Source organism: Sylvia atricapilla, chromosome 8 (genome assembly GCF_009819655.1).
Source record: "Sylvia atricapilla isolate bSylAtr1 chromosome 8, bSylAtr1.pri, whole genome shotgun sequence".
Lineage (NCBI taxonomy): Eukaryota > Metazoa > Chordata > Aves > Passeriformes > Sylviidae > Sylvia > Sylvia atricapilla.
This window is the reverse complement of record NC_089147.1, coordinates 16,766,826-16,823,247: the sequence shown is the minus strand read 5'-3', so window position 1 is coordinate 16,823,247 and position 56,422 is coordinate 16,766,826. Positions and strand designations below refer to the sequence as shown.

General features: G+C 38.1%; 1 protein-coding gene and 1 long non-coding RNA gene across 2 annotated transcripts; both read left to right on the top strand.

Annotated features, from left to right (window-relative positions):
- The first annotated feature begins 1,873 nt into the window (after positions 1-1,873).
- LOC136364522 (uncharacterized) lies at positions 1,874-10,500 on the top strand. Its single transcript, XR_010744163.1, has 3 exons — positions 1,874-2,045; positions 7,061-7,167; positions 9,942-10,500. It is a non-coding gene; the product is annotated as an uncharacterized lncRNA (long non-coding RNA).
- Positions 10,501-12,372: 1,872 nt separating this feature from the next.
- On the top strand, positions 12,373-46,328 carry HECTD2 (HECT domain E3 ubiquitin protein ligase 2). Its single transcript, XM_066323857.1, has 21 exons — positions 12,373-12,781; positions 16,938-17,067; positions 21,587-21,725; positions 23,147-23,249; positions 24,105-24,194; positions 24,735-24,799; positions 25,834-25,879; positions 26,954-27,063; positions 28,476-28,624; positions 29,955-30,078; positions 30,823-30,919; positions 31,788-31,895; positions 33,721-33,853; positions 36,729-36,817; positions 37,831-37,989; positions 38,272-38,346; positions 39,256-39,343; positions 39,590-39,696; positions 40,884-40,999; positions 41,624-41,767; positions 43,773-46,328. The coding sequence occupies exons 1-21, from the start codon at positions 12,542-12,544 to the stop codon at positions 43,891-43,893; spliced, it is 2,433 nt and encodes an 810-aa protein (XP_066179954.1). The 5' UTR covers positions 12,373-12,541; the 3' UTR covers positions 43,894-46,328.
- The last annotated feature ends 10,094 nt before the right edge of the window (positions 46,329-56,422 follow it).

Genomic DNA, 56,422 nt, shown 5'->3' with positions numbered 1-56,422 from the left:
ACATGCCAAACAGTATTTTTAGCACATTACAATTCCCTAGATGGAATGCAAAACCACAATGTTGTATCTCAATCCAATGGTATCACTTCAGGCTACAGCCATAACCTGGTACTTAAGTCATACATCCTTAATTATATCAGACACATAGTGGGATCACATTCTGTGCCCTGGAAGGTTGCTGTGGCATGTCATGTGTCAAATCACACCACAAGCAAAAAATATTCACTGTACCTCTTTTGGGCAGTTCTTGCAAAATATAGCCTATGTGCACATTCCTCTTCTGTGCATGTGTAGGCAGACAGGCACCAGAAGTGAACTTGGGCTCTGAATCCCAGGGGTGTCTTGTCTGAGTCTCTCCCAGGGGCTGATTTAGTCACCCTTTCCTGCACAGCACCTATATCAGTGTGGTGAGTTCCAGCCTTGGAGCTAGTGCCTGACCCTGAGGTACTGCACTGAGCCACTGCTGAGCCCAGACCCTGCTCCTGGCCCTCACCATCTTGTCAAAGATAATGTACCAACCTTTCTGAGTTTTTCCCTGGCTTAAGCACAATCAGAGCCCCACATGACCACACAAAATGCTCCTGCAAACACAGCAGAAGGTAAGATGACAGCAGGTAGCTGTAGGGTGGGAGAGGGTAGACAGATTCTTTCTTGCCAAACCAGAACTGAAGACACCAGCACTGAAAGAATTCATGGAACTACAGGCACTGCTGACTATCAACAGCATGACCAACCTACCAAAAATACCCACCTTGTACTTGTCTTGCTTGAAGACAGGTACAGATGAAACTCTTGGGAGATAGAAATCTCTGGCATAAACCATGATGCTTCCTGAGGGCAAAGGTTGCAATGAGACCTGGTCTACATGGAGGCTTAAGAGACACAAAAAGCATCTAGACAAGGGGCATTCCATGCAGTCTTCTGCCTGTATATTTCTGGGCTTGCTCATTTTTATGCTCACCAGGGAAAAATACAGTCTCTAAATTTTTATATATGCATTTTCAAAACCAAAGGATTGAAAAAAGAATCATCCCTTGTGGGTCTGGAGATTTTTTTTAATCTGTAAAATTATTTTAACATTTTGAAATTATTTTAAAAAATCAGAATTGTATCATGTTGAGAGTTATAGGATTTTTAACAAACAAGATTTCACTTAACCTCCAAGTTTTTAGAGTTAAGAAAATGAACCCTGACTTTTCTGTAAATAACTTTTTAGAGAAATGATTCCCAGAACACACAATGACTAGAAAACATGTTTGCTATTTCACAGGGACAGCTGTAGGAGAAAGGGAAGAGACTTCTGACCAGGTACCCATCAAATTATGACATGAGATATATGACCTTCCTCACAGAATTCTGGAGCATCTGTTTAAGAGTAAGCTCCTGCTGGCATGATTTCAAATCCTCACCAGAAATTAGTTCTCATCCACAGCTGTCTAAAGCCCAAATCAATTAGCTCAGATTTTTCACATTGCTTCATTCTGACAGGAAAGACTAAAATATTTGTATGTCAGGAGTATTGTATATGTGCAAATCTTGCCCACTAAATAGAGCTAGATATGGCCTCATCTACTATTTTGATACAGCTGAGCATTTTATGGAGTAGATTTTAGAAGAGAAATTATTGCTGAAGACCTCAAAAATGAGGTTTAGCCAGTGACTGTTTAAATTCTACCATTCCTCAGAGAATATAAAATTATTGAGCACTGAATATGCATTACGTATGAGCAAATGCTTCAAGCTTATAATCTTGTGACTGGTCTTCATTCGTATTTGGGTCTAGTTTGATTCAGTGGAATGAAAGAGTCTAAACTCAAAAATATTCTTCTGCAACCATTGTGACAATATCTCTTTGTTTTTTAAACAGATGGGGGATGCCTCCCCAAGAAGAGTAAAATAAAGAAGTCATGCACTGGCATGACTGTACTGGCACAAGTGCTTTTACAAAGAGTAAATTGCTCACTGGAAAAAAATACAGCTATGAATTTGAAGGTTGTGTTAACTGACTAAGTGCAGCTGAAACCTAATCACAGTCCTTGCAACCTGTAAGTACTCTTAAAACAGACAAAGTTAACAAAAGCCTACATATCATTTGTTTATATATCAACATGATAGCAAATAATTGGATATTGCCTCCACTTGTTACAAAGGGAAACTTGAGCTGCAGACAGACCTCTGACTAGGCAGGCCCTCCCTGGCTTTACCTTCCCCATCCTGTCTTTCAGGGTTCTTAGAAAGGAAAGAGGACAGGCTGTATGTCATGTTTATATTGACCTGCCCTCTCCTGCAGCTGTTGGCAGGACATTCTGCAAGGAAGTTCTTGTGCTTTACAATCTCCTAGTTTTGTTTTCTAGTCTACCAGAGCTTTGGTTATGGCAGAGGCATTTCACTGGCTGCACAAAATAGAGCAAAGGGGTCCACTTTTAGTCATATAAAATTGGGTTGATTTGTTCTATGAGGGGCAGATTGTTACCTCTCAAATATGTTTAGTGTAGATCACTAAACATAAATAAGCCATACTACTACAAGTTTTCTGAGTCATTTTGCTTTAGACTTCAATACACATACTCAATAAATACCATGGTGGAGGAGAGCTGTACCCTGCAATGATTCCTGGAGGAGGAAGTTTCAGTGATGCCTGAAAAATGGTCCTTCCTTGTCTAAATGGGAGTGTTAGGAAACCTTCACAGTGCTGGGGATTTTACCTGTCCTTTCACTGTGCTATCAAACAATATGTTAGCATTTTGGGTAGCACTTCAGATGTGTTCTCAATTACTTTTGTTTAGGATCACTCTGTAAAGGTAGCTCTGTTTCACAAAAAATTGCCATTATTTACACCTGTTTCCAGGGCACACCATCCTTGGATTATCACTCTAGTGTGACCTTCTTATTCCTCACTGCTCAGGACTTTAATGCTGGAGAATGGAGTAATGCTGGAGGAAGGTTACAGAGTAAGCTTCTGTATAGTTGAAAGAGACAGAGACCTAAAGGATCTGCAGCCATTGCATAAATAAGCCACTTGACACCTTTAAAAGCTTCAACTTCGCCTATTTTTGGAATAAAACTAGCATCTGTGCTGACAGCTTACATGCCAAGTTTCAGCTTGATGCAAATTTGAGAAATCCTGAATAAAAACTGCTAAATCTCAGGAGCACATAAACACTACCTGATCCTAACTGACATTCAAAATAGACAGTAGCTAATCTGCAGTATTTATATAGTACACTACTTCATACTCTGAAAGACAGAAACTAATCTTCTTTAGACATGCTTTACCAAGTGTACAATTGGGTCACCTGAAAGATTATTATAAATAGAACTACTTGGATAAATACAAGTGACATTATAATTTGGCATCACTGTCTTGGGAAGGAGCCTGTACTCCTGCAATCCTCTCCAGCAAATCATGCACTGCTATATTCAATAACAGTAAAATCTGCAATATCAGCTGAAAATGTGGGAGACTGTGTATATTGGTTTGAACCTGGCTGGATGCCAGACACCCACCAAAGCCTCTATCATTCCCCTCCACGGCTAGACAGGGGAGAGAAAACATAACAAAGAGTTCATGGGTTGAGGATAAGGGCAGAGAGAGATCACTCATCAAATGCCATCATGGGCAAAACAGATGCAAATTAGAGATATGAATTGAATTTATTACTAAGAGAATCACAGCAGGATAATGAGAAATAAAGTAAGACCTCCTAAACACCCTGCCCCACCCCTCCCTCCCTCCCAGCTCCACTCCCTCCCCAGCAGTGGAGCAGGGGAGTCAGGGAATGGGAGTTAAGGTCAGTTCACCACACACTGTTTCTGCTGCTTCTCAGAGAGAGGAGTCCTTTCCCTGCTCCAGCAGATTTCCAAAAAGTATTACAATTTATATAGGGAACTGGTAGCGCTGTTTATTATCTCTTGTTTATATTTGAATAGTGTTTTGTAACTCCAGGATTCTCTACTGCCTTGCTGTGTGTGCACAGGAACTCTACTGAAGGTGAAGGCTTTTGCAAAAAATATCAAATTATTTGTTTTAAGGAGAATAAGTGCAGAAAAAATTTAAAGGGAAAACATTTCTTGAAAGATAATTCAGGAGAAAGTCAGATATATGAGCCCTATTATCTAGACCAATTATTTGCTTTTATAATGTTTCTGCCCCTGCGGTCAAGCATTGTGGTGGAGTTCTCTTAGTACAGGGATGCTGTGTGGGGCAAGGACAGAGGATGGATTATTAACTACTTGGTGCACATTTCCTCTGAAGGTGAGAGAATTAAAACAGCATTATTTTTTCATTCATTAGGTAAATTTAGTCACAATTTCATTAGTTTTGTTTGCATTGGTCCTTTTATCCCACACAAACCATGGAGAGTTTTTTGTGCTTTATGGTGGACAAGGAGGTTTTACTAGAATAGATGCTTTCTAGGAAGGAACAAGTTTTGAGTGAGTATGAGTATTTATGTAAAAAAAGCTAGACAGTATCCATAAAACACATCTTGATCTTATTTATTTACAGTTGTGCTTTTTTTTAAAAAGGCTCTTGAATACACTTATGCAACATGCACTGAACGCTGCCTGTAGCCATGTGCCAGTGGTGCAGAGTGTTTGAGTGGCATCCACATCGCACAGCACAGGGATGCCCTTGGCCTCTATCTGTAAGTGCTTCTGGAAAATTATGAGTTGTGTCACTTGCTGCCTCTTGCTGGCACACAGGGAGCTTCTGGTGTCTGAGCCCACATTGACTGAAGAAATGTCCTAAAGGCCAAACCTGCTGTGAAACCTCAGATGTGCTCCTCAGAGGTATGAACATTTCAGTCTGCACGTGTGATGGGCCTGTAGTGACACTACAGGACACTGTGGGGTCTTGTTGGGAGTTTTTCCCTCCCTTCTGTGATTTTGGTCTGTGGCTGTGGCATAGCACTGCAGGGTGTTCTTTGTTTCTACTCTCACAGCTACTCCAGGCAAGTTGCTGAAAAGCAGCTAGTGGGTCTATTGCAGTGCCTTACAGGAAATTTGTAACTGATAGCAGTGAGGAAAGTTAAAAAAATCTTGGGAAGGTGAAAGAGTTTGGTTTGAAATTGATGGTGTTTACAAAAGACAGGGGAGAGAGAGAGCCCTCTCACACTTTTAGAAAAAACTGGCTTTCTCAAACAATTTGTCCTGAGCAGGGAAGATGGGAAAGTGAAGCAGCCCTTAAAGAGGGAAGGCTGAGCCTGGGAAAGCCAGGCTGGCACAGCACCCAACAGCCTCTGCTTGGCCAGGTGCTGAGCTGGGGTACATCAGTGCCTGTGCTATAATTCTGCAGCTGGATCCAGACCAGACTCCTGCTGCATATGAGGAACCAGATTTTGGGACAGCTGTCCTCAAGGCTTGCTCTGCTGCAGGAACCGCACCACTCATAACTGCAGAGGCTCACCCTCCATTTTAGATTTCCCTAGGGTTGTAGCCACAGACAAAATGCAGAGGTGATTTATCTTACAGATCGGCCTGAGAAGTGTGGCAGGAAGGTTGCAGATTCATCAGCAAGGAGGGCAGTGGTAGGGCAACATCTGCTCCAGCCCTCTGATTCTAGCTACCGTCATATGTGTGCCAGAGGCCTTTCTTCCTTGGGAGATCCAAGACCTCCACAAATTCAGACATCTCTTATGTTTGTAGAAGTAAGCAGTTAATAGGAAAGGCAGTTAGTGTTAGCTAACCAAGATACTGGAAGAAGCAGGCACCCTACCCATCCCATTTAGACATCACAAAGGAATTACCGCAGGCTGCATTAAAGACGTGAAAGTCTTAACAGTCTGCAAGCATCCAGCTCTCAATCCTGCCCAAACCAAACTATGGGGTTACTACTGTCTATGCCATTTGCCCCAACAGTTTCAAGGATACTCATACAAATCACTGTATACATGATCTTACTCCATATTTATTACCTTTAAATCTCAAGTTCTAGGTACTTCCACCCTGTCACACATGTCTGTGAGTAATAAGTAATTCCCAAACATCAGGAGCGCCGAGTGCGATGCTTTCTCAGCGAGGCCGGCCCCTTCCCGGCAAAAGCCGCCGAGCCGGCGCTGGAGGGAGCTGCAGCCCCGGCTACCGCCGCCTCCGCCGGCACCCTCCGCTCGCTCCCCAGCACCCTCTGCTCCTCCAGCTCCCCCTAGACAAAGAGGATGAGCATATTGAAATTATTTAAATTGCATGTCTCACTGCCACTTCAGTTCAAGAACGCTGTCTTTTTAAAGAAATCAGACTCGTTTGTTACCCACTAAGTAAGCGGAGATTTGCAAAGCCATGCTAAACGAGTGTTAATTCTAACAGGGGTTTACGATTTTATAGGTCACATGACAAAGGTACAGAAGCTACTTCCTGAATTTAACATTATTATTGCCACCTCACTTGAACTTGCTTTAGCATTGCATATTTGTTTCTTATTTCCAGTTTGAATAGAAATTGGATAAAATTCTGTGCTTAGTATCTGCCTGTATCTCATTTAAAAACAAATTCTAGGTCAGACATGACAAAAGTAGTGGGCTATCTCCCAGCCTTAACCTCTGTCCCTTGATATACCTTGGGGAAGATCATGCTACTGCTACATTCTGTACAAGTTAAATTAACTGAAATTTAGATTGAATAACCTACACCAGCTTTCTGGAGAGAAGAAATGGAAACCTTAGTGAAGCTGAGAGGTCACTAAGTGAATGCTCTTCACTTGATGAGTTTTTCTCTTGTCATATCTTTCTTCAAATGTTTGCATTAACTGCATTATCACAGATAAGCTCCCCCTGAAAAAGCCATTGCATTTCTAAAAAAGAGGCTAATGATTTCTTTCAACACAAAGGCCCTGTTCCATGGCAAGAGGTAATATAATATTCACCTTATTTAGGCAGATAAAAATGAGTTAATCACTAACCTAGAAAATAATCTATAGCTTAGACACCAGATTCCATAAGTCTTTTTCATTTGGCTGGAAGAGCTCTTATACTGCACCAGTCAGAGATGACAAGGAGCCCAAAGTGAAAACATAATGATGCCAATAATACAGAACCTCTGATTACATCTTCCTTCTCTGTACTAGGAATGCCCAAGTTGGATGCATCCCATCTGGTGATGTACCTTCAATCAAACGTTTACATGTGCCAAAGAGAAAAATATAATTGTCTGCCAAGACAACCCAACTTGCATGTAAGTGCTTCAGATGATTATCCAAGTTCTTTCACACCATTTTTGTATAAATGATTATAATTTTATTTTTAAATGGGACTTTTCAAGTGCTGGAGGATAGCCAGTAAGTTAGAGCAATAGATTCATCTAATGTTAGTCATAGGGGAAATAACATGGACCTAACTTAGGAGGGTACACTTGAATGTACCTTGCATACATGCTTCTGGAATAAAAGGAGCTTTTCTCTTTTGCAAATGAAGGTGTATGATACAGGAACTAAAACAGTAAGCCAAGCTCAAGGTTGATATATTTTCAAATTTGCAGCAAGAAAACCAAATATAAATGGACTAGCTTGTTAACAATGGTAGATGGATTCACAATAATTTGGACTCTTTTGGATAAAAGTCTTCAAATTTATACCTTAGTCCAGCTTCAAGGGAAATGGCTGCAAAAATGGGAGGTTGGACAAGTATTGTCATCCCTCAGAGTTTATACTCTGAGTCTGTACAGTCTCAGAACAATCACGACTTGTGAGCAGACATGAACTTCCATCTTCTCTAAAGGATGATGTGGGCAGGTGGCACAGGAGGGCACCACAGCTCCGGAGTTAGCAGGCCAGGGACCAGAAGTTAGAGTGTCTCGAATTTTTGTGATTCACATCGCAAGTGTGGTGAGCTCTCCAACTGAGTCGGCAGAGTAACAGGTGGATTTCGGTGGCATCTTGCCTGAGTTCCGCTAAAAGGTCATTGAGAAAGATGCTTCTTTGTAAAACATTTCCATTTCAATGAATCAGATCTTTCTGTTGAAACAGAATGTTTTGCTGAAAACCTGTTGTGTTGGAAAACTCCCAACCATTTCTTTCTCTCCTACTCCCATAGAGAGGAAATGGTTTGTCTTCAGCCTTCGCTTCCTCTTTTAATGTTTCAGCCATCCTGTGCTTCCCCTTGTGCCCACTCAGGGTCATCTCACAAAGCACACATCTCTTAAATGACCCAAATATTTTATACTGGGAAGTGCATGAGATCTTCTAAAGGTATAAAGAGAAGGAAACAGTCCATAAGGAATAATAGGGGTAAATTAGCAACTGAATGGGAAAATTCAGCCTACTTTCTGAAGGATATGTGTCATTTTGATTCCTGAAATACCAGTTTGCACCAGAGATGTTTGACACCATTTGATTGCAAACACTAGTAAACCATTTGAGGATTAGGGAAAATCCTGTAACAGCCCAAGCCTATACCGTAATGTTACTGAATTAAACCAGGGGTGATTTTGGTTATAGCTGAATTTAACTTCTGACTGCAAAGAAAAATGTGAGATCCAATCAGTATTTGTCATGATTATACTAGGCAGGAAATTTAGCCCTTTTTATCTTTTACATTTGTGTGTCACTCCCAAATGCCAGTCTCTGTGAGTGTATCTATTGTAAGCATTTAGTAATCATTTGTGATCAAATGTTAGCATTTGGTTTGGTTCCATCTGTCATTCCTAGTGGCAGTCTGTGCCTGGCCACGTCATTGCACAGAGATTTGCCAGTGACTTTTCCCCCTTTCTGACAATTTAAACTCTTTGGATAGAAGACTTATATTTGTAAAGCTTTTTAAAACAAGGCGTCAAGAGGGTCTTATTCCAGTTGAAAGGGTCAACACCCTGCTAAGGCTGTTCTTCCACGACTGCAAGAAAATCTGTTCAGGATCACATCCTGCCTGTGTCTCCCACAGTTATTCAGGGGTGATACTGTAGTGTGCATATGTTTATCTGAGCCAGCAACATGGTGTGCCAGCATGGGGTCGAGTGAGACTGCAAACTCCTCCAGGAACAGCAAGAACTGCAGACCCAGGCAACATGTACTTGGGCATGGTTTTTAGTTGAACAACAGTTTTCAGTTGAACTTTACCTTTGCCCCTTTCACCAAAAAAGTCAGTGAAGTAGCTGGCACCATGTGATTTAAGATTTTTAACCAGCCTACAAGAGATGTAAAAAATTAAGGAAAGTATCCATTGAAATACAGGCATTGAGTGTGTTTGGCCCTTTGTCAAGGCTCCCAGGCCATCTGGCCAACAAATTCATGAAGTCTCTACAATGGCAGTTGCATACTTCTGCTTAGTTTTGAAAATTCTGTATGTGGTATATCCCACAAATCTTACTGCTAGAATGTCTTTATCCTGTTAGTTCTGAGTGCTCCATTGCCCACTATCCCAGTTCATCACTTTTGCAACAAACTACTGCGGGATCTACATGCATCACCTCATTACATGTAGCACTGCTGCTCCCAGCTAGCACCCATCCATGCTAGAAAACTGAAAACCAATTTAGACATGTCTTTCCCAGCTGTGGTTATATCTTTGACTGCCTTGTGGATCTATGAATGATATTGAAATACTTTCAATTTCAAACCCTGGGCACCAGATGTATGCTACATTAGCTAGAAGTAAAGAAAATGTGTTTGCTTGTTCAGTACATGGTCATTTTTCTCTCTTACAAAAATACGAAGAGTTTTTTTGTGCCTATTTTCATAATTCTCAAGAGTGAAAATATTCACCAGAATTAGTTTAGTTCAATAGAGTACTTCAGCTTCAAATAACACAAGAGAGCATAGACAATAGAAGTTGATGTCTTTGATTTGCATTAGCTTTTTTGTTAGATAATCCTGGCAGAAAACTTCCAGTGTTTTTGACACTGTCAAAAATCAGGCCTTTATAGCTCAATGGAACTCAAAAAAATGTGATTTTTTTTTCTATACTTGCCTTTTAAATCTACATTTAATTTTTTCTTTATTTTGTCTCTCTTTGCAGACCCAAGGGAGCAAATCCTTCCATGTTTCAAGCTGGCACAGCTCCACAAAACAGTTGTGCCAATTATTTCTAGCTGGGGACTGCCACTGGGTGTAAAGCTGCTTGTACTGAAGCTGTTGAAATTACTATCATTATGTTATTTCTTGGCATGGAAAGAAAAAAGATGAGTGAGTGTTTGGGGGGCTTTGTTTAAGTGCAACAGGCCGCTTATTCATGCAAACTGCTGAAAGCCACTGGGAAGTAAGCACAGCAAGGACAGTGAACTTCTTGGAATACCAGATCTCATATTTAACTTGGTAAGGAGACATAACCATTTCTTAATGAAACCTAAAAAAACTCCTTCACTGAACTTCTGAAGGAACTGCCAGTTCCTTCAGAAAGGAAAAGCCTTTTTCAATGTGTTAGATTAACACTGCAGTACCTATTGTGCTGTTGCTATTATGACTCTTACAGAAATCTTTCCCACAGCTCCTTGTAGGAGCCAGTTGTGTAGTGCCAATGCTCAGAAACACCATCACATGGTTTTCCTCCACCTGAGAAACAATTTTGAAGATTTGTTTCAAGTTCACACTCTGTTCCTTAAGCTGGGAGGAAAACTGTTTTTCAGACACAAAATTAGAGTGGTCTGAAGGAAAGTTGTTTCGTCTGGCAGCTAGGGGTTTGAAGAGCTTAAACTGGATGTAGGTTGGGGAACACAACATTGTTCCCCTCTGAAAGCAGCAGGGCTCCTGCAGCTGCACATACCAAGCCAAGTGGCAGGTCAGTACTTCATAGGTAGTATGTGTTACATCTGGTCTAGATGTTGTATTGCAACCAGTTTAACACAGCACCTCTTCTGAAGACGGTTTTATTTCACCCACAACAAAGCTCCAGCACAGCCAGGGAGCTGCACTGAGGCTCTGACAGCCCATACCGCCTCAGGCTGCCTGAGACCTGCCCAAACGCAGTGCCCGGGCACAGTGCACACCCCTGGCACCGCTCCGGCTGTGTCATCAGAGACACGACCACGTTCACACATTCATTCCTCATGATACGGTGCCCTCCTTCGCAATAAGGTTTTGACGCCACGATATGGTATAGTGGGCATGGTGTTATTTGCTCAAACGTTGGACTTGATCATCTCGAAGGGCTTTTTCAGCTTTAATGATTCGACGATTTCTGTATTTTCTTGTTGGACTGTGGCGAGGACTGTGCCGTGGGGCGACGGCGCGGTGCGAGAGGTGTCACCGCCAGCAGGGCCTCAGAGTGGTGTCTGAGGTGTCTGTCACTGCCAGCACGGCCTCGGGCCGGTGTGAGAGGTGTCACTGCCAGCACGGCCTCAGAGCGGTGTGAGAGGTGTCACTGCCAGCACGGCCTCAGCAGTGTGAGAGGTGTCACTGCCAGCACGGCCTCGGGCCGGTGTGAGAGGTGTCACTGCCAGCACGGCCTCAGCAGTGTGAGAGGTGTCACTGCCAGCACGGCCTCAGCAGTGTGAGAGGTGTCACTGCCAGCACGGCCTCAGCAGTGTGAGAGGTGCCACTGCCACCACGGCCTCAGAGCGGTGTGAGAGGTGTCACTGCCAGCACGGCCTCAGCAGTGTGAGAGGTGCCACTGCCACCATGGCCTCAGAGCGGTGTGAGAGGTGCCACTGCCAGCACGGCCTCAGCAGTGTGAGAGGTGCCACTGCCAGCACGGCCTCGGGCCGGTGTGAGAGGTGTCACTGCCAGCACGGCCTCAGCAGTGTGAGAGGTGCCACTGCCAGCACGGCCTCGGGCCGGTGTGAGAGGTGTCACTGCCAGCACGGCCTTAGCGGTGTGAGAGGTGTCACTGCCACCATGGCCTCAGAGCGGTGTGAGAGGTGTCACTGCCAGCACGGCTGTGCCGGCGGAGCAGCACCCGGCAGCACCCGGCGTGACGGAGGCACGGCAGTGCCTAGAGGTATCCGCCTCGAGCGCCACTCACCCTGCTGAATATTTAAATAATGTTTTATATATTTTTACACACATATATTTGTATTTTATGTATAAAATATAAGAAATATATTTATGTTTATATTTGTTTGTTACTCGTCTGTTCCCTCGTCACCGGCCGCGGGTACTGTCAGCGCCCCACATGCGCCTCGGCACCCCTTGCCAGGGCGGCTGCGCGGGGCCAGCCGCAGCCCCGCGCCGGTTCCTGCGCCGCGGAGTTTCCGCCGCCGTGTCCTCCGCTCCCCCCGCTCCGCGCCCCGGCCGCCAGGCGCGTTTCCACGAGCAGCATGGCGGCGGCGGCGGCCGCTCCTGCTGCCCGCGGTCTGTAGGTGGCGCGGCGGCCGAGGCCGTTCCCGGGCAGAGGCTCCGGCGGCGCCTCCGCTCCGCCGCGTCCCGCGTTCCCCCTGCTCGCCGGGGCCGCGGCGGGGGCGGCCGGGCTGCGCTGCGCCGCGCTCCGCCCCGCCGTGCGGGGGTGTCTGGGCGCCCGGGAGCGGCGCGGCTGCTGCAGTGCCGCGGCGGCCGAGCGGAGCGGCGGAGCTGAGGGTGCCCGCGGGGGCTCCTCGGAGGGAGGAGAAGAGGAGGGCGCGGGGTCGCGGGTGCCGACGGCTCTGAGAGGCTGCCGCGAGCAGAGAGGCGGCCGGGAGCGGGACCATGTCGCTGCAGAGCCCGCCGGCTGCCGCCGAGCTGTCCCCCGGCCCCGCCGAGGGGCATCCGCCGGGCGCGGAGCTGAGCCAGGGCAGCGCCGCGGCCCCGTCAGCCGAGGAGGGCGGCGAGGAGGAGGAGGAGGAGGAAGAAGGGAAGAAAGAAAAGGAAAAAGAAAAGGAAAAAGAAAAGGAAAAAGAGGGAGAGAAATTGCTGCCCATCCCGTCGGCGTCCACCGCAGCTGCCGGGGTAGGTCCCGTCAGCGCCCGGGCCCGCCTGTGCCACTCCGTGCTCGTTTGCTGTGGTTGCCGCGTTATCTGGGAGGAGAAAGGGAAGGGGGGGAAGCATCGTCCTCATTTTCTTTCATGTTCCTTTCCTTTGAGAGGCTTTCATTCAAGTTTCTTAAAAATAACAAGTGCATCTGTAAGCAATGACATAATGAAGCTATAAATTCTCCATCCGCTTATAGTTAACATTTTACAACGGTCTGCTCTGTCGGGTTAGTCATGACTGAGGGTTTGCAGCATTGTGAATGTTCATTAAGGGTTCTCGGGGGTGGAGGGTTTCAGCACTAATACACTTAAACGGCAAGAGAGGTAGCTGGGAAATACTTCCGTATTTTTAACTTTTTCTTAAAAATATTTTCCTTTTTTTTTGTGTTGAAGCAAAGATCACAGAACATTCTGATGAATGGTGAGTGAATTAATGCAGGGAGAAAAAAGGGGAAAGGATATTTGCCAGAATAACTTCATTTCAGAAACCTTTTTTCAGATTTTTAATTATACCAGAGTTGTGCTTTTCTTTCTGCTGACCATGCAATATTCCAGAACGTAAAATTTTCCTGGCATGAGTTGAATTTCTTATATAGCTTAACATTAGAACTTGTGGCAAGTTACTTCAGTCCAACAGAACAAAAGTGTCACTAATCCTGTAGTAATAAACTTAGGAGATTTTAGTTCAGCAGTTCTGATAAGCATGTGACTTATTAGAAATTATAATTTAAATTATCATTTATTTAAATTCATAATTTAAATTTAAAAGATTGCGTGTATAATATTTATGACTGCCAGGAAATAATTGTGATGTTAAACTAAGTAATTGTGTGCAAACTGCAAACTCTCTGAAGCAATTATGCCAATTTTGTGTTTTGCCTAAACGTTCCAATCTTCTAAAACACTTTCAGCTTTGTAAATCTGTCAGAATATGTTTATTCTTGTGATTCAAATACCAATTTGGTGGGAGAAGCGTGTAATAAACCAGTGCCCAGGAGTTATTTTTACCTTTGAATATCTCCACCTTAGACTTTGAATGGCGAATGCCTGTCCCTTAGAATGAAGACACAAGTGCTGACCTAAAATGTGTCCAGCTTAGCTCAGCTAATGAAAAATGTGTGCCCCTGGATGGCCATGTAGAATTCCAACTGCCTTAAAAAATCAGGGAAACTACTTTGTAGCTGGACATCCATCATGTACCTCTGAAGTGTCACCCAGGGGCAGAAGCTAAGTGGACTGCTGCAGAGGAGCTCAGACCTGCCTGGGTGTGGTTGTGTGTCAAGTGCAGGGCGGGGCTTGGATTTCCCAAAGAGCCTTACAGTGGTATGTTACTGAGGGGAGAGAGTGAGTTTTGTGGAGAGATGTCATAGACTATCACCGAAGGGGTGGTAGTTTGGATGTCAACATTCAGATTCTGGAAGGAAACTTGTGGAAAGCTAAGTAATTTGCTCCCTAATAAATAGGAACAATTAGAAACTCCTGTAAGGGAAAAACAGTCCAAAGTTACACCTTTCAAGCTATGAATGGAAGGGAAAATCCCGCTTCTTGTGCGGCCTGTTGAACTGACAGATACCGTTTGGAAGTCTGAGTGTCCTCCTTGTCTTCTTGCATAGGGAAGAAAATCTTTTCATCTTCACTAGTCTTTGCCTGCAATATACATAAGGGTGTTGAGTAAGCAGTGTTAGGGCTAACACAGGATTTTCAATAAACTGTTCTAGATGATCTTTTGTCACTTCCAAGAAAGCAGTCTGTATGTGCTCTTTGCAAACATTTTGACTTGTTTTCACCGTTTCATTTAACTTCAATAATGAAAAGTACAGTTTTATAAGGTATAATGCTAGTACCTCTCCAGTCTTATGGAAGGCTTAATGCTTTGGAAAACTTCCACTAAAAAGCCAGCGGTGTTGTAGGTTATTGATATGATCTTTAAAGAGGGCTAAAGATCACTTTGATCCACTTATTCCCTCTATGAATTCCTTTTGGTGGGTGGGGGGTGGATGGTGGATGTTCAGTTTTCTGGTGGCAGTGTGCTTGTAGAGTCTTAGGCTCTAAAAGCTCAGTGATCTCCTACAAAATGTTTAAGTATGACAGGATGCTGTGCACTTGCCCTAGATTACTCCCCCAAGGGTTGTCAGAGTTTCTGATTAGTAAGCATGAAGTTTCCCTCCAGGGCCTCCCAATAAAGCCTTTGTCCATATGTTTGTCTAATATTGTTGGAACTGTATTTAAACCAGGATGATCAAGTTAAAGAGGGCACGCAGTTTTGTTCTTTATCATCACTGCTGAGGGAGGTAGCAGTAAGGAGAAAGATTTTAAAAAACTGTTCACCTATAGTATTTCAGTGACATGGCTGGAGTAAAACCTAGAAAGCTAAGTCAGTCAAAAATGCTGTCACAATAGTTTATTTAACAAAAACTCCTTTTTTCAATTATCTGTGCTATCTATTCCCTATTAATCATAATTAGACTAGTCTGTACTTCAGAGCTTTTCTGCCTAGAACACACATTTTGTGACAGAGCAGATTAACCTCACATCTGGATTTGTTTAAAAGTTCTTTTTCAGTCATTAATGTTTGTCCAGGGTCTTTTTTTTCCCAGTGATGTGCCAGGTGATTTTTAAGAATAATCTTAATGGTATTTCAAAAGTTATAGACTAAAAGGAAATATTAATCTGAAAACTACACTTGTAATTACATTTTATTTTGGAATATTTGTTGCATATAAGGAATTTGGAATTAGAAGTTGAAATTTGGTTAAAATATCAATTTTAGAAATTGCAGTTTGATATTTTTAAAGGCAGAAGTCCTGATGATTGTTTGAATTTACAGTTTAGTGAGTTACGAGCCACAGAAAAATAGCTGTTTGTGCCACAGTTATTTAAAATTCCTGGCAGTGTACCAGCTTGTGTACACTGTGGTGTGGTAAGCTTATGGGCTGTGTTATTACCCTTCTGGTGGTTTTTCAGGATGTTGTGGTGGGAGTGAAGTGCTTTTCTTAGGACTCTGACTGCATGTCTTAGTTCAAATGTATTTCTGCGAAGGGGAAAGGGAAATGTACTGGTTAAAAAATTTTGATAGGATATTACATTAATTATTCTAGAACATGTATTCTCATTTGTAGAATTAAAGTTTTGATTTGTGCGGAAACATATTTTTAACTGAGAATACAGATGCTAAATATCAGGAAAATTAGTCTCTAGGTTATTGTGAGGTTAAAAATTATGATGTGCAGGAAGTGTGTATATATGTTTTTGAGTAGATCTACCTTCTCCTGATATCAATTGATGACTTGAAACTGAGATGAAAATTAAAATATTCATTGTGAGACTTCTGTCATCTTGGGCAAGCCTCTTAACCCCACCTATGCTTTGCAAATTCCGTAGTAAATAACTATATCTAACAGCACCAAGTGCTGATTAGCCAAACAGACTAATTGGCACAGTCCTTTGGAAGTCTGATGTGATTTCACTTCTGTTTGCTGTTAAAACACATTAACACTCATCACTTCCTAGCAGAGAGTTGTGCAGGTTCCTTGGTGACAGCATGAACAGGTGCTCAAGCAGGGAGTCTTTTAGCACTTTGTTAACCAGTGTTTGTTGGTCAGCCTTTCTTCAGTGGCAGCAGATGCTGACCATTTTGAATCATTAGGGAGTTTTACCCACATAGTCAATACTGAAATTTTTTGGCTGGTTAGAATTTTAGGCCTCACGTTTCAAGTCTTGGGAAATTCATCCAAACTACTTGAACATATTAGGGCTGTTTGGAAAAAGAAATATGTGGCACTTTTTAAACTGAGCTGGATGTAGTGAAAAGTATAAAAGTAGATATTAGTATGCAGAAAGGTAGAATATCATTGACAGCATCCTAGTTGTATTGTGTTTTCCTCACAGTAATACCAGGATATCTTCATGTCCTGCAAATGAATACTTAATTTTTTTAATGTAATGGAAAGGAATTTCATGGTACCTCTACCAAATCAATTTGAAACAAACTTGCAGAATCATTATTTTTATTTTATTACCAGTCTGATTTCAAGATAAAAGTTATTTAAGAATTCTGTGTAATACCTCACTAGTAAGTTTATTCTAGCAGTAATATATTAACCCTTTAGAACATACTGTCATCTTAATTACAGGGATTGGAGGAAGGAGCCAAAAATCAGTTTTCTACTTTCAGCAATTTCATCACAACTATCAACCAAAAGAAAGAAGGCATCGGAAACAGAAATTCGCCTACGCAACTTGTTATACCCAACATCAAAAATGGTAAGAGAAAAAAAGACCTGTGTTACTTAGTTACCAAGTTTAGAAGGTACTCAATTTTCTGCCGGTATTTGTATTGTTGGTGTGCCAGAAAATCTAGAAATCTAAATTTCATTAAATTACGCTGTGTTGTACATTGTACAGACAGTGATATATATGATAGCCCATCCTCAGTAGAGGTTATGTCATAGAGACAAGTTGGATAAGAAAAAACAAATAGACCTGGAGGATGAAATAACCATCTGAAATTTTAAAGAAAGGTACTGGTTTGGCAGTCTATCTGTAGATATTCTTTTGTCTAGCTGCAATCAGACAGTGTCTCTAGAAATTGTCAGAACTTTGGAGAAAATTGTTTTATTGCCAACTGAAGGATGGTGGAAATGAGGCAAGCATAAGGCTTTTAAGGGAGACAGTTGAAAAGACAGTTGAAAGATGATATTTTACAGTGAAGATGAAAGGCCAGTAAAGGCAAAAAATAAAATGCACAGACAACAATTGGTAAGTTCTGGAGATCTTTATAAGTGAGAAGGAAGGTTGTTGTGCTATGATGAGGAATACAATAACTGAAAAGTTAGAAAGTGTAGTAGCTCTGTGTTCAGTATGGTAGGCTAGAATCATGCAGCCTAAATGAGATGATGTTGTGGTTAGACCTGGAATTTTTATTAGGCTTTTGGGCTAGGAATTTCAGTAATTTGGAACTTCTCATAAAAGACTGTACAAACATTTGTCAGGTTTGTATTGATCTTGTCTCTGAGCAAGTCCCTGTCAGGCTTATGGTGCTGTGGTTCACGAAGTCTTTATAGCGCTTAGTGAATTTGAGGCAAGAAAGAGACTGTGCTGAGAGAATTCAGTAGTGTGACTTTGAAACAAAGTTGTTGACGAGTATTGTCAGTTTCAAAGTTGTGCAGAAAAAGGTGGTTTATACCTTGCAGCATTAGATTCTTACTAAAATAATCTTTTATTAATCCTGTTAGCTATACTGCAAAACTGAAAGTCAGCTCAAGACCTTTTTTTTTTAAGCAGTTTTTGTTTTGGGATCAAGTGGTGCTTTCTACTTCCAAAATACAGGCAATCACTGAAACACAAAATGTTTGAATGAGACCTCAGACAGGAGTTTTTTGTTAGTTCAAGTTGTGTACTACACAAAGGAAATTACAGTGGCTGAAGAAGGCCAGTAAAGAATTCTCCCACTGTGGCATAACATACAAAACTCTGCTTCTCCCCTGACCCCCCCTCCTTTTTTTTTTTTTTTTTTTTTTTTTTTTTTTTTTTTTTGGTACTTGGCAAGAATGATAAACTCCAAACACCACTCTTGAAGTGTCCTCAATTTTGCTGCTGCAAATAGCACTGTCCCAGTTGTAATTACTGTCTCATAAGTACTTAGGTGTTAATATTCACCACACTAATGCCTGGCAATATTTATTATAGTCAAGGATATACTGAAATAGAGCTCAGTGAGTAAAATTGAGCAGATGCTATGATAGTTTCAGGATCAGAGTAACCTGCCTATATAAAACCAGACAACTTTTAGCTGTCAAAGGTGAATTCAAAATATTTTGAGGCAGTATGTGTATTCTATGGAGAAATTAACCATTTAAAAAACTTACCAGTTAAAAATGCTGCTTTTGCTAATCTGGCATTCAAGAATAACGCTTGTTGGTGTTTGGGTGTTTTTTGCACTTTGTACATGTGCTATCTCTGAACTCATGTAACTGTATATATATGTAGGTGCATATCCTGGTAATGCTTCAGGTTCAAATAATGTTAATTTCATTGAAAACAAAGGTATAGAAAAGCTAATGCTGGAAAATGCAGCATGAAAAGTAGGGGGATGAGTCGTCTAATGTTACAATGATCTGGTATGAAATTAATGTCCTAAATAGATTGTTCTAGTTCTTTTCTAATATTACAAATACAGTAAGTTTTGTTTGCTTTGTCTTCTCTGAAAATCTTCATCGGGCAGCAGCTGTGTTGGTCACAATGAAAATAATTTCTGTATTCATTTACCGTGAACTTTCCTGGACTACCCAATTCTGCTTTGTATCAGTAAGATTTTCATCGCCAACATTTTTTATCATTCCTTAAGCAGTCATGCATTGCTGAATCTTTTTACTTGATGTAGCTGGGCAAGAAGCCAGAAATTACTGGTTTTTCTTGTCTTGTAATATTGTGTTATTGCTGTTTGTCAACTCAGTATATAAAGTTTCCCATTTCTACTCAATGAAACTCAAGTGGTGAATCTTAATTAGTATCCTTTACTGGCAGAAGAGCAAATAAATCTATGTACAAATAAACTTGAATAATGACAAAACATACTGAAGTTGACCATATGTGTTGAAGATACTATTAAAAATCAATTTTGGTATATGTAAATTAAACTGCATATATTTCAAAGAAAATTGCATTGCTGACAGGGTGCAAGTTACCAGCTTAGCACCTGCAGTCTCAATTTACTGAATTGAGAAGCAGCTTCTGCAGGCAGATGTCTCTTCTACAGATGTAGAAAGAATATTTTCCTTATTTCAGTGTGTTTAGCTTGTTACAACTCAATGTTAACCCATTTAAAATTGAGATGACAGAATGAGAGTTAAATCAAAAATCTTGTTATTCTCAGAGTATAAAAATAAAACAAATTCTTAGATTCTTTAAAATCAGTCCATCCTGCTTTCACAGAATGTTCTTCAATGACAGACATTTGCATGGTTGGGCTGTTTGGCATCTTCCTTGGCTTGGATTAATTTACTGTCTTTTTGTCTGTTTTGTTTTTTTCACTTACTACTCATATCTTAAAATAGTTAAAATTCCAGCTGTGGGAATGGACAAGGTTCCATATCAGTAATTGATGCCATCCTCAGGGGACTGAGGGCAGTTCTGATCTGTTATCTCATGAATGGTGGCTGAGTTAAGTCACAGTGACAGTGTCTCTGTCATGAGCATGAGTGAGAAAAATCTGCTTTTGGATTCGTGGCACTTTTTTTAGCATCTGTTTCCCTGCTGTGATAAATGGAGTAGGCATCAGTGTGGTGATACTACTTTGATGTTCAGTTAATTAAAACCCCCTAAATCTTCAAAAAGGTTTAGAGGGGTCTTAGACAATTCATAGAGGATTTTCATTAAATATGTATGACTTTTGAGGACATTTTTATCTTATAGAGTGTCTTTATATAGTTTTATAAAACTTCATATAGTTTTATTTTATATAGTGTCTTTTATCCCAAACATGTCCCAATTCATGTAAATGCTTTTAAAAATGAGCAGCATAAATCAGTCTCTAAGAGTGTTTGAAGATGTTTGCGAAGACACTGTCAAAAAGAGTGTTGGAAATACAATGGAAATATTTTTTTATGTTTTGGGTGGGCTTACCAAGCTGCTCTATGGCTTCCCCTCCTCAACAGGACATGGGGAGAGGATAAGATGAAAAAGCTCATGGGTAAAGACCGGGAGTACACTTTCCAATTATTGTCACAGGCAGAACAGACTTGAGGATATTAATTTATTGCCAGTTAAACAAAACAGAAACAAAACTCAAAACACCTTCCCCCCTTCCCTGCTTATCACACCTTCCCTTGTTCTCAACTTCTCTCCAATTCTGCCAGCAGCCTGATCAGGCATGGGCTCTCCACTGGCTGCAGGGGAATCTCTGCTCCAGACCCTGGAGCATCTCTTCCTCCTCCTCCTTTTCCACTTACATGGGTGTCTGTAGGGTAGTTTCTGTTGGTTTTTTTTTGTTTTTTTTTTTTTTTTTTTTTTTTTTTAATCCCTCCTCTCTCTCAGCTGCTGTGCAGGCTTTTTTTACCCTTTCCTAAATATATTCTCACAGGGGTGCTACCAATGTCACTGGGCCCAGTGTGCTGGCCTCAGCTTTGGTGTGTAGTGGGTGTGTTTCAGAGCTGTGTCACACACAGAGGCAGCCTCATCTCTCCTCTCACAGTAGCTGCACTGTTGCCAAGTCTTGCCACGCTAATCTGATCAAATATTCTTGGATCAAATAGAAAGGAAGTAGTAGAACAGAAAGACCTTGGCAAAGCACTGCTAGTAGAATAGGCAGCCAGATTTATTGAGAAGTGTTCAAAGATGCTTCTGTTTCACCACTAATTCTCTGTTAGACAAAAAAAAATTGTGTTTCCCATTTAGTTTTGTGGCGAGATTCTTTATGGAAGCTGTAGATGATCCACAGTCATCCCTAGCTAAAACTCTATATCACAGCATAAAAAAATGGATTTAAGTTTTGTCTTTGTATGATAGTTGGACTTCGCTGTGATTGCACGTGACATTTTTCTTAGCTGTAAGGAGCACCAGTGTTGCAGTTGGCATATTAAATATTTACAATTTATATTGGAAATACAATTGTGGGCAATGCTGCTATTTTTCTTAGCTAAATTTTCCATCATGTCTGCATGTGTGTAAGAAAAATACCTTTTTAAAGAATTAGAATCAAGCACTTAAGACTTTCCTTTTTTCCTAGTACCAGTTTATTTGTGTTGAATGCATTGTATTTACTCTTCTTTGCCTTTCTTTCAAGGGAGAGACCTACCAGCTCTTTGCCTCGATGTACGGCAAAAGCAGCGCCTGTCTATGGAGACATTACCCCAAGAGCTGAAAGCGCCATTTCCTCCTGAACCTTCCCTTCCAATTCGAACCAAAACTGTGAAAGATTTTCAGTAAGTTATACTGGTGTTCCTGGAAGTGTGCTTTCTTCCTTTTTTTGGGATTCTTTTCATTTTGACCTAATCCGTACATTTCATTTTGTTAATCTCAAATGAAGAGACAGTTTCAGTAAGACTGGAAAGGAATTAGTCTGGGTATGATGGTGGGATTGATAATTCTGTTACTATGAAAACTATAAAAGTATTTCTTTTAGATTGAAGTGTTGTTCCACACAAAAAGAGGCAAAACATATATTTCGGAATTAGAAATGCAGTGAACATTTAATTTTGGAAAAGAATATATATGGCTTATTGTAGGCTGGCAAATCCCTTGCAATCTTAGGTGTTTTGGTTATCCTGGCAATTATTTCTCTCTTCCCCATTTGAAATGTTGTGCTTCCAGGGAGGAAAAGGAATGCTTTTTGATTGTTCTGTGTGTATTTGGTGGGAAAGAAAAAGAGGTATAAAGAAAAATTTGCAAAGAGGTGATCCTTTGCTGGTATTCAGGTGATCCAAAGACCTGAATTTTTTTCCATATTCAGATTTTTGTATCTATTGACTATTGCCTCTAGACAACCTGTGACAGTGTTTGTAAAAATCTTCCTTATATCTAATCTCAAACGACCCTCCTGCAGGTTAAAGCCATTAGCCCTTGTCCTGTCCATTTGAATCCCTAGCTGTGAGCCCCTACCACCTCTCCTTTTCCCCTCTCCCATGCTTGCCATCCTCCAGGCAGGGCTAGGTCCCTCTCAGTTGGATCTGGCAGCTGCTCCCTGCACTGAGCTAGGTTTGGATTTCCCCATGCTGAGGATTTCTTGCACAGCCTGCAGCAAAGCAAGAGGAAGCAGCTTCCAGGGGAAAGCCTTGCACAAGTCTGGGTAGATGATATCATTCTTCCATCATCCACCGGCACTGTAACCCTGCTGTAGAAGGCCACCAGATTTATCAGGCAAAATTTGCCCTTAGTGAAGCCACACTGACAGTCATCAGTGACCCCCTTTTCATGTGCCTAAAATTAAGTTCTATTTGAAAAATTTTAAAATAGATAAAATTTTGAGGAAATCCTAGTGAATTTGAGTAGTTTAGGAGCCCTCATGCTTAAATTGCTCTGAGAAACTTTATCATGTCAGTGTAGCTGCAGCTTAATTGTGTTCTGTTCTGCTAATTATTTGTCCTAACACACTGAACTGTGACATTGTGAATTAACATTTTGAACAAAAGACATTGCTCAGGTGTATCAAACACAAACTATGCTTTTGTTCTCTTATAATACCATGATCTTTAAATGACAAGGAAGAGATTAGAAATATAGGGATATTGTACTTGTCTGTCTTCTAAGTGTGCTTAGTGAGAAAAGCTTAAAGTTACAGTGCATTTTGAGTCTAAGTGGCTGGAAAGATCAAACCATTACCAGTATTTGAATATATTTTTTCTAGGGATGATATGGAAAAGTCGAAGGCATCAGGAAATTGGAAAGCTGTACATAATTTTTATTCTACAACTTTTGATTCTTTCTTGGAGATAAATGCTGCATTTAAGGTACAAAATAATTCCTAATACTATTTAGTAATTGCAGTGTCTTTGTGTCTTCAAAATGTTTCCAAAAATATGTTAAAGGCTTTCAGCCAGGTATTCAAGGCCACTAAGATAATTTTGTCATGATCTCACCTGCCTTTTGTAGAAAATCTGTTATTGCATTGATGTATCAATTCCAGTTTAAGAAATTATATTTCAGGCTTGTGGAGCTCTAAAATTCCAGTAAGTAGTTTGTGTGTGTGACACTGTGACTACGTAGGTACTTTCTACACAAATTACGGTTTTAAAACCTCCAAGTTAATGCGGAGGCCGAGGCAAATCTGGAAACAGAAATTCCCTATCCCTAAAAAAAGGTGTGGTATAGGCTGTATAATAGCTGCTCATGTGCTATGATGACTTGGTTTTCCTAGGGAACAGTTATATTTGTGTTTCTGAGTTCATGCTAAATTATTATTTCTTGCCTATTAAAGAGCAAAATGTGCTTATGATATTAAATATGGATGATAGGGCCTGAGCCTGGACAAAATAGCCCATGAGCTTTACTTTTTTTAACAAATATTGAATGCTTAAAGTTTTGCCTTTGTCTGACAGTGGATCAACAACAAAGATGAAAGTTCAGTGTAATTAATTATTTGAAAACCTCTTACATTTTTAAAACAGAATGGCACCATGAATATGTGTGGGATTACTATTGCTTTGCTCTGTCTTTAGCATACTAATTAAAGAAACTTGTATTCTTATGTTTTGATATGAAAATCCTCATATCTGAACATGTTTTACTAAGCTTGCTGTTAAACTTATATTTTCAAAGATAGCTATAAAATATTCAAAATACTTCATGTATTATCTAACTTACAGAAAGATACCAATTCTCCATTTAATACCATTGAGGACTCTGGAATCGATGCAAAATTTGTGAATGTTGTCTATGATGCCTTATTAACTACTGTAAGTAGAAAAAAGGATTCATGTTTTATACCATTTATACCAAGTTTTTCCTAGATAGGCATGGTTTCTGAAGAATCTCTCAAAACATACTTTAAATGATCCCACAAGAATTGTCACAGAATCATGACAGCTGCTCTAGTAAAAGAGGAGGAATTTTTTTCCTACTGGTAAAGCATAGTTTATATTGTGGTAGTTCTTAAAGACTGCCTATCTTAGAGATATTACATGGCTGTGATGGGACTGCATGGTGGGAAATAAAGAAAATATGAGGATGGGGATAGTAAAAAAGTAGATCCTGTATGCAAAGGACAGGAGTAGTTTAGAAATTATATTTACAGGGTTTAAGTGTTGAAAGGCACTTTGACACAACCCTATAGTCAGCATCTCTGAGGAAGATATTTAGGAGCTCAGCGTCCTAACACAAAAGACTTTTAGCTGTCTTGAAATGCAAGCAAAGCAGACTTTCTTGTTTGTACCATATCTTGTATTGAATATGCATAATTACTTCAGATATGATTTTTTCTCTCATTTTTTTCGTAGCCTCAAGATGTTCAGAAGTCAGTCCTTAAAGGAATAATTAATGGTCTACTACAAGAATGGACAGGGTAATTATAATAAATATTTGCATCAGGGCTATGCCAGCACTTAAATCTGCTATATGTTTTATCTTTATTGTTTTAGGCAAAGAAACAAAATGTGATGCAACTTATTTGATGCATAAGAACTTAATTGTTTTTGGCAAATCTGCTGAAATACATCTTGAACTCTCTAAGCTGGTATTGAAACTTTGGGAGGCAGATCCGTACTCAGCCAAGCATTCTGTCACCAGATCTCAGCTACTTGTTGCCAGGGCATTTCTTTGGACATCTTAATTGTGAGATGAATTAAGGAATTTAACTAGGGTACAACTTATTCTCATTGTCCACCCTCCAGCAGCCACTAGGACAATTCCCTGATCCACAGTTTGCTTAACGATACTGTTCATGTGTGGCAGCACCACAGAAGTAGCAGCGCAGGATGCAGAAGGGGATAGCCCAAAAGCAGGAAGATTTTTGGAGATGCAAACATCTTAGCATGAAGTAATAGAAGTGATAATGAATAGTGTAATTAATAAAAAGGTATAGCAAGAAGCAGTGGCTTGCTGAAACTCACATGTGACCCAGGTCTTGGCTACCCCTTTCTCCAACTTATGCTGCTTTTTGTGCTGTTGCTGCCTGTGTTTGTGCTTGTGTAAAAACCTTGATAAACATGAAGAAGTGCAGAGGCTGTAGCGGTAGAAGCGTATGGAGAATTCTTGCAGGAAATATCAAAGAGCAAATAAACTCCTTTATGGTGTCACTTGAGATAGATGATAATGCAGAATTCCCTCTTTGGAACACCTCTGACTCTTCAATTCTGACCTTCTTTTGGCCTTCTATCATGTTTCAAAAAAAACAGATAATAAATAACCTGCTGCCTTTAGAGAATTGCCAGAACTTTAAAATGTCCTTTTCAGTTTTTTGAGAGCAATAAAGATGCTTAAATATGATATTCTATACATATTAGCAAAGCAAAATAAAATCATCCATTACTTCATGACTCTTAATATCTGTAAATTATGGATCTATATAGTTCTGTGTATTATTTCATTTGTTCATAGGCCACGAACAAAAGATGATCTTAGAGCATATTGTATACTTCTACAGGTAAGAAAAATGCAGTATTTTTATGTAAGTATGTGTCTGCTAACTTATAATCTATAAACCAGTATACTGTGCAAACAAGATAGTTTGTGTAGCTGAGATACTTCACATCCAATTTCCTGTTGTAAGAATGTATTAGAAATATGGAAAAAGTGTAATGCATGATGGGAATGGGAGCTTAGTGGAAGACAGTTGATGGGGAAAGGCTGCATAGATTAAAACTGTGCACTAAAATAGACAAGTAATTTTTTCTTTTTATTCTCTGGGTTGAAAGAATAAATATTTTTATCTAGTTATTTGTTCTTATGTTGTCCTTATTCCCAGATTTGCTTTATTAGGGTCCTGTGACTCTGAACGTTTCAGTATATGCACTTTCTGATATTGCTGTAACTCTGAAATGTCGCATTTTATCCAGTCTATCTGGCTGACTTTCCCCAGTCTGTCTGACTGGTTATGATGTCTGATTTCTTTCTGTGGTCACCACTTAGCTTTGCTGCTATAGTTGGCTTGCATTTCCCCTTTATATTTTGCTAGTGTATCTAACACCTCGGTACACAAAGGAGCAGTTTCTGCTGTTATTTGAGGATATCAAATGGCAGTTTAATTTATTGAGACAATAGTTTTCTTCTCTGGGGTGGTATATACTAGCTGTGAATTTAAAAGAATATCTCCTGCTGAAACGAGGGAATGTGTGAACACGTGGAGTAGAGGGAAAATCAGTTTGGATTGATACGGGATAGACAGGAGCTATAATAATTTATATTACTGGTATGAAAAGCAAATCACTTAGAGGAGTGTAGTCTGTGTTACAGTGTAAAGAATAATCCAGAATATTGAGTACTGCCTGTGGGCATTCTTCTGGGGGAAAAAAAAAAAAAATCTTACTTTTACAATACAGCAGTTATGTATTCTTTATTTGGCTAGAAGTTGTGAGTTGTTTTTTCCCATAGTTTTACCTCTGTCACAGCTATTTCCTGTGTAATTGTACTGGCAACAACAAACATAAGAAAAAATCCTAATGACTTTTTTCACTTTATGCAGTTTATTAACCTAACACCTTTTTTTAATCTTTTTCAGAATCCTCAATTTAGTAACACTTCTACTTATGTCATCTATGCTCACTTGCTAAGACAGATAGCAGCCTTAACAGAAGCTGACCATCATTTCCTAGTGCACTGGTCTAAAAAGTAAAAAAACCCAACAAAACCCCACATTACAAATTCCATTTCTAGGGTTACAATTGTTACTGTATTTCCACTGATGTTGACTGTTTTACAAATTATATGAAAGTTAATTTAATTGACTAAAGAGATTGGTTTTGTTGCTTTCAAATACATGTGGACATAGTCCACTAAGTGATACTGATTTATAGATGCAAAATGTGTATAATGCATAAAAACTATTATATTTATGCAAAAAAGCCTTAATCGTAAAATGACTTATCAGTTACTTGTTGATAACACATGCAAAATAACTTGTGTCTAAATTTTTAGTTCTATGTTTACATGGTATTATTAAAACAAATATCTTTATGATCTTTGTTTAAATAAAATTTTATCTTGCATAACTTGCAAAAGATACTGTAATGTTCTTGTAATGTACTGAAACCACAAAGGAGCTAGAGGCCTGGCTTCCTAGTGCAATAGAGGTGGTGAGAGAGTGCTTAGGGCATTAGATTTGTAATTAATTGAAATGACTCTAATAGCACCTCACTAAAAAAGTCGTATGGGGGTAACTGCCCAAAGAGCAGCTCCTAAGTTGGTATGGAGCTTGCCTTCCATGTACTGACTGAGCAAAACGTTCAGTTTGAGATAAAAACAAAGTTTGGCCATGTTTGCAATTTCCAAATCTCATAGGAAATCTTAATTAAGGATTTTCTTCTCTGCAAGAATGGTAATTCAATTTTGCTCCCCCTCCCTATGTCCAGATTTGCTTAAAATTGTGGTAAAATATTACTTCATTGGAACTGCATTTACAAATGAGGTTTCCACTTTTGGTTAAGGATGCAATAGACATATCAATGTTTTTAGTCTTAAAGCGTGTATTAAAAATGGAAACCATCAAAATAGGAGAGCTGTTGCTTAGTAGGGGTTATTTTAACATGCCTACACATATATGTGTATTGTTGTGCTATTATCGTAGTGATGCAGCATGTAATTTAAAATGAGTACATGGCACAAATATCTGAAGCATATACAACTTTTTATTTAAGAGGACCATGCATCTCAAAATAAATCAGAATTCCTCAGCGTTCAGAGTGTGGAGTGAAATAGATAAGGATTTTTGTTTTGTTTACTAAATATCAAGAACAGATGATTCTGTTCTCTTTTTTTATTTTTCCACAGACTTAAAGAACATAGTTAGGGATGCACTGAAGAGACTTACCATGTGTCAATATTTAAAAGCATGCTTCTTCAAACTTTATGTTTGGAATTTTGTTTTTATGTACAGGAAAAAAGCATTTAAAAATAATTTAAACAATTAAAATTGAATTTATAATTTTTAATGAAGGACAGTTTTTAAAAAGCATTGATATTTGATAACAAACTCTAGTGTAGACCATGATCTCATGAGAGTAAGTGCAGTATGTTTGTTTTAGGATTTCACAGAAGAGGTTCAAGCAGGTGGTGGAAAGGTTACTGCAATTTATTTCTTTACGGCTGTTTCCTGCAAAACCTGAAGAGTTTCCACCTATGGTGAAATGTACCTGGTGGATTCCATCAGCAACAAAAGTCCTGTCTTTATTTAGTAGGTATTTTTCTTGAACTACATAGGCATATGTATGTTTTTATATGTATATTTGTGTGTGTTTATAGGGTTTGTTTTATATATACACACACATATTGGGAGAGGACAGTTTTTACTGCTCCTCTTCTGGGGGAGAGTAATAATGATGGTGGCACAGTACAAACTACTATAAAATGCTAAAATGTAGTAAACAAGAGCCTTCTGCTGGTAAGTCTTCCTACTTGCTTTCCAGTACAGGGTAATTGCTATGCAGTGTTTTCCTGTGACAACTGAAGATTGTTCAAACAGAAATCCATGGAAGTAACCAATGGTTAAGGTTTCCCTTAGATTTATAAAAGAAACTGTCTTAAGCTTGTAGCTGCCAGAATTTCTCCTGTAACTCACCTACCCCCACAGAACTATTTAGCATTTAAAGGAAGGTAGGCAATGCATGTGCCTCTTGCATCCAAAACTACACCTTAAAGAGAGTAAATCCCTGCTCGGTTCAACACAGAGCACAGCAAATTTGACTACTGCAAATGTAAGCCTTCGATTAGATTAGAGCACTTACTTTCCCCTTTTTAGGAGAAGGCAAAACCACCAAATGAAAATTAAAATTGGAATTGAGATATTTTTTCACTGACAATTTAAAACTTCTGCTTTAAAAGTATTCTGCACAGTCCTGCCTGTTGGAGTTAGGCACGTTAGCACACCTGTGTCTAAACCCAAGATGTGTTTATAGTCATCTGTGAAAGAGTTGCTTGTTCCTTAATTCTGGAAAAAGAGCTATTCAGTCAGTCAAAAGACACTACTTTGTGTCTGACTGACCAAAATTAAATTATGCTGAAGTGTAAATAGAGAAACTTACTAGCTGTTTGACATTTTATAAATGTCATTATATAATGACATAGCTTAAATGTGAATTGACTTTCTTCCTTTGGTGAAATACCTAATTTTTGTGCAGGTCTAGGTGGTATACTGTAAAATACTTGAAATTATATGGATTTCTTAAACACTTTAATTTATCAAACTGCTTTTTCATCAATTTCAGCAGAATATAGCACTCTTAATCCATGAAATCTTTAGTGTATGTCAGTAAGGAAACCAGAGTCAAACTGAGGTTCCCTTATCATAAATGGGCTGAACTAGAGATTTACTGTTTTCCACAGTAATTAATGTGATGTCATGTAGTGTTATGTTGTAGCTATAGTTCTGTAGCTAAGTTACTAATTTTTTGTACTATTTTAGACTTGGCGTAAAGTTTTTGAGATCACTGGTGCTCATGATGCTGAGAAATTAAATGTGCTGAATCTAGGCATTATTTTAAAAGACTTTTGTGTTTTCTTTGTAGATGCTGCAAATAGTCTGATTAGCCCTCCTATTATTTCATATACGGATTTTTATAATTCTACACTTGATCATATTGATCTTATGGAAGAATATCATAACTGGCAATGCTATGGGAATTCTCACAGGTAAGAGGAATAACTGGTTGTTTCTTGTTGAGTAGTACTTCAAATCATTTTATCAATGCTAAGCATATCTGTATTAAATGTAGTGGACATATAGTGTCTATATATGCTACACATACCGTTTATGTGTATATAGATCCACGCTAAACACTGTATTATTTTATTGGAAAAACATAGCTGCTACTTACTTGCTACTGCCTGGATGTGAGATTGACTGGAGTAAATCTCATTCTGCCTTTGCAAACTAGAGAAAATATGTAAATTATGGATGATAATAAAGTAAATTTAATAATTATTGGCATAGGCTTCTGACTGTGTCTTACTGCAGACATATTTTAGCCTCCAATAAATTCATAGGCATTTTCCTTGCCTTCAGCAGCAGTTGGGGAAAACTTGGAGACCATAGTTTGCTCCACTGAATCAGGTATTTCAGGCTACTCTTCAGTCTGATACCTGATAGTCTACTTGAGAAGGAAAAAACCTAACTAAACAAAACAAACCACAAAAAACCCAAATGACAAAAGATAAGTACTATTAATTTCAGTTTCTAGCATTATTTGGAAATAGCAGTTTGTTCTACTGAGTCAAGTATTGCTATATACAAAGTGAACAACCCAGCAGCTATTTGCAAATCATTGTCAGTGGAGGATTCAGTTACTGAATGATAATTCACTCCTATAGTCTTAAAATGAAAACAGTGTGCTAGATGCTAGAAAGAAAATATTTAGTCTTCTTTTCTCTTCTTAGGTTTTCTTTCTGTCAATACCCATTTATTATTTCTATAGCAGCAAAAAAAGTTATTATTCAAAGGGACTCAGAACAACAGATGATAAGTATTGCACGGGTAAGTCCCTCAATGATAAATGTTTGTTTCTGCCATTGGTTCTTTATGAGTATTTGTTAGACTGATGTTACACATGACCTGTTGTTACAACTTCTAGTATTTCTGATTACCCTGAAAAAGAACTTAAACCAGTTTACTAGGAAGGTCTACAAATGTCTGTACTGGGTTCTCTCAGTATTTTTTTCTTTTTGTGTACTTAGTTTCAGGATCTTTATAGGTGGCAGTGTTTTAGAGAAAGTTATAATACTTGACTTACTTTTTTTCCTCTTTTGAGAAACCAGCATAACATGCTAGCATGTTAAATTAACATGATGATTAAGGAAAAAAAATTCCATGAGAATTTTGGACTATTTTATATTTAATTCTGTGGAGGTATATTGTCATTGAAGACCAAGATTCAACAGTATCCTTTCAGGTCATGGAAGAGGTACTGCTTCTGGGCAGCTTCTTGTGTTTGGAAAGAGGCATTGTCTGCCTCCCTCACTGGCAGTTTTCTGCAAGTGATAGGTGATACTCTTTTCCTCAGTGCTCTATGTGGCAGCACCACTGCCTATCCATTCCTGTCTTGCTGGCTACACCTTGTGAATTGAAGCATAAGCCAATTTCCAGAATCTTATCGGTATATTTTTAACAATTTGGAAAGTGCTACCTTCTTGTTAAACCTCCCAAGAAGTTAGTTCAAATGTAGTGTAAATGATATCTGCAGTAGGAAAGAAATTTCTCTCCATCTCCTAGAAGATACTGAAGCAGTTACAATGTCAGGGAAATGTCTTTAATACACGATACTGAGAAATTTTTACAGTTAAGTGTGACACCTTTTTTTAAATGAAGATACTGCATGTGTAATGTTTCTTTTTTGTTCAAACAGCAAAGCCTTGTGGATAAGGTCTCTCGCAGACAGAAGCCTGACATGAATATGTTGTTCCTAAATGTCAAAGTGAGGAGGACACACCTTGTTAGTGATTCACTTGATGAGGTAACAAAAAAAAAATTAAATTATGTGTTGCTGTAGAGTAGCTATTGTTAGATTTCAATTTGTTTCATTATATTTGAATCTTTTGCACTAAGAGCTTGAGAATATAACTACATAATACTAAACAAAGATAATTTAATTACTGTCAAAATTGCAGCACTGCAGAACAGATTGGGTTAGACATTTTGAAATTCATTTCCTCTGCTCATACTGCTCTAAAGCTAAGCCCCTAACAAAATATATGCTTGCACATGGTGTGTTTTTGTATTTGTAATTGTGTGTTAAAAACACAGTGCACAATTATCAGTTCCTGTAGGACTTGAGTCCATGATAACAGCATTAATAGTATGTGACTAATCACTAATGAGGTTCTGTCCTAATTCTTGGAAAAATTTTATTCTTTTCCTTCTCCATCCTGTAAGAATAATTTGGGGCTTTCTTCTCTTAAATTCTTTTAACTAATTATTTACATTCTTCAATGTATTCTTTTCTTTTTTAGAAATAAAACAGATGTGTCCATTAAAGCAGGCAATTCTTCAGTATCCACTGAACCTTGCTAATTAACATTATTTAATGAAATTTAGTTCCCTTTCTTTCTCAACATTGAGAACAGTCTGATGATACTGAAAAATAAGTCCAGGTAGTGAAAACAACATCAAACAAATTCTGATTACTCATGTCATAAAATATAAGTTCAAACTTTATTTTCCTATATTAAAACCTGTCTATTTTTTGGCCTTTTCTCCTAAGGCAAAAGAAATATGTTAGGTAATATTGCTTTCTCTCATTGTGGAGTTTTTTACCACTAAAACAACCAAGAGCAAATTCAAATGTTTTTATAGTCGAAATATTCTCCTATTTATTTCCAGTGTTTTCGTCTGCCCGTCTCAGAGATGAGTAAGAACATATTATTTATTCATATTCTCAAATTTATGGGGAATGGCAGGTGGAAAGGGAAAATATCTTACTTTTATTTTAAATTTAAAATAATAATTTGTAAAGGAAAATCACTTCAGCTTGTTTCAAATACCACAAATACCTTTAGTTATAAAATTTATGTAATAGGAATTTACTTGAGCAACTAACAATGTAGAGATTGTTTTATCACATGCATATTCTTGACTGGTTTAAACACTTTCTCTGGGGCTGGACAGTAATTAATGGTTTAAAGAAAGCTTTCGTAGAGACTCAGTGTGAAAGATCACTGTTAATTTTAAAAGGCTGTCATCTAATTCTGTGCAAGTTTTTCGTGTACCTGCATGAAATGCTGTCTCTTAGGATAAAGCAATGAAAATAGCTTGTTGCCATTGTCCAAAAAATAGTTGTAAAAAGCAGCTGATACTTGCTGGCAGGCAGCTTACACAGAATCAAATGGTTTCAAATATTGAAAGTGTTAGTTTACTTCCTTATTTCTAAATATTCCCAAATTATCTTTGAGTACTTTTTTAATTTGTCATTTCCTCTTGGTAGCAGATCTTCTGTAAAAGGTAAAAAAATATATAGGTCTGAAATATTCTGGACAAACTCCAGTGCATTGTATCCAATTGCTTATTAAGTGTGTTTGTACACCACCTAACTTCTTTTCAAGTCCAGAGAGTGACACCATGTGCAAAGTAGCTGATGGTGTGAAGTAGTCACAATTGTCCTGCTTCTGCAATTCAGTCATTGTTTTAATATAGTTTTGACCTATTAATAGAAAATTATGCAAATTAATGGTGTAAGCAAAGCGAGAACAGTAGAGTACAGGCTGAGGTGTGTTCTCTATGGCTAGTGGAATTGATAATATGTTAAATCTCCTTTTTCTTCTGCCTTACCTATTTCACAATAGCTAGCAAGGAAGAAGGCAGATCTGAAAAAGAAGTTAAAAGTCACATTTGTAGGAGAAGCTGGTCTTGATATGGGTGGCCTGACAAAAGAATGGTTTCTTCTTCTGATTCGACAGATTTTTCATCCAGATTATGGTGAGTTCTTATAATTCTTTAGTACAGTGTGAGAATTCGTTCAGACTCTATGTAAGCACTGCTCAGCAGTAATGGAAAAGTCTTTGCATTATAAACACTGTTTTCAGCAGAAATCCAAAACATAGCATTGCTAATAGCTTAGCTATTTGCTATGAAGGAAATATCTCAGCCTAAACCACCACATTGGTTTAGCAAATATTCAAGTGGAGACAAGCCCAAATGTATTGGTTTATAATTTACTATCCTTCCCTATTTCTTCATGTGCCACATTTTATCTTCTGCCCTCAGCTGTCTTCATATTGTTAGTGTAGGGAGGGAGTTTTTCTGGTTTTGTCAGTAGCTGTGGTTGGACGCTGTTACTGTGCTCAGTTCTGGCAAACTGCCAGCCTTGGTCTCCCATGTATCAATGGGGGTATTTTTTGGTGCTGGTAGTTGGTTGCACTGAGAGTGGCTGCACATTCTAGTACTATTTCTCTGGCTAGGGTGGGGGGTAGAGGTTAGTTTTTACTTGAATCTTGGTCATCAGACATTCTGTATGTGGTATCTGTGTGGCCCGTATTCTTAAAGGGGTCTGGGGTAGTCAGAAAGGAAAGGTCCTTCATTTAGGAGCAGAGACAGTATAGGCAGTAGCCTGAATTAAAAAACCTGCCTCTGCTCTTACCAGGACCTGTGAGCCTGTAAGGACATTTCATGCCTAAGGGGAAAAACATAAGAATTTTTAATTAAATAGGAGATTGTAAGATGTGAATGAGCAGTCATAAACAAGCAGTTCTATCCACTTGGTTTATAGTGATGTAGATGGATCTGGGTAAATTTTATTCACCAATCTCATGAGCTTTCCTTTGGACATGGATACATTACTGATGACTTAGTACATAGAAGTGTTGCCAGGATGGCTTGAATTAGTTTGGTTTCCAGGGACTTGAACATAACAGCTGATAGTCACTGATCTTGCCTGTCTTTGCCTGGAAGTGTTCATGTCCCTTAAAATCATGGTCCTTTGTTGTTCATAGGACTGCTTCTAAAGGTACAGAATTTTAAGTTGTAAGTATGTCGTCATATCTGCTGAGATTGTTATTTGCCTGTAGCCCTTTTTCTGGTAAAAAGGGGTCTGTGTGAAGACATGACATTGGTGATAGCAACCTTAATAGGAAACAATTTATCCTGCAGAAAGCATTCTGTAAGTTTGACAGTTCTGTTAGTAAAAATGCTGTCAGCAGAGCTTGGTTACTGATGAGTTTGGAAACATTCAGAGTAATTTATTTTTTCACTATCTCTGGCAGGCTTCCTTACTTTAAAGTGCAAATTCTTTCATTGTTACGACTATCAGCCAAATGTGGGAGGAGTTCAGAAATATTCTTGTCCCCTGGAAAGGGACTGTATCCTCTGCTGTCTTTAATGGTTAAGATGCAAATAACATGTCAGAAGCTTGGAAGGGAGAATATCACTGTTATTACCCTTTCTAGGGTTACTGATTCTTCAGGTTTAACTCCTGGAATTTAAAAACTGTTAATTAACTCAGCTGTCTGCCTGTCTGTGTGTTTTGTAATGCTTTCTTTATCTTGGTGTGGACAATTAACAAATGGGATTCTTTTTTTGTTCCAACATCCTTATGATATTTTAGTATGGGAACCTTGCTCTGCTTTACATGCAGCTGTTCTGTTGCTTCTGTCAATGTATGATGGCAGTGTCTAAGTCTTTTGTGATAAGCACCTTTTTGAGCTGGAATTCAAAAGAAAAATTGTTCAGGAGAGTGGGGGGAGGACTTGAAGACAGCTTTTTGCCTGTAATTTATCATAAGAACTAGATGTCCTTGAGTCAAGTAGGATATTCATTCTTTTTTTTTTTTTTTTTTTTAAGTCAAAAGGACTTTGATTTTTTTTTCTGATTTAAATATTATTTTTCACCAACTTTATCTTCAAACACTGAGCTGTTGCATATAAGATGTGCTTAGAACTAGTCAGTGCTTTGGTTTGTCCAGACAGTGGCAACAATAATTAACTTGGCCCATTCAAACCCAAGAAGTTCAAAATGGCCATCGCATTTTATCCTGTTTACTTCTGCATTAGAGCATGCTTCTGTGGAGTGTGTCTTGCCTCTCTGAGCAATACTTCCTAGGCATTTTAGAGCTGTTATCTGCTTTCATTTTGTAGGTTTTTACTTTCTGTCACTCTTTAAAACAGAATGTTCTGTATGTGACGCAAATAGCAGTCAAACTCATCTATACTCATGATTTCAGTAGGATCTCGATTATCATTTAGACCCATGAGTGGCATTTTTAGGGTACATGTGGTTTGGGGCTTTTTTAACTTTTCTGGTATAATTTTTTGACAGAAAATATGAAACATAGCCTTTTACTGGTAGTGTGTGTGTTTAACATAAACCATTTAGAGTTTTCTATTCTAAGAAAGTAAAGCTTATGGTATTTGTATCAGGAGATTCATGCCAGCATTTTTAGGAATTGTCATCTGCTATTGACCTAGAAAGAAAGGAGGAAATAAGAGAGTTTACACTGCAGTAGGAATAGTTTTTATTAGACAATTAATGTTTATGGCAGTACTGATGCTGGAGTGCAGTGAAGAAACAGATTGGATAGGGACAGTGCAAAATATCCACAGCTGGAGAGCGTGGTGCAGCAGCACCAAGCAGGGCTGGTGGGCTTGAGCCTGCTTCAGGCTTGGCACTGCCCTTGGTGCTCCTTCCCAAGGCTCTGCCTGCAGGCTTCTGCCGTGGGTGGGAACAGGGTCCTGAGAACAAGCATGGGGATGTGGACACCCCCAGGAGCATTCCAAGAGTGCATGGGTAAGAAGGATGAGGCTTTGTACAGATTCTTCCAAAGCTCAGGCTTGTTAAGGGCCACGTTGCTGTTCCACAGGCATGTTCACCTACCACAAGGACTCGCAGTGCCATTGGTTCAGCAGCTTTAAATGTGACAACTACTCGGAATTCCGACTGGTTGGAGCCGTATCCTTTTATGTCTGCTAGAACGTTCAGAATGACAGATGAGCTGGTGTGGGGATGAAATAAGGCACTGGCTCAAGCTCCTTTCCAAGCCTGTATATACACCTATGTTCCATTTTAAATGTATTTTTTTGAATATCATTTAAGCAAGTAAACTGAAAATAGGAAGGAACTGGTGGGGTGTGGGTGGTACATTTTACAGCCAGAAAATGCTAAGCCAATATTAAACACGCAACTTTTTTGTGTATAAGTTGTAATTTTTTATGTACTTAAGCCTCTGAGTTTCTTTCAATAAACATCGATGTGCCCGTGTCCATTAATACTTCATTTAAGTCCCCATTGAGCAGTATGTGGCTTTTTGCCTTTTTTATTACAAAGTGGAAGCCACATGCTATTTTGAGGATAAGTTTATTTTCTAGGTTTTCTGTTGTGCTCATAAATGAAGATCTCGGACAAATAATTTATGATAGTATATGCTTATAACTCCAGTGAGATGAGGTAATAGTGTCCCTTTACTGATTGCAGTTGGATCAGATGATGCTTGTGGGTCTTTTCTAACAGATCTATTCTATTCTTGTGAGAAGCTGAATTGGGATAGTTTCAAATTTGTTTCATGAGATGCACTTAAATGGATGAGCTGTGGTACCAATGTAGGTTTGTCTTAATGCTTTTAGATATAGTTAAAAGAAACATTGCTCTATTCATCTCTCAGTAGTAGAATATACATAATTATCTTTCTTTTTCATAGCAATACTTTGGAAAATTTATTGTAGAAATGCTTGTATAGAATATTATGAAGAAGATTCTCAAGCATTCTGTTAATGTTCATCATTTGACCATGTTAACCACTGCTTAATTGTAATGAAAAACTGCATTTAAAATTGTCAGTCCAGAGACAGTGAAATAATTTACATTCTATTTGTTGAGCATGAATCTTAGAATATTTTTCCAAGGTACAAAAATATTAACTATAATAAGGATGTGTCAGATTTGCCCTTAACTTTTGACATATATAGCTGATGGGACTTGCTGTATATAACAGCATCACCTTGGATATTCGTTTCCCACCTTGCTGTTACAAGAAATTATTGAGTCCTCCCATTGTTCCCTGTGATCATAACACACTTGTAGGCATCTGTGGTGTCACATTAGATGACCTGTTTCAGATTATGCCTGTAAGTATGACATTTTCAAAGAGGCAAAATTACTGCTATAAAATCTGATTTATTTTTATTTAATGCTTGAGTTATGAACTGTTTGAAAACAGCTTTTTTCAGCACAGGCTGATAAAGTCTCCTGATGAAAAAAGAAAATCTGTATTTTCTAGCACAGCATGCATTTTAAAAACAGAGCTTTTTTGAAGATCTTTCTGTATAAAACAATGCTTCTGGCATATCCTTGCAAAGTGCATCACTTAGTTTTGTAGATTTACTAAAGAGTTTTTACTCATATTGTAGGAATTGGCGCATGGACTAAGTGAACTTCTATCCTATGAAGGCAATGTTGAAGAGGATTTTTACTCAACCTTTCAGGTCATTAAATGCGTAACTATAAGTGGTTCTCAACCAGTGTTCAGTGTTTTTTCCCAATGTTAGAATGGCAGTGGAGTGTCTTATTGCTGTGTGATTGCTGATTGTTTGGAATGTAACTGCACAGGGACCAGAGCTGGCTCCAGGAGCCGTGCTGCCCAGTGCCACTGAGTGTTCTGCGGTTGACTCTGTGATCAGACTCCCAGCTGCTGTTTCCTGACAGGGGAGGTGGATCTCAGTGCTCCACCACCAGGGTCACTTGGCCAGCTGCTGGTGCATTTACAGCTCTTTGCTTTCCTTGACACCACCACCTTGCAATCAGTGACCTAGCTTGTGAAATTTATCTGACTGCAAGACAATCCCTTCTCTGTCTAACCCAGAAGATAGTCAAAGTTTACTGGGTTATTTTATGCATTTTGTCCAGGAAGTCTCACTTCAGCAGTAGCCTGTTCAAGTTTTTAGAGCTTTGCCTGACCTGTGTGTGGTAACTGCTGTTTCGGTCAGGAAGTCTTTTTCAGTTATTCATTGTTTCAGAACCCACATACTAGTTAATGAAATTTCATATTGGAGGTACTTAGTTCCTAGGTGAACTACAGCAGAACAAATACCTTTTTAATTGTATTTGCTGCTGCTATACTCTTCTTTTGTATGAAAAGCTTTGTGGCTTCAGAGCCTGCAGGTCAGTTTGACATGCCACTATGCAACAGGGTCGATTTTTGTTCTCTGAATACTGATTTTCTGAGCAATTTGCTGAAAATTGTGATATTTAACTTGTAAACAGGTCTCAACTCTAAGAATTACAGCATGTGCTGAAGAGAGAGAGTGGGAATACATGACATAATATAAGCTTTGTCAGTTGTAAGTATAATAATTTATTTTATAGTGCTGACCTTGACTCCTCTTTTTCTGTAGGTTTTTCAGGAAGAATTTGGTGTTATAAAATCTTACAACTTAAAGCCAAATGGAGATAAAATTCCAGTCACAAATCGGAACAGGAAAGGTACTTCAATGTATATTAACTGCACATACTTTGCAGACTAAAGTTTGTTCTTTTTCTCCTTTCTGTAAGCCTATGCTTTCATTAACAAAGTGTGAAAATGAAATGGCTGTAGGTCTTTCTGGTATGCCCACCAATTTAATGGTATCTAAAATTAAATGCATTCATTTTTCACGCTCACTACAATTTTAGAGGGACAAGTGATTGATTAAAATTATTATAATGTAATAAAATTCTTTTTTATTTTAGAATATGTGCAGCTCTATGTTGATTTTCTTCTCAATAAATCGATCTACAAACAATTTGCTGCTTTCTATTATGGATTTCATAGTGTCTGTGCTTCATATGCATTACTGGTAAGATTAAAGTGAAATATAATTCTTCACTTCTATTCAAAGTATTTGACAATGACTTGCAATAAATTAAGTTGCACTGGATGATTTTAAGATTTGGAAAGACTCTTGACTGACCAATAGACTTAATTAGTCCAACAAAAGTAGAAGAAATTAATCAGATTATCAACTATTCTCTGTGGTGTTTCATTGAAAAGAGACAATTAAAGCTCCAGAAGACAGGTTTATCACTATGCATTCACAGACCCATCACAGGCTTTCCTCTGAATGTTACAAGGTTTCTATGTATTCCCTGCATTTAGGAAGTGCAGAACAACTGTGTCTGAGTGCTCCTGCATGACTCCTCTGAAAATGTCTATTTGCTTTTTGCAGGAAGAACACTCAGTGGAGGTTGAGATTAAACATCCTTCTCTTTTCAGTCCAGTTTGGCTGTTGGAATGACTGTTTTCTAACAACATCCCCTCTGCACTGAGAAAGAAGAGACAGTTTCTATTTGCCTGGGATTTTCTAAATTCCAGTGAAATTGTTAAACTGTGACACCCTATAGCAAAGTGAGGTCTGCCCAACTGCAGGGAAGGCTCTGGAAGAACAGTGAGAATCCATTGAAATGCCGTGGCATTCTTTCATGCAGCTTGATGTAGTAAATGAATAAGTGGGTTCTGCAGGTGTAAGTTTAGTGGGTATTAAACATGGCTTATTGTTATAAGTATGTGCTATGCACAACACTGTGTATAACTTAGAGTCAAGTTTTGTCAGCCTTTGCTGCTCAGATACCCACATGGGACTTGTCAGTGCAAATGAAATGGAAGTTGAAGTCAAAATTGACATCAGGACCCTCCCTCCAGTTTCTTACATACAAACTTAATTTTCTTCCTGACCCATTTGTAGTCTGATCATGTGATAGGCAAGTCAGTGTAATAAATGTAAGAATGATGAAGAAGTGAAGAACAAAATATGCTGAAATATTGTCTTATCCTTTAATTAACTTTCTACTATATATGGCAGTAAGAGATTCTTCAAAGAGCTGAGGGATTAATTTTTCTATAATCAGTATGTATCCAAGTTAGATAACTACATTGAATGATATTCTGTTAATTTTTCCATAATGACAAAATAAAAAATTAATCTAGTAGCATAATTTCTCATCTTTTTTTTTTTAAACTGAATATTTTGTCCATGATTTATGACAGCTACTTCGTCCAGAGGAGGTTGAAATTCTGGTCTGTGGCAGTCCTGAGCTGGACATGTCTGCTTTACAGAGAAGTACCCAGTATGAGGGCTACCAAAAAACTGATCCGACTATACGGTAGGCCTGGGTTTTTATTCTAATTACTGAGTTTAAAACATAATGGAGTGTTAGACTTCCAGCAGTAAGTATCCTCTTCCAGGATAATCTGAGAATGACTGAAGTTTTAGAAACCTATTTCTAAATAAGACAAAGACACTACTAAATTGTCGTAAGTAGGAAGAATTAGATCCTTAATGGTATATGTTTCCTGAAAATCCTTAGAAGATTATGACCACATTGAAGTGGAGTATTTTGAAAAGAAAAGCTCCAAATCCTCTGTATGAAATCTCAATATTTTTATTACTCGATCTTCTAAAAATATTGTTTTTACTCAATTTTCTTTGATACTAAGGACATTTATGTTAGTGAGTGGGAGGCATTTATATTTGTATAGATAAGTAGCTTGGGACATCATTTGGCAAGATATCATTCCAAAATCAATAAAATATTGTACTTGTCAATTCCTTGGGAATTTAACCTTGTATATTGGGGTACTGCTGATGTCCTATATATTATATTAGTTAAACTCTCAGTGAATGACATTCATCATGTAGTATTTGTGGGTTTTTTATCATCTTCATACTATTTTTTTTATTATGTTGCATCTTGCAACATTTTCTACTTCATTTGCCGTGAGCATAGATACTTCTGGGATGTAGTACTTGGATTTTCTCTGGACCTTCAAAAGAAGCTGCTACATTTTGCTACAGGAAGTGATAGAGTACCTGTGGGAGGAATGGCTGATCTGAATTTCAAGATTTCAAAGAGTGAAACATCCACTAATTGGTAAGTAATGGTTTGGATTTTTAATTTTTTTTTCATTCAGTTTTTTTCCAAGAGTCCTTATTTCTCTTGAATGTCTTTTTACAAAAGAGCAAATGAATGTACAAAGAAGAAACTGCATAGACTCCTTCAGTTTGCCTTAAAAATGTTTTTTTTATTGATTGCATAGATTTAAAAACAAGGAAATTGTTTTTCCAGTCAGTGTTTACATTTGAAGCTGGTAATTATTTATAGGGACTATTTACATGTTTTCAATTCAAATAAATATTTATTAAATAACTCCTAACATGACAGCTGACCTAATGAAAATATATCTTGAACTACCATGAATTTTTCTGAATTTTTTATAGCAACCCAGTTAGTATTTTTTTAATTCTTAAGACTGGAGAAAGTCAGTTTAAATAATTTGGAAGCTGTATAGAAAATCTTACTGCTCTGAAGCTCACTGTGAAGCAGTAATTACTGGCTTATTACTGGCTTTACCTAGATTTCTCAAACACTTAGAGTAATCAAAATACTTAAATGGAACTATATTTTTCAAAGTCTGCATTTTTCTGGGTTTTCTGTGAAGAGCTAGTCTAAAGGCATAAACATAATAAATTTTGAGGTTTTAAATTTAATTTATCTCATTACTGTGATACTTCTAATGCTTTTCTCAATGAGGTAATAACTGGTTCCAGTAACATTAAAGGAACATGAAGATCAGATGAAAAATGAAGAAACATCAGTCAACATTGAATCACTCTTTATATTCCTTCTGTAAATTGTTCTTTTTCTTAAAAATGAGAAAATGTGTTTTGAAATAGTGTGCATTTTAAGCTGCTGTAGGTCCATGTTTTGCAAGGTAGTTGTTGCTCTCAGACTGCCTGCACAGGGATGGATGTAGACACCATCATCATTTTGCTCACACAGTAGGATCAAAGAATGTAATAGCAATCAGAATTGGCCAATTAATAAAAGCTTCTCAACTTTCCTGATTCTGAAGCCATGACTCCAGTCCAGTTAACAGATCTTTGCTGATCATTTAAAGGGCAGAGAAGGGAAAGTAACTTGGGTTTCCAGATCTGGGGGTTCCATGCTCTTTGAGCATGTTTGCCAATGATCAAAGGCCAAGTTGGTGCCATTCAAAAGACCGAGGGATGAAATGTAAAGAGACCCAGAGGGCTTTTGAGTCACGTAATAAAATGTGTGTCCAAATGTAATAAATTTTTCAGTATTTTTCCAAATGGCATGTTGAGCTTCAGCTCATTGTTTTTCTGTTGTCTCCTCACCAAGTTATCAGCTGGGAGGACAAGTCTATATTCTCAGTGTCCTCCATGTCACTTGAGAATCTAAATGACAGAAAGTTCCTGTAGCTTTTTATTACCTGTGGCTCGTCAAACTAATCCATGCTAGGGAGAAACAAAGTTTTCAGTGTTTCAGTCAGACATTCTTTAGCCATATCTGCAATACATATATTCATATTCTCTCTCAGAAGAAACTTGGAACTGGAAGTGTTGGTATAGCTGAGACCAGAATTTGTGAACTGTTTTTCCAGCATTTCAGTCAGTTCTTCAAAGGTCCCCACTGAAGTTTGTAAGGACCTGTGTTACCAGGCTGAACCCTCTGTATCCTCACAGACACATAACTGTGGTTCTTCTAGGTGTGTCTGTACCTACTTCTGGACCCACCTTCCTTTTCCATGTTATGCATTCTTACTGTACCCAGATTTTGTGTTTAGAGTAGTCATGTGGTACCTGGAGTTTCCAAAATCTGGAAGGAGATGTTTCCAACTTGAAAAAAAAAATATATATATATGGAGGAGGGAGTTGCAGGCAAACAAATTCATCTGGGGTACTTATGACTAGGATTCAACAGAACTTGAACCAACTTTGGGATAAATGTTCCTTTTATAGGATTGCTTACTTAAGAAATGTTTAACTGAAAATGCATAGGCAATTGGCAGTGTTCTGGTTCTATTGCATTATTCTTAAATGTGTTTTGCTGGGTATTTTTAAAATTATTTTAGGTTACCTGTGGCCCATACCTGCTTCAACCAGCTTTGTCTCCCTCCTTACAAGAACAAGAAAGAGCTGAAGCAAAAGTTAATCATTGGGATTTCAAATGCAGAGGGATTTGGTCTGGAATAAGATTAAATACTCCAAGAACAGCATTTTTATGTAGCATTCACTCTCTTCTGATTGTGCCTTTAAGCTTTTCATTGTTATGTCTCTTGATACTGTGCCTGTTTTATCACATTTAGATTTTTTTTTCATTAAAAATGAAGTGTATGTTTTTTTTCCTGGATGGCAATACATTTGCTGCTTGCTTTGTCACAGAAAGTAGCTTTCTTTGTACAAAACGTTTTATCTGTTTGATAAATGAAGCCCAACTAAGACAATTCCCAAGTTTTAGGTTTTTCTTAATAGCACTTTATCATTAATCATAATTCCTTTACATCAAGGTATCTCACTGGGAGATAATATACACAAAATTTCTTTATTAGTTAATCCCAGTGGCATATTGTTTTCAATTAACATTAATAATAGAAAAAAAAATATAACATCAGCATGTAGCCATTTTTTTCACAAAGGCAAATAGGAATTTTAGTCTTTATAAAATGTATGTAGTTTTATTATTTTGGTTTTCCTTCTCGGTGAAACCAGCTGTCTGAGAAGTTTGTAAATAACTGCCTGTAAGAAATAGGGTTTTGATAGTGCCATTTACTGCTAAAAACTTATTTTTTACAAATAAGAGGTTTTAGATGTTGTATATTCAGCTTTTACACTTGACTGTACAAGAGTGTTAAAAGGTATTTTTTCAGCTTGAGGGGATTCAAGTTCAAGCTACCGATATTAAGGGATTTGTATGTTCATTCTTAACAGCAAACTAGCCAGATCTACTGTAGCATTGTAGTAAAAAAGCCTAGATATTTAAAATAAATTCCATATCTGGTGAAATGCTTTAGGAAGAGAATTATATCCACAACAGGTGGAAAAGTGATGTAGTGTATCATGCTATCATTTTTTGCAGCAACTTTGTTGAAAGTCTTAAATAAGCTGTGACAAAAGTGAATATAATAACATTTCTGAAGAATGTTGCAACTTTCATTAACTTGGAGACCAGCATTTAAAAATGTTTTGTGTTTTTCACTGCACAAACTCCATGAAAAGAATTTTTGGTATATCTGCTCTGAGTTAGTAAATTAGCAGCTGGGAAGAAATGGTTCTAAAATACTGAAATTATTGTAAGTCTGGGTTTTATTCATTAAATGGAAAGAATTTATCAGCATGCAGTATTTTTTAAATATGAACAGCCACTGTGTGTTCTGTAAATTTTTCTTTCAGCTGAATAAGGCCCAGATAGTTTGAGACACTTTGGCATCTAATTTATCAGCTTTCCCCATTGACTTCTGCTGGGGCATAGATGCATTACTATCTTGTAGTGTCTGTACTCAAATACTATATTAGTCTTCTTTCTTTCTCTGGATTTACATACAATCAACAGATTTACAATTGATAAATTAATCTGTCTAATTCATGCTTTCAAAGCTGTTCTGGATATTCTTCAATAGCTAAGTGTAGATTTTATTTTTTTATTCCTCCTGGAAAATTTACTGGTGATTTTGCTGTTTTATTAAGGCAGAGATAAATATTAAGATATTTTAGAATATTTGACACTGTATTCATAGTGAATATTGAGTATTATTTAAACCAGTAATAAAATTTCCATTTGATTTAGCCTGGAACTATACTAGGTTAGCACAAAGACTGCTAAAAGCAGCACTGAAAATTTTTGTATTTTTACATTGTGTCTCCCAAATGGAGATTTTAAAATAAATTTTAACTTGCAGGATTTCAGATGTTGAGAAGTAAATTAAGCTTTCACTGTTGCACTGAACGAACTAGTTAGCTGCAAGCAATGTTAAATTTCTAACACCTGAGTAAGGATGTAAGTAAGAAACCTGGAAACAAAGACCTACTGCCTTTCCTCTCTTTGAAGAATTGGATTCATGAAAGGTTGGCTTATGAATAAATAGCTATACAGTTTATCTGAAAACATGGCAAATTAGCCAAAATATTTTTTTAAGGCTTAAACCCGCTTTTAATAACTATTTATCTACTGTTGTTAAAATGAAAGCTTTATCTTTTCTCCTTTTCACTGAATTGCACTTTGCCTTCTGTTTAGTTTTATTTATTGAAGCTTTTTTTGGGATAATGTGTAATATTACCTCAGAATTCTAAAAATGCTATTGTATTTGCATCAGTTTTTAAATCAGATTGTCACTCAAAGACATTTTATATATTTCCTGATGTTGATAAATTAAATAGTAAATTTTGTATTTGTTAAATGAAAGCATTACACTGTATTTATGAAATAAGCCTCTGATAATTTAAAAAAAATTATTCAATGGTGTTTTGTTGTTCTTGTGTCTTGCCCTGTAACCCAGCAAATCTTTTTTTATCTCCATCATTGTTTGTACTGTACAAAAGAAATCTGGTTTGTATAAACTTGTTCATTACTAAGTATCTATTTTTATGTATCAAAATTGTCCAGTCATTAAATCAAATATTTCAAATGCTAACCTCTCTTGTATAATTTCAGATTTCCAAAATTTGTCATAATGGGTTCAAAATTATGATCAACCTCTCTGCTTTTGGTTTCTTTTCCTTTGAGAAGTTTTCTTTATCGTAACAGAAAAAAATGCTAAAACATTGCATGGCTCACTGAAAAGAAACTGAAAAGTTTCAACAACCAAACATAAACCAACACTTATATTTCATATTTATTGTCAAAATTACAGGTGTTCATGGTGTGATAATGCTGTAAAATAGCATAGATCCTCATAATGGATCCAACAACTGGGGTTGTTCTGTGTGGCCTTGGGGACATGTAATTTCAGCCTGCCATTTCCTAAGGGGGCTCATGAAAAGGAGGGAGAGGGACTTTTTATATGGGCAGAGCAACAGGACAAGGAAAAATGGTTTTAAACTGAAAGAGGGCAGGTTTAGATGAGATGTTAGAAAGAAGTTCTTTATTCAAGGATGGTGAGGCCCTGGAACAGATTGTCCAGAGAAGTTGTGGATGCCCCATCCCTGGAAGTGTTCAAGGCCAGGCTGAATGAGCCCTGAGGAACCTGATGGTGAATGGCGTCCCTGCCCATGGCCAGGGCGGGTAGAACTATGTGATCTTTAAAGACCCTTCCAACCCAAGCCATCCTCTGATTCTGTGATTCTAACTTAATTTCCTTTTTTTTTTTTTTTAACTACCTCAGTTACAGGATTATTTGGAGGTGCAAGAAGAGACAAAGCCACAAGCTGTTGTATGTTTTATCTTTTATGTTTTAACATTAAAATCAGGAGGGACATGTAACAAGAACATTGTGTTTTCTCATGGACAGATCCTGATCACAGAACTGTTACCTTTGTGCCACTCAAGTTACCTACAGATGGCAGCAAAGATGAAGATTGAAACAATTTAATTAGAGGTCAGACTTTCCTCTTAGGTAGCAGTTGATATTATAAATGCGAATAATGAAGAAAAAAGTCATGTCTTAAAAATTTATATCACAAATAATTGCAGATTTGCAAAGTCAGCAAATAGAAATTGACTTTTAGCAAACAAATATGGAGAAAGGAGAAGCACCTTCTTGGATCTAGTGCTGGGTTTTGAAAGTGTTCATTCTTTCCATTAAGAGTTCCTAATGTGTTTTTGGGACCAATGAAAGACACTGCTGAAACCCCAGAGAGGAGATTGGTTGTACTTGATCTCTGACCAATCAATAGCCTCAAGACTGATATTTGGAAAGATGTTAGAAAGCCTGACTTCTCTTGTCGTGTTTCAGCTAGGGCTGGCACTGGGTCTTAAAATTCAAATGCAGTATTTCCTTTTGATTTTTCTTGGCCAAAAGTGGTGAGATTCCTTCTCTGTAGTGGTAGTTGGTGTTGGTGTTGGTTGACTTGCTCCAGAAGCGAATGTTATACCCATTGTTAATCTTTATAGCAGTGGTATTTAATATTCTTTCAGAATTTCTTGAAAAAAACGAGAATATCTGAAAGGTTCCTTAAAGCCTCTGGTTTCATGTCCGGACTGTCAGACAATAATGTGGGTTTTTTTCTAGAGCCTCTTTGTTTTATTCCAATAAATTTGTTTGGGTCAAGTAATTTTTCAGTCTATTTTTTTTTTTAGGGTCTGTACTGGTCTATGTGTTGTTGAAGTTCCTTGCACTTTGAAATATTCATGTATATAAGAAAATAATGAGATGGCCTGGACTGCAACAGCTGTTTCACTTGTATTAGAAATGTTCTAATTAATAGTGAAGTAGAGTTTGTTGTTAAATTAATGAGCAAAAATGGCCCCCAGTGATCTGCACCTTTCAAATTGTTAATTAAATTCTTACTGAATTCTTTGAAACCCAATGGCTTTATGTAAAACACAACAGGTCAAGGAAGGTGGAGAGATTTTTTTTCTGATGGTCTGGTGAAGCAGTAATTCATTAGACTCTAGAAGGGTGGGAGAAGTTCACATTAGTTGGGCAAACTAAGTTCAGTTCTGGACTCTTCTGCAGTACTGTGTTAAGTAATACCTATATGCATAATAAAATGATACATCAATGAATGTCTTGTGTGTTTTGTGTTCTACTACAGCAAGGCTTCATTTACCGTTTTTCTTTTTGGCATCAATTTAGTGATATGGTACTTTGAGCGACTTTTACTTTTTGATGCAGTATTTTCTTCCCATGAGAGTCATCCTAGATTCTGTAGATATGTGATGTTCAGGTTTAATTTAAGGGCTTCTTGTTTATTAGCTGCTTTCACTCTATAACGTGATTTCTTATTAACCAGGAGAGATGAATCTGTTCTCACAGAGTCGTTAGTTGTCTTCCCACGAGGATCTCTGGCTGTTACCATACTATGGATAATAACAATCCAGCCTCCACTGCCATTACCAGAACAGAACTATTTGTAGCTACCTTATGTAATTCAAACATCTTGTCAATGGGTGAGTTTACTCAGTGTACATTTAATCTCTGCTCTAGCAGAGAGATAGAACAATTATTTCTTTTGCTATTTGTTTTGTATCAGTAGCAATACTGTGGAAGTCAAGGACTGCGTTTCATTCTCTGGAAAAATCAATACAGCTGTATATAGAGTAGTTAAAGCAGTCGTTCTTGAAAGCCATGGGGTTTAAACTCAGACATGTGGATCTTGGTTTTGGTTGTCTTCTGGTGAATTTATGTAACCTCACATTCCTGGTTTCCAAAGACTGTAGTGGTAGCATATGTACTGCCTGGTGCTTTTAATAGTTTGCCTTGATTGGTGGTAATGTGCCACACTGAGCAATTTTTACCATGAAATAAAAGCCTTCCCATGCATTGAAAGCAGTCAGTATTCATTCAAACTGAAAGTTTTAAAGTAATTGCATACATTTGATCCTGTTGCATATAAACAATCTTTTTGTATTTTGGTTTGGATGGTTTTGCTTTAGGATCCAGAATCTATTCAATATCATATTTCTGCACACTGGTTGAAATGCATTAAGCTGTTACATCAAATGGCACATTCTGGAAGATCAGTACTCTCTTTCCAGTAGCTTGTGCTACTGGAAGTTACTCCAAATAAGTGAAAAGGGCCCCAATTAATAATTGTTTACATTGCTTTGTTAGTTGCCAGATAGGGCCTGAAATCTCCTGGGGTATTACAACCAAGCTGTGTTTGATTTACCAGGAGGATGTTTGCTTTCTTCCTATTGATCATCTCTTAGCCCATGCTTGCTCATTTTCTACTGGTGATGGGTCTCTCACACTTACAGGGGATATTTTAATTTATTTCTTACACTGACAAATTTAATACCCATTAATTCTTCATTTCAAAAAGGGAAGTCAATTTCTTCAACAGTCTGTAATGTTGTCCAAGAACTCTGAGATACAGAAATAAAATCTCAAGGAAATTAGTTTAGAAACAGTTTTATTTTCCTATACTGGATTTTAAACATTAAACATCATCCTATGATCAAAGGTGTTGAGGCAACATCAACAACTGTGTCTTCTGTTCCTCATTCCCTGGTTGGTTTTATGTAAACTACTGTAGGCATGTAACAAAAACATGGGAGATGCAATAGGAGTAAGTTTTTACATGTAAGTGATAGTGTTGGAATTTTTTTTATCTCTTTGCTTACATCCCCATGTGGTAGCTGTAGTTGTGTGTAGTTTTCATTTGTAACTCTTGGCAGTGGGTACTCTGCAGCTGGGGATCTGAAGGTGTAATTGCTTGCATCATTTTTCATATTGTTGTTCAAAAGAAAAAATGACCTTTCTGTGCTTCTCTTCTCTCTTCAGGGCACTTTGAATCATCAAGACTTTCCTATTTTATGGTGCAAAGATATTCTCAGTTTATCTTCTGCCCTTGAATTTCTTCTCAATTTATTTGTTGCTGGTTTTATTAGTAGGGCATATTAATTCTATATGACATAAGCACAGCTGCTATGCTTAATCATGCATTCAGTTAGCATTTTCATACTTGTAGGTGTGCTGGGAAGATGAAAAGATGAAATTGCTACTTTCATGCAGCACAACCAATCCTTGATTAATTTCTCCTGTCATTACTTATAGAAACAATCTGCATTCTTTGTATAGTTCTGCTGCCTTTCACCATGTTCAAGATCTACTGTCATTCATAATACAGTAGATATGTAATTGTAGAATGATAAAGAAATAGAGGCTTTCACTTTGAATTTTCTAGATTAGAAAATCATCCCGTTGGCTATTTGTGACCGTTTTTCTAGGTTTTTGGGTTTTTTCTTCACTAGGTGTCAGATTTTATTTTGTATTTTCTCAAAACAGAGGGTAATTTAGGGGAATTTAACAGGTATTTTAGAACTGAGTTGTCACTTGCACTCATGAGTTATTTGGCTTGTCTGTCCTTATCCTAGCTACATGTGATGTCAGTCCTTTATTTGCAGCACATTTTCATAAATCAAAGTGATTTTAAATATTAAGGAAGAATACATAGATAAAGCTGCTGCAAAAGGCTAATGACTTCTGTCTCTAGGGTGCAACTTGTAAATGTGTCTCTGCCTTTTAAGGAAAAAAAAGAAAGGCAGAATAAAAACTATGGGTTCAAGGTGGTGGCAGGGGGAAGTGGAGAAAATTGCTATGCTGTTCTCATTTTTGAGGAGCTAGACAGAGGCTATGTATTAAAGATATCTTGGGGCAAAAATCCCTGAGGGATTACACTACAAGCTTCTGATCAGTCACTGTAACTCAATCTGCTCTTCCTTTTTGTTACCACTAGCTTATTATTGGAATTACCTTGGGGATGTTTGCTTTTTTACCTACTGATCTTGGCAGGTAAGCTCATGCTTACCTGATTTCTATTAGTGATGGGTTTCTCCTGCTTTCAGTGTCGGAATTGAGCAAATGAGCCCCACTTAAGAGGAGAGAAAGAAGCCGAGGCTTGTCTTGGACCATATGAAATCTCAGCCTTTTCAACAATGTGTAGAAAGCTGTAGAGTTTAACAGTATCTATCTCAAGTCTGTCTAGGGGGACCCATTTTTAATGCAGCCTGGCCAATGGTGGTGGGAGACCTTGTTTGCTGAACCAGCAAGAGAGGCTGCAGCAGGGTTTGGCAGTGCAGCAAACCAGCTGAAGCCCTTCCTTTCAGCTCTGAATGTTTCCCAGTTTTTCATTTTGAAGTCATTGCCACTTGTTTGTGTCACTCAGTCAATGAAGGCTAGATCACAGCTGAAGCTCACTGGGTATCTTGGCTCTGTATTCCATTCATGATTTCTCAATCTTTTTTTAAACAGATTTTGCTAGAAATTGATAAATGGAGGTAAGCAAATAAATTTTAAATGTAGACTTGTTACCAAATTGATAGGATTAGTAGGTCAAATACTAGTCATTTATTTAAAAGAAATTAATTATTAACCCACAATCCACCTGCCTTTTTTAGGTTTCACTTGCTTGTGCTTTGTAGTATGTGACCACAGAGCTGTCCTGTAAAATACCCTACATGCAAAACCCTGGAGTGCTAAATTTCTGCCATTAGCATTCTTCCCCAGTTGGAATTCGTGTATATAGGTGTCTCTGTGATTACTTCACTCTATTTGAACCCCACTTTCTTTTCAGGTCGAGGGTTAAAGGAGAAAACCAGGAAGCAGGAGATGCTTGTGTTTTGGATGGATCAGGTACTACTACCAAGTTGTCAACCAGCTGGTTGGTTACTTTTCTTGAGTTTTTTAATATCAACATTGAGATCATTGTTTCATTTTTCTCAGTATTGCAGATTAAAAGACAAAACATCTGTACCAAGCATCATCTTAGAACTTTTTATTGTTAATAGTGAAGAATTTTTCATATTTTTATCAAACCTAAAAGCGGTGATATAAAAGATTGTAGAAATTTATTAAGATCAGAGCTTCATCACAATTATTGAATATTACCAGTCCAAAGCAGTCAAATAAAGTAGTCTCATATTATCTTAACATGCTGGGCCCTATATGTCCATTATAACTTGTAAAACTGGATAACAGCCTTTCCCCTTTCCCTCACTATTTTAGCATAAGCAGAATGTGAAGAGGCAGAACCACAGAAAATACCAAACCACATGTTGGCAACTTGCATATAAAGAGAAAAAAATTGTTCATTTTTACGTAAGTAAGGGCGGGGTTTTTGGATTTGGATTTGGTTTCAGTGCATTTATTGGTGGGGTTCCCAGACTGCCTGTAAGCAGGGCGCAGGCTGGTTATGGCTGGAGGAAATTAAACACGGAGGTAACTCTAGGGCAATGTTCTACTTTGTAACTATTCCTGACCTTCTGCATTACATCTAGCCAGTAGTGTTAACTGCTTATTTCACCAGTGACTTACTTCTGTAGCAAAGGTGTCTGACTTTTGCAGTAATACAGATATATACACAATATACATCAGAAATTACATTTTATAAATAGAACATCCATAAAATACAGCTACAGGCTTTTTCACCCTTGCAGCTATTCAAACCTATAGTAATTATCTCCTGTGCATTCAGACCCTACTGGAGGTTTTCATTTGATCCAAAATTGCTGATAAAATTTAATGGCTAATTTCAACTAATGAGCTTTGTGGGAAGAAATACTTGATTTACAAAGTGAGGAAGGTGTCATGCTTTTCTTTCTGTCCCTTTGAACACTCAGAGCATTTACCAATGAGGGGGGGAATTGGCATTCTGAAGGCAGGACTTGAATTATTGTTGTCTGTAACCCTTGAGTTCCTAAATCTGTGGTTTGAATCAGAGGGAGGCTGGTCCTCTCCTCCTCCAGGTGAGCACGCTGAGTCACTCACAGAGAACAGAGGCCACTAAGTTGATCTCAAGTCTGGAGCACCTCTTCTATGAAGACAGGCTGAGAGAGTTGGGGCTGTTTGGCTTGGAGAAGGTGCCAGGAAGACCTTACACTACCTGAGGGGCTACAAGAGAGCTGGAGAGGGACCTTTGACAAAGGTACAAGGTGATAGAACAAGAGGAAATGGCCCTATGCTGAAGGAGGGAAGGTCAGATTAGATAGTGGGGGAAAATTCTTTACTGTGAAGGTGGTGAGACACAGGAGCAGGATGCACAGAGGAGCTGTGGGCTCCCCATCCCTGGAGATGTCCAAGACTGGGCTAAATGGGGCTGTGAGTAACCTGGTCTAGTGGAAGCTGTCCCTGCCCATGTCAAGGGGTTTGGAACTAAATAATTTTTAAGGTCCTTTTCAACTTAAGCCATTCTGTGATAGTGTGACTTGATAACAACCTTTGTTTCCTGTAAATCCTATTATTTGTTAGCTAAACAAAAATATTAATCCTGCTCAGGAGTATGCCTGAAACCTTGCCTCCTACTGACAAGGCAGGTGTGAGCCATGGACAAAAGGGGATGAGAATGGGAAAATATTCTGAGAAGTGTAGTAAGTCTAAGAACTAAATTGCCATTTTTCTTGATGTCTTAGTGTGCAATTTTCATGAGCAATGTGCAAAAATAACAAGCCAGAAATACCTTATTGGCTGAAAATACAGAGAATACTGTGAAAGCCGTCCTGGAAAATTGTCCAGTTATTACATAGCTTATTGCTAACTTCTTTTTCTATTATCAAACCCTGAAAATTACATGTTTCATCCTTACATCAGCACTACATCTTCGGGCTGCATTCAGCCTTCAAGCCTTCATAAACCTCTGAACAAGCCTGGATTCTGAATCACTGAAAGCAGGATTATTTTCTCTGGAGTCACTGCCTGCTCTCTGGGGAGCTCTGGTGTTGGGTCAGGCTTTGAGCTCAATAGCCACAAAGTGGAGCAGGAAGGGGGCCTCTGCATCCCACACTCATTCACCCTTCACATCAGGTGTGGGATTTATTTCCTCATGCCAGACTGTTTTCTTGTGTGAGAGAAAGAAGCCTTATCACCGCTTCTTACTTACTTTTAATACTCAAGTCCACATCCCACACTGGATAGTAATTCTGTGTGAACAAGCAAGATTTAAGACATCCTAAAATTTCCACTTTATAACATATGGAGAAATTTGTATATATAATTTTTTAGTGGGCACTTGCAAGAGCTGTACGAGCCAGTGAAAATTTATAAATGCTTTCTAGGCCATTTCTTCTGCAAAACTCTCTACAGTTTGCAGATAATTGAAAACAGAAGAAGTTTAGTTGTTTTTTGCAGATTTTGTTAGTAGAAAAATCTTTGCATTTAAAGGGCTGGAGGAGAGCATGCCTATGGCACTTTGAAACTCTTTCCATCACTGAAGAATAGACTATTTTGCACATAATCATGTTTAGATTTGAACCCAACCTGGATTGCATGACTTTTGGTTCTCTGTTCTACTCATTAGCTGGGATTTTTTTTCATATGGGTAAATGAAATACATAAAGCTTTGAAAAATACTGTATTGAAAAATATGCATTTGGAATCTCAATGAGACTTTGAATTTTAATATGCTGAAAAAAATCTAAGCTGAAAATAATCCATTTTTATTATAAAGCTTCTAGCAATTTTGCAGAGATAGGTGTTGAGAATGCTGTGTCATTTGCATTATGGAGCATATCCTGTTAAAGTACTTATTCAAGCCCATGAAAATTTTCACTGATTTCAGAAGGCTTTGGATGAATCCCATACTTGCCAACTTGTAAAAATGCTGTCATTACAGAACTCAAGTTTTGACTGTAGAAATTTCAGTTTGACAACTTGATTGGCAAAGACTTTAATACAACTATTTATATACTCAGTGGTTTACAAAATATGTTCCCCAAACTTAACAACTTCATCATTCTTTCCTTATTTATGGAAATCATAACTTTGTGCATAGAATTGCAATCTGCACAATGAAAAGGCATATTTCAATCTTTATTTTTCTAATATTTCTCCCCTTTATCAAACTTAGATGCTTTGTGAATGTTTATATAAAGCATAGAGCACACCAAAACCACACAAAGCTGTTATCCCCTCTGCATATTCCTAAATTGCCTTATAAAATTAGTGCTTATAAACCCTTGAAACACAAATACTTTCAGTTTTAATTGAGGAGGTGTTTGTTTTCAGGTAAATAGCATTCCTGTAGGTTTTCCCCTCTGCCTTGAAGTACTGTTGTGCTAAGTACCAAATATTATGCATATTTTTCAAGGAACCTCTCATTTTTTAGTGAACTGATTTTTGTCAAGACAAGGAAAATAGATTGAAATGGGCCTATAACTCTCCAATCTGTGGGAGAGACCATAATCAGCTGCAGGAACACTGTGGTTCTGAATATACTGTGAAGAAAAAGGAAAAACAGCATGAGCACTTTTGTGTCTGTTTCCCATGGGTATTTATGCAGCATACATTTAAACATTATCACATCCCTCCTATTCAGTTGAGAATTAATAGTATCATAAATTAGCTCCTCCAGTTCTGTGTTTGGGCTTAACTGTGCCCACTCATATACCAGTATAACTCCCCTGGCCTAGATGAAATTGTGCCTGAGGTGAGTTTGACCATTCCATTCCCTTCCAGGACTCTGTGTCACTGATGTGCAGTTGGCCTGAGGATGTGGCTGTTGCAGGGGGTACAGACCTGGCACTGATCTGCAGACAGTGCCTTACTTACAAGCACTCTCTTGCAAAACTGTTGACCATTTTGAATGTTTAATTTGGAATGATGAGGCTGAATGAATAAAGTACATCATTATTCAGAATGTTTAACCTTTGCAGTTTCTGCAGGTACATGTTTTTATTGGTGTCTCAACATGGGTTTGTATAACTGATCACCTTTAACTTCATCAAAATCACATTTTGGAAGTATTTCTAAAACAACAGAAAAAGACTACTTTTCCAGTCTAACTGTTTTTTGTTGTTTTTTTTTTTTTTTTTTTTCTATTATTAAATAGTTGGGTGTTTGTCCACTAATCACTTGATCTGTTGCTGTTTTTCCCTCTGTTTCAATAGAAAATGAGGTGTTTGCCAGTTATCCTCTAAACTTGTTGAAAAACTTTGACTTGGTCCAAGGCAAGAAATGCTGTTGATAGGTTGGCATGGAGTTCATGTGGAGAGCTTGCTGGAATCATGTATATTCTCAGTACCAAGAGCTGTGATTCAGAGTATTAGCAGAAAGACATCTATTCAAACAAGTAGAGCCATCCTCCATCCTAAAGGTGCAATTTCACACTAGGCAGAAATCTGCCCCTTGGG

Bases quoted from the DNA above. Each gene is read 5' to 3' on its own strand.
- HECTD2 (XM_066323857.1), top strand. From the start codon at position 12,542: ATGTCGCTGCAGAGCCCGCCGGCTGCCGCCGAGCTGTCCCCCGGCCCC. The intron at 39,697-40,883 runs GTAAGATTAAAG...GATTTATGACAG, and splicing joins GTGCTTCATATGCATTACTG to CTACTTCGTCCAGAGGAGGT. The intron at 41,768-43,772 runs GTAAGTAATGGT...AAATTATTTTAG, and splicing joins AGTGAAACATCCACTAATTG to GTTACCTGTGGCCCATACCT.